Source organism: Juglans regia, chromosome 4 (assembly GCF_001411555.2).
Source record: "Juglans regia cultivar Chandler chromosome 4, Walnut 2.0, whole genome shotgun sequence".
Lineage (NCBI taxonomy): Eukaryota > Viridiplantae > Streptophyta > Magnoliopsida > Fagales > Juglandaceae > Juglans > Juglans regia.
Window position 1 is genome coordinate 1,935,690 of NC_049904.1, and position 72,089 is coordinate 2,007,778.

The following is a 72,089-nucleotide window of genomic DNA, read 5'->3' on the forward strand; positions in this document are numbered from 1 at the left end:
CGGCCCAAACTTTGGGTATGACCCCATCGGTCGGGGCCACCATGTGTCTGACAGAAATTGTTGACGGTCCATGTGGTGGCCGCCAAACCTCTCGGCGGGCTGACGCGAGGCTCCCGAGTGCACCAGTTGTGCACTGTGCGTGCTAGGCACAATTCTAACGTACGTGGGTATTGTGCACTTAACCTGCCCACTGTGTTTGTGTACATATTGTTTTACTGTATTTATTGTGCATGATGTGCACAATTGGGACGTGCATGGCCAACAGGCATGGCATTGTGCACTTAAGTGCATAGTGCTCACCCTCTTATGCATGTGCCTGTGTACTGTGCATAAAGTATTCTGTCAAGGATTTAGGCACTGTGCATTTAAGTGCACAATATTTTTCCACCAGTGCGTATGCTACGCGCATGTGTCTCGTGCATAAACTATGCCCCCTAGGTCACGAAGATGAGTAGCATGGTCACTTGAGTTGCAAGTGCCACATGCAGGCACTTAAGTGTACAATATCATCAACTACATGGGAGAGGAAGAGTTTAGTCACCTGATTTTTGGGATGGTGTCGTTAATAAAAATAAAGGCAGGAAAACTTGGAGTACTTATCTAGAGAAAGCTTCATTTGTTCATTTGAAGATTATTCATCGTACTAGAAAATTGTCATTCTCCCACTTTCGGTGTAAAAAGTGAATCAAATCCCAAAGATGGCGCCACTGTTGATGTGTAAAAAATCGTACAAGAGACCGGAATGAGAGAAAGAATCATTCCTAGCCTACTATGACGATTCAGGCCTCAATCGGTGTGGTCTTGTGCCCCCGACAGTGGTCCTGTGAGGCCGTATGGTGTCGGTGCGTACATCCATGGTGGTGTATACAAAACAAATGCAAGGAAAGTAAAGAGATTGAGACACAAAGATTTACGTGATTCGGCATAATGTCTATGTACACGGACGTTTGGGGAGGAGAAATCCACTCTAATATACTTTGTTTACATTCTCATATAGCCTCTCATTTTTCATTGTACAATGGAGATCTTGAATATATTTGCTGGAGAAGATCTCCCACTGGAGCTCCCCCTCGACATGTTGAAGATGAATTTGAAGTTGAATCTTGAACCTTCTTTCGTTGTCTGGCCGCTTGCTTTTTATCTGATCATCTTCTAGCATGTGCCTCGGTAGTGGTGAGGGAAGTCCGCTTTGCATGTTTGACCACCTCTTCCTTTCCCATTTTCTCTTAACACTGCTCACTTGACTCCTAACATTGTCCCCCTTGCCTCCTGTCTCTTAGTGGTGACTTGGTGGGATGGGCTTAAATATTTTCTCCTCTTCAGTGGCTAATAGTTAACTAGTGACACAAAAACAATACGTGGAAAAAGAACAAACCTTTTTCATGTTACGACCGGCAAGCAAAACTTTGTTGAAGACAACTTTTTTGGTGACAAAAATGACTTTTAGGTGAGTACTCTCTGCTACTGCATTTATTTATGCCTTCTTATTTGGGTTAGTCTTGCATTTTCATTTATTTATTTTTTTAAGTTTTGATTGATGTGGGTTAATTTTTGTGCCTTATTATCTTATTGCAGGAAAGGAAAGAAGATTTCTTGTTATCCCTAAGTGGTAGTTTTTCTTATAAATTGTTTCTCCTTGAATATTCTCATTAGTACCATAGCACTAAACTCTTTCTAGCTCTTGGGTTTTCTCATTAGAAGTTTTTCTTGTGAACATGTTAGCACAATTTTATATATTTTTTTTAAATTGTTATGAGTGTGATTTGGATCTTTAGGATTTAGATATATATATATATATATATATATATATATATAAAAACTTTTATTAGACCATTTCTTTCGATTTTGTTTGTTCTCAATATCATTTTCTTTCTTTTACATTTTTTTTTTGAAATCTTTAAACATTTGTCGCGATTAGTAACTAATAGAAAATACTTTTTTTTTTTTTTGCTAGAAGTAATTATTTCTTTTGATAATATTTCTTCGTATTTTGCTGCAAATATCATTTCCCACAAAACAGTTTTGTGGAAATAATTTTTTTTCATGATTTATTACCAATGGCTATCATATTTCCCACGGTGAAATAATTGTTTTTTCGCACTAATCTTATTGAAAAATGTAGGCATTTCTCACAATTCTTCGCGAGAAAAAGAAGTATTTGTTGTAGTGAGAAGGGATGATCTGCCAAATAAAAATGTCATTTTATATTTCTATAACATTATGAAATAGTTATTTTTATTGTTATTGCCGATTAATGCAAGAACGTCAACTCTTATTTTATTAGCATTTATGCAAATGCCAACAAATATATATTTAATTACCGGCGTAAAGGCATACATGTTGGTGAATGACTATTTGTGTTGGCATCTCTATAAATGCCGATAATAGAAATGCCACCAAATCCTTTTTTTAGTGCCTATTGAAGTCCAACTGATCAGATCAATCCAATTGATATAATAGAAACGAAAATTGAAGTTTGGAAACTCGTCGTAAATTTCAAACCAATTTCTACAATGGAATCCATATATGTTAGGAGTTAAATAGTGGAGAGAAATGAAAACATAAGAAAGGAAAACACGGGAAATTAGGAAAGAAAGGACATGCGTGAAATCTCAAATAAAACCCTTTGTTTGCATTCTTCATTTGGCTCTCCCTCTATCTCTCTCTCTCTCTCTTTCTCAAACAATTTGCTGAGGAAGAATTTTAATATGGGGCTGTGTTCAAGTTTTGAAACTTCCATTGTATAATGAGCAGAGGCTGCAATCTCTTCTCCTCAGAAGAAGATGGCTCTTTAGGAAGAAGACTAGCCGTTGTCAATTTATGGGCATGGATGCTGGATTAGTTTTGGTTGTCTCTTAATTTGCACATCACATGAAAGTGACGAGTTATTAATTTGTGACCAGAATATACTTATTTTAATAAAAAATGATTATTTTTGTAACAAATAATTGATTACAAATTAACGATTTTGTTGCAGTGACAGACTAATATTTCAGTTGTTGATCTAATTTTTCCAAGGAAAACATTCATTTTTCTTGGCTCACATTGTTTCTGATATCCCACTGCAAGAGTTAGATTATTATTAGATTGGGGTTTGCTTGAACATTCTCTTTTGCCTTTCTTTGTTGCAGGGACGTTGGAGTCAGGATTTTGATAAATGGGGGCAAGAAATACGTGTTTTTCTTCTTGGAAGTTCTTATTTATTATACTACACATTTCACTAAGGATACTTTTGGAATTTAAAATCATCTCAACTCATCATTACAATTTTTTTAAATTTTAACTTAAAATATAATAAACAATTCAACTTTTTCAAATTTTAAAATAATAATAATATTAAAAAATAATATTCTAACAATATTTTACCATCTTAACTCGACTCAACTCAGTTCAACATTCAAACGTAGACTAACTTTCCTCCTCCAAAATTAAATAATTTTAAAGGGATTAAAAAAAGTGGCTCTATGGTCATTGATCGGAGTGAATCTCATGAATTGGAAAAACAGAAAGCTCAAAATAAATGAATTCTTTTATGGAGCATTCCACTTGAAAATCATATTAATTAACAAACATTAATAAAATTTATTTATTTGTTATTTCTTGAAATTTAGAATTTTTATTGAAATTAAATTAAGAATTATTGATAATTTTTAATTAAGATGTTCAAGAATTTAAGTGTCAGTTTCCAAAACAAATTGCAATGGATAGCCTATAATAAAATGGCTAAATTATTGTTGAAAATTACTTACGTAATATAGTGGACAGCACACGACAAGTTTGAATGTAGATTAATCCATTAATCATTATGAAAAAATATTTCATACATGAATTTTTTGATCATGATGAGATATGAATCAATCATACAAAATGTAACATAAGTTAATATGATTATAAGGCTTATAATATATATAGCCCATTAATCATTATTTAAAAATAATCTTATCCATGACTATTTTCTTCATGATGTGATATAACTCAATTAAATGATGTAAAATAAAATAATATGTGTTGAGGACGTGTTTCACTGCTATGCACTCCCGACCTCCTGCAACCAAAGAGTAAGAGGGCTTGGGGGTGAAAAGGAAACCCTTTGATGCTAAGTCAGCAATGATATGAGTAGTCTTAGAGACAAAATGTTCCAGTGTTTCATTAGTATACCTGACCCCTTTAAATAGAAGGTTTGTCTTCTTATGATCACTCGGATTAACGACCTCGTCTACTATTGGAAATTTGAATCTCAATTCCTTTGGACTATTAACTTGTTCTGAATAAGTGAATATCTTAACGGTCTCGGAATAAGTGGGCGGGCATTCCCTTTAATGAATTGATTTGAGCCATATAAGGTCAGGCGGTGTTTAGGCCTTAAGTGGCTTGTTGGGCCTTCACGACCCAGACCTAGGGTGGCACCCTGCAAGCCCTTTATGATGATATTAAAGCCCTTCCAATATGATTACAAGCGAGGCATGAAAAATCAGAATTGGATAAGAACCAATTCAACAAATCGGGTAATTCATGACAATTTTGAGTCAGTTATTTTAATGTTGATAAAAAGTATTAAAGATCATAAAAATTCAAGCATTTGATATCATGAAAAAAAGAGTATAAAATATTAATTCATTTACTGGTTTTGATAAAAATAAGATATATACAAGTCTAATAGTTTCAATAAACATGTAATTCATGTATATAATCTCAATTTTCTACTATTTTTTGCCACATATATGATAAAATAAAGACTATTAAGTTATAAGCACATGGTAAATGAAGTATTTTATGGACAATATTAAATTTAATATAGAGTACTCATTAATTTCTTAATTTTTTCTGTTGAACTAAAGAAAATAAAAAAAAAATTATATTTCCATTTTCTACCATTCTTAATGAATGCAATGAAGAAAATTTTAACGTACTTTATTATGTATTTATTTTTCTTCAGTCCTAAATTCTAGAACTCTCTTGAAAAAAAAAAAAAAAAAAATCTAGAACTCAGACAAAAGACCCAAAAAAAAAATTTGATTTGAGGTAGAGTACGCACACCAATTTGATTTGAAAGTATAATATAAGAAAAATGCTGGATCACCTGCTGGGCTCTTGTTGGGAGCTCCTGTTGGGTTCTAAAGTGTATTTTTATGTATTTTTTTAAAAATTGTTTTTTACATTATTTTTTTAATAATTTTAAATATTTTAAAAAATAAAAAATATTATAATATTATAATATTATGAAAAAATATTTTCTTAATCAAATTTTTTATTTTATTTCGTGATTAAAGAAATATTTTTTTAATGATTTTTTTTTTACTTTTTAATTAAAGAAATATTTTTTAATAATATTTTAAATTTATTTTATTTTTTTAAAATATTAAAAAATTTATATAAAAAATAACTTACAAAAAATACATATAAAACAACATGCACCCCAACGGGAGCCCCCAGCGGAAGCCCTCATCGGGGGCTGTATCACTATTCACTACTCATAATATAATGACTCACCTTGGTCGGCTGAAAAGTGAAAACAGAAGTATGGAACAGTATTTAAGCAAGCAAGTGTCATCGATCAGCGGGATTCGGGCCTTCTTAAATTGGAGGAGAGAAACCCAATTTCACTCGGACACTACCGTGTAAATAAAATTGCATATAGATATAGACCCACGTCCTCGGCTCAGTGGTACGGTTTGATTGCTTTCGTGCTCCCTCCGCAACTCCTGGTAGAGATCAAAACTGAAACCCAATTTGCCTTTTCTCTTCATAGTCATCTTTCTCTGCGTTACATACAACAAGTCTGCAATGTGAACTGCCCATCTATTTGATTGTTGTTCTGTGTCGTTTTACATTTATTTTCATCGACTTTTGTCAATTTTTATCTTATGGGTTTTGTTAGTCTAATGCTTTTGTCTAACATGGAGATCGGTTTCTGATGCTTTGAAGGGAAAAAAGAAAGCGTTTTAATTGTGTACGCGACTGGTCTGAAATAGAGATATGGGAAGGCTATTTGTGATCACTCTTGAAGGAAGCTTCTATAGCTGCAAGTACTGCAAAACACACCTCGCCCTTTCTAAAAATACTGTTTCCAAGGTTTTGTTTTGTTTCCCTGTAATGTCTGAAGCCGGTTGTTTGGTCTTTTTGCACTTTTGATCTGGATGCTCGCGTAATTTCGAATGATGCATTGTCGTGTTTTGTTAATGTCTGACTTCATTTCATCAAAAACTTTGTGCTACTTCCCAATGAAGAATTACATGGAATGTGCAGGGAAAACTTTTACCCCATATTCTGTTTAAAGAACAAAAGAAAAAAAATAAAATAGGAACAAAACAAGGGAGGGAAGCTTTAATTTATTAATTTGGAGGCTTGTGCTGGTGTTGAGTTTCTATTTCTCTTCTACTTTCCCCCCTTAAAATATTGGTTCGTGTTTTCATATATGAAGAATTGCGATTTACCCAGTTACTTTATTGTGCTTTCCATGCCATACTTTGTTACTCTCAAACGGCCTGTTGAAAGTGGGCGGCTGAAGATTGGTATTAGAATGCTCAATATTGATCCTCTAACCTTATCCTATAAGTGATATATACTGGATCTCACACATTGTGTAAATAGGGTCTATCTGTAATTATAGTGGGCATACCATTTAGAATCTTGCTGTGCAAAGCCATTGTGACTACTGTCATACACGGTGCAAATGCAGAAACATGGGGTCTGGGTTCAGTTTTGGTGAATATGTCGATATCTTTATTTGCCACTAACTTCAGGTCAAGCATAGGCAAATGAGTCTTTTTTAAAAGGCTATTTAATTTTCTTCAAATTTTGTTATCCGCCAGAGATCTGGGTTTTTTTAACCCAGTTATTGTCTTCTAATTATGTCTTCTCTGATTAGTATTGATCCTTTCTTCACACTTGCTGTATGTATTCCATTCCCTTCAGTATTATGTTTCAAATCCTATCATATCTGAAAGAATGAACAACTTGCAAATGCTCTAACCCTTTTTTTTCTGTATCTCAGACTTTCCACTGCAGGCATGGCAAGGCTTATCTATTTGATAAAGTGTGAGTGTTCTTTAATTTTGACATCTGTTACTAGTTAGCATTAACCATCCCAGTGTGCGAAGTAGAATCTCCTTTTGTGCAACAATTCTACTGTTATTGAATATTGAATATCGCTACATTTTCAATCAAAGTTATACATGCATCGAGTGATTTTTATAAGTAAATTTGCTAATTGGTATAAACCATTTATTGATATTGTATTGGTTCTGATGAAAATCTGGCTGTTTGGTGTGAGAGGCTGCTTGAATGGATAATGATTCCCAAATGTTCTACTCAGTCATTCTATTTCCAAAGTGTTTTTTCTCATCAATCAATGCTAATTGATATGGGAAAAGAAATGCTGCAAAACCCAGTCGGCAATGAAGTAGCCAAAAGGACCTCATCCCTATGAATGAGTTGAAAAAGCTTGCCTGTGGGTAGACAAAACAATGATGTACAACAGTTCTACCGTTCCTCTTACCATTCTCTTCATATTAATTAATGCTGCGTGTAAATAGTAGATGGCCAAACTTATCATCACTTGCATAAACTCCATAGTGCTACCAACCTCATCATCACAGTATAAACAACTGCAACATTGCTCATACTAGTTATTTTACATATGAATACTTCAATTAACATTTTGCTTTGACAGTGTGAATGTCACGGTTGGAGAGAAGGAAGAGCGTTTGATGATTACTGGATTGCACACTGTTGTTGACATTTTTTGTGTAGGATGTGGCTCACTTGTGGGTTGGAAATATGTAAGATCTAAATTTATGCTTAGTGGCTTGCAAAATCTTTCTCCACTTCTTACTCCGGTTTTCTTTTTTTTTTTTTTTTTAATGGTTTCTCTTTAAAATCTTGCTACTTATTTTCAGGAAGCTGCACATGAAGAAAGCCAGAAGTACAAGGAGGGGAAATTCATCCTCGAGAGGTAAACCAATCATTGTTTGTTGATGTTGAACTAAAACTTTTGAAGGGACCTGATTTTCTAATGTTGAGCAGGTTTAAGGTGTTGGGTCCTAATGGAAGCAACTACATGTCAAGTCAGGAACCTCAAGTTGGTGGAAGCGATGCTGATGATGCCTGAATAGTCAAGTTTTGAAAGTTATTTAACTGTTTTACTGATTTTAGTTTAAATTCTCTGCACCCTATGCTCTTGTCTGAGTCTGCTATCTGGGTTCACATTTGGTATCTTCACCATCCTAGATGAGTTTAGGAGATGGTATTTTTTTTCTTTGACAAGGCAGATAGTATTAGAACAATGCCATTTCTATAATTTATAATTTTGGTTAGTATTGAACTTTTGTTCATGTTTTGCATTTAATAACGTGGCACTGTTGCCGAGTGCTATGTCTAGTTTTCTTGAAAACTACTAATTAGTCTAATTAGGAGCCTAACCCAGTATAGTATCTCACTGAACTCATTCTGCTCATATTTTCAAGTTGGTTGATTGGTGAAACTGGGGAGGTTGGCTATGCATGTTGCCTGTCTGGCCCATTAAGGCTTTCTTCTTCTTCTTGGGCCTGACATGCATCGTGGTCATCACAGTTGCTACTTGGATTGGACTCGGGCTTTGTACGTAGCCCTTTCTACGAGGGAGAGAACTGTTACATCTACACAAACTGTTTTTTATATAGAATAATACTACTTTATCTTCTCCTTTTGATCCCTCATTTTGATCGTTCATATATTTAATTTTTTTTACTTACTGATTAAAGAAGTGACTATTAGTGTATTAATATATATTTTTTATTTTTTAAAAATGTTTAAAAATATTAAAAAAATGTAAAAAAATAAAATACATGAGTTTTACCTAAGTGGCATGCTCAACGATCACTATTGGGTAGAAGCCTAACATTACTCTTTTATAAAACACAAATAGAATTACCCTTTCATGTACAATTACTGTTTTTTCTGATGTTCTCTCCATATGAATAGTATTTTTACCTTTACGTAGAGTTAAGAGTGTAACCGGTTCGGTCTAGTTTTGGACAAAATCTAGGACTGAATCGGTATGTATCGGTTTTGTATTTTTCAAAACCAATTACGTACCGGTTATTTTCCTAAACCGGTACTTTCGATTTTACCAGTTTCTGATTCGGTCCGGTCTGATTTTTTGATATTTTTAAAATGAAATTTAGATAGTTTATCATTAAAAATCTGTTTATAAGAAAACAAAAAAAAAATGGTTTAATTGTTCATCCTTCACAGTTTATTCAAATTCTTAACCCCAATTGATAAACATTAAACATGACAGATGTTATTCAAGTAGAAAAATTACAAAATCCTATCAATGTAATTTCACAAATCCAATCACAAAACCCAATCAAAGTAAATTTTGGATTCAAAAAACCCTAATATCACAAATATCATCTATCATAATTTCAAAGTAATTTTACAATCTCAATCACAAAACTCTAATATCACAAACATAATAATAAACATAATCACAAAAAATCATAAATTTTGGATTAAAAAAATCGTAATATCACAAAACTCAATCACAAAAATCCTAATATCACAAAACCCAGTCACAAAAAGCCTAGTATGTAATTTAAAAAAAAAAAAAAAACCTTTGAGGGGGCACTGGGCAGACTTGGCTGAGAGACAGAGTGAGGCCAAGAGAGTTGAGACTAAGAGAAGAGAGAGTGAGGGACGAGAGAGTTGAGAGACGAGAGAGTTGAGTGTGAGAAGGGGCAAGGCCGCGAGGCAGAAACGTATATGAGAGAGTGAGCTGTGAGTGGACGAGAGAGAGAATGACGCAAAACGAAATGAGAGGGAGAATAAGACTTTAGGAATTAGGGTTTAGTTATAGGGGAAACAACGCCGTTTCCTATTGAGTTAATATTTTCAATGTGTTTTTTTTTTTTAAATGGTAATTAAAACTTTTTTTGTTGGTTTGGAAAATTGATTTAATATATTATAGTTTAATATATTAGACTATATAATAGTATTAACTATTAATATTAGACTATTAATATAGTTATATATTAGCATTACTTATAATGATTTAGTATAACTATATTAGTATAAGTATAACTATAGTCTATAATAAACTATTAGTCTATTAGTATTAGTTAAACAGTTATAGACTTATATATTTGTATAGCTATATAATATATTAGACTATATAATAGTATTAATATTAGACTATTAGTATAGTAACTATAGTTATATATTAGTATCAGTTATAAGCTATATATTAGTATCAGTTATAAAATTTTAGTGATTTAGTATAATTATATTAGTATAAGTATAACTACGATCTATATTAAAATATTGGTATTAGTTAAATAATTGTAGACTTATATATTAGTATGGCTATATAGTATATTAGACTATATAATAGTATTAATATTAGACTATTAGTATAGTTATATATTAGTATTAGTTAAATAGTTATAGACTTATATATTAGTATAGCTATATAATATTTAGATTATGTGATAGTATTAATATTAGACTATTAGTGTAGTTATATATTAGTATTAGTTATAAACTATATATTAGTATTATAAAATTAAAACAATCAGAGGGCAGGTCTGATGTGGCATAGGAAAAAATTTTCTCTGCTAGGGTTTTGGTTTTTGCGTGGCTGTGTGCATGGCTGCTGTCGGGGGTCGTCAGGGCCCTTGGACGTTGGCAGGGGGGTTTCGGACGTTTGCAGATCTAGTTTTTAAGTCTCCTCAGGCCCTTCCTGAGGTGTGCGTTCCGTTTCTTCAATCGAAAATTGTTAATGGGGAAGTTTTTGTTCAGTTTTCTAAGGAAGAATTAGAACGGTCGGCGGTTCCATTTAGGTTTGCTATTGTATTGAAGTTTCTACGCCAACGACCATCGTTGGATAAGATTCGGATGTTCATTCACGGTCGTTGGGGGCTGGTGCACCAACCAGTCGTGTCTGCTATGAGGAAAGCTAGGCATGTCTTTGTGAGATTTTCTAATGAGGAGGACTTTGTAAAAGCATTGTCTAGGGAGAGTTATGAGATTGATGGTATTGGTTATAGGCCATTCCAGTGGACGATCGATTTTAACAAGGATTCGGAACCATCCTTGGTGCTGGTATGGATTACATTACCTGGTTTGCTGCCTAACTTCTATCATGAGGATTTCTTGAAGAATATTTTGGCTCTGATTGGTATGTTCCTACGTAGAGACAATGCTACTCGTTGCGCCATGAGAACGGATGGGGCTAGGCTTTGTGTTCTAATGAATATATCTTAGGTTCCTATAAAATCTTTTTGGATTGGCACTCTAAAGAATCCTACGAGTTTTTTACAAGAGGTAATCTACGAGACGCTTTCGGCTTTTTGTTCTAAATGTAAGGTGCAAGGGCATAATCTATTTACATGCAAGGCTTCTCAAAAAGTGGTAAAGGAGAGGAAGAAAAAGTTAAGCAGGATTGGGTTCCAAAAATTACAACTGGTCCAGAAAACTCTGAGAAGGAACCTGAGGGTCAAGAAGGAGATGGTCTTGTCAAGCAGCCGATAATTTTGAGTGTTGAGGGTGAGGGGGTTCCGGTGACTGAGTTACCTTCTTTTGTAGAGGGGGAGATGTCGTTAGATCATTCGTAGAATGTTGATAATATGGATGAGGTTGGGTTTATTAATTTATTATCTTCTAATCCACAATTGCAACTGGATGTTTGTTGTTAGGGGAGTCGAGTGGGATGGATGCGAATGATGTGTCTAATCCATCAGATCTGGAGGAAGCTGGTGTGTCTTTAAAAATGTGTGGTGCAGAACAGGGGTAGGTTGGGGATTGTGAGGTTCCGAGGAATAAAGAGGGTGAGTTTTGTGGATGAGTGTTTTTAGATAGTTGTGTTTAAAGAATTTGAAGATTTGGTGGAATCAAGGTCCGATGGAGAGGTGGGGTTGCCACACCTAGGGAAGGATCGAGATGGTTTTTCAGATTCGGAAGTGGTGCCAAAGGGTGTGGTTAGCGGTCGTGTGTTGCGTAGTTCTTCCAGGGCTCCAAGCTAGCCCTCGAGACTGGACTTATGATTGGTAAATTTTTATATTGGAATGTTCGGGGGCTAGGTACCTCGAAAAAACGACTTCGGTCTTTGCTGAAGCTGTATAATCCAAAAATATTAGTGGTTGCTAAACCGTTTCGGGAGGAGGGACATTTAGTTCGTTGGAAAAATATGTTGCGGTTTCATCAATGTTACTCAAATGCGGATCAATCAGGCAAGGTTTGGGTGTTTTGGAATGAGGAATATCAAATAAATATACTAGGGGCATCTAGTCAACAAATCACATTACTGATAAACTCTTCAATAGTGGTTTCGGTGGTTTATGCCAAATGTGTTTATTCAGATCGTCGATCATTATGGGCAGAGATCCTGACGTTTGTTTCTTTGCAGTTTCCACATATTGTAATTGGTGACTTTAATGTCATTCGAAATAATGGGGAGAGACGCCCCGAGGGGGGGGGGGGTTCATCTATGGCTTCCTGGTGCTATGGAGGAATTCTGTACGTTTATTTGATAAGGGGGGTTTGATTGAGGTACCATTTAGTGGTAACAATTTCTCTGGTGTAATGGTCAGGGAGGAGGGCAAGAAGCTGGGCTAGGCTTGATCGTGCACTTTGCAGTGTTAGATGCTTGAAGATTTTCCCGTCGTTATCGTTTTCGTTAAGTATAAGTATAGTCTATATTAAACTATTAGTATTAGTTAAATAATTATAGACTTATATATTAGGGTAGCTATATAATATATTAGACTATATAATAGTATCAATACTAGACTATTAGTATAGTTATATATTAGTATTAGTTATAAACTATATATTAGAATTAGTTATAAGGTTTTAATGATTTAGTATAACTATAGTCTATATTATACTATTAGTATTAGTTATAAACTTATATATTAGTAATTTAGTATAGCTATATAAATTATAATATATTAGACTATATAATAGTATTAATAATAGATTATTAGTATTAGTTATAAATTTATATATTAGTATAGCTATATAAATTATTAGACTATATAATAGTATTAATATTAGATTATTAGTATAGTTATATATTAGTATTAGTTATAAACTTATATATTAGTATAGCTATATAAATTATTAGACTATATAATATTATTAATATTAGAATATTATTATAGTTATATATTAGTATTAGTTATAAACTATATATTAGTATAGCTATATAATATATGGCCAATTAAATTTTCATTTTTAAGATTAAACTTTTATTTTATAATAACATTATTTTATATATAATAATATTAATAGCATATGATCAAACAAATTACAAATATTCACATTTAAGATTAACATTTTATGTTAAAATTTATAAATTATAATATAAAATTATTTCATAAATGATATATAATTATATATTATATATAAAAATTTCAAATATAATTATATATTATATATAAAACTTATATGTATAAAATATTTTATATAATATTAATTTTGTATACAATTTATATATAAAATGTTATTTTATATATATATATATATTTTATCAACAGATCCGATCCGATTTGAAAAATCATAAAATTAAAATCGGACCCATTTTTTGATTTAAATTTACACCCTTACATCCAGTTAATGTTTATTCTGTGACGCGTAAGTTGTAATCTAACAAAAAGGATAAAATGTACAACATATTTAGAGTTGCACGTAATCATTATAATCAATATTGCCCTTCATTATGAATCGAAGAGGCTTTTGGAGAGTATTTTATAGGAGTGTACTCGTCTAGTAATCCCTCTGAAGCTGATATTGAATGTTGCATTTCAGATATTGAGCCTAAAATCTCTAGTGAACAAAGAATGGGCCTTGAAGGAACCTTTAGAAGAGAGGAGGTAGAAATGGCACTGAAACAAATGTCTCCTTGGAAATCTCCTGGACCAGATGGTTTTGGGGCAGGGTTCTATCAGAGGCATTGGGAATCAATTGGCTCTGATGTTAGTGAGGCAGTGTTGGAGTTTCTAAATGGGGGTAACATGGGGGCAGATTTAAACCACACACTCATAGCATTGATCCCAAAGGTCAAGATGCCGATGACTGTGATGGAATTCAGACCAATTAGCCTTTGTAACGTCTTATACAAGCTGATTTCCAAGGTCCTTGCAAATAGAGTGAAAAAGGTATTACCTGATGTTATTTCATTAACACAAAGTGCATTCATTTCTGATAGGCTTATTTCTGATAATATTATGGTTGCATTTGAATTACTTCACTCAATGCAAACCAAGCATAAAGGAAAGTCTGGTAGTATGGCTGTAAAGATTGATATGTCTAAAGCCTATGATAGAGTTGAATGGCCATTCTTAAGAGCTATGCTATTCAAATTGGGCTTTGGGGAGAAAATTACTAGACTGATTATGTTATGTGTCCAAACTGTTAGTTTTTCGGTGGTGGTTAATGGAAAACCAGGGAAGAAAATCATTCCTTCGAGGGGGTTAAGGCAGGGAGATCCCTTATCTCCATATCTGCTCTTGATATGTGCAGAAGGATTAAGCCACTTATTTGAGAAAGCTGAAAGGGAAGGGGTGATTAAGGGAGTGGCTGCAACTAGAGGGGGCTTAAGGGTAAATCATTTGCTGTTTGCAGATGATTGTGTGATCTTTGGGAAGGCTGCAGTAGATGAATGGAGGAACATGTATTCCATCCTTGAATGTTATGAAAAGGCCTCGGGGCAGAAGTTAAATAAGGAAAAAACCTCTATCTTTTTCAGTAAAAACACGAAGGAATGTATTAAAAATGAGATATTCAATGAAGCTGGTTCCAATATTTGTGACAATTATGAAAAATACCTTGGTTTGCCAGCTGTGGTGGGAAGATCCAAGTATAATGCTTTGAGGGGCCTTAAAGAAAGGGTGTGGAATAGGGTTCAAAATTGGAAAAATGCTTTTCTTTCAAAAGCTGGAAAGGAAGTTCTTATTAAGGCAGTGTTGCAAGCCATCCACACATATACTATGTGTGTATTCAAGTTACCAAAGAGGCTGTGTGAGGAAATTGAACAGTTTTTTGCTAAATTCTGGTGGCCTCAACATAAAAAAGAGGATGGAATCCATTGGTGGAAATGGAGTAGATTGGGGTAGGGTAAAATGTATGGTGGATTGGGTTTTAGATTACTTGAGGATTTTAACTTGGCTATGCTTGCCAAACAAGGGTGGCGGATGCTCAAATTTCCTAATTCTCTAGTGGCTAGAATCTTTAAAAATAAATATTTCAGAGACTCTTCATTCCTTGAAGCCCCTTTGGGTAAATGTCCATATTTCATTTGGAGGAGTGTGTGGGCTGCTATGGGAGTTATTAAGAGAGGTATGAGATGGAGGGTAGGTAATGGTGAATCCATTCATATATGGGGACATAAATGGTTGCCTAAACCTGTGACTGGCTGTGTTCAATCTCAAGTAAAGATGCTAAATGCTGAAGCTCGAGTGAGTGAGTTGATTAATGGCTCAGTTAAAGGATGAAAGATGGAGTTGGTGAGACAGATTTTTGATGAAGATGAAGCTGAAATGATATTGTCTTTGCCTGTTAGCCCTTTGGGTGCAAAGGATAGACTAATTTGGGACCAATCTAGAAATGGTAAGTATTCTGTTAGAAGTGCCTACCATATGTTGCAGCAAGTTAGAAGGATGGGGGATGGGGAAACCTCTGAGGGAGACAGAGAGGAAGCTATATGGAAGCAGATATGGAGATTGAATGTCCCAGGGGCTGTGAAACACTTTTTGTGGAAACTTACTCACAATATTCTGCCTACAAAGCATAATTTATGGCAGAAAAAAATAGTGACAGATGGCTTGTGCCCAATATGCTTAAGTGATGAAGAATCAACTATGCATGCTATTTGGTGGTGTCCAGCAGCCACTGATGTGTGGGCAGAGAAGGGAAGCCCAGTGCAAAAATGGAGAGTGGGTGTGGAAAGTTTTTTCCAGTTATGGAGGGAACTGTACAGCAAACTCACGATGGAAAGCATAGAGAATTTGGTAATAATAATGAGGAATATATGTCATAGAAGAAATAAAGTGGTCTTTGAGAAAAAAATTTCAAGCCCAGCAAGGGTGATTCAGTGGTCAGTAGAAGGATATGAGGAATTCAATCGGGCAAGAAGGAAGAAAGAGAAGGAAATAAATCTAAGTGCTGCAGATGGTGGTATTAACTGTGATAGGGGATGGAAGAAACCTGAGGATATGATATTAAAGGCTAATTTTGATGCAGCTGTTAATGTGCCTTCAAAAAAGATGGGTATTGGAGTGATTATAAGAGATGGAAGGGGTGAGGTGTTTGCTGCAGCATCAATTAGCAGAGAAGCTATCTTAGGTGCTTTTGGGGCTGAGTGTTCTGCCATGTGGGAGGCTATGGTTCTATGTGAAGAGTTGGGAGTGAGAAAGGTCATAATCGAAGGGGATGCAAAGAGTGTGATTGATGCCGTGAAGATGGGAGAGAGGAATGACTCAAGTCTGGGTCAGCTGGTGGAAGACCTGCAACAGAAACCGAGGCGCTATCCAGAGTGGAAAATTGGCTTTACCCATAGAGAGAGAAACGAGGTGGCTCATCAACTTGCAAAAGGGGCTATACATGGGGTGAGTGATTTGTATTGGATTGAGGAGGGCCCTGAGTATATTACGAATCAATTAAGGATAGACAAAATGTATTGTAATACAGTTACAATTTGAATTGAATACAAGAAGGTTTATTTTCAAAAAAAAAATATATATATATATTTTTAATTATTTTTACATAATCCAAGAAAATGTTGCTGAGAAATAGTAGGAAGCCATCAATCTCGACCATTGACCTGAAAAGCACTCAATCATGCTTCAAAAAGACTATATTACATTAATTAACAACGCGTGGATATATAGATAATATATATATATATATATATATATATATATCAACATGAACTGATCTAATGAATCACATTTATTTGTAGTTATAGAGTATGTAAACGTCGTATAATTATTTTAAAAAAATAAGTACATACAATTCACGAAAAAAAAATTAATTTTTTAATAATAGATTGTATTTTATTTTAAAAAGAATACATAATATTTATACAATTTATAATTATATGAAAAACGTTCATTTTTAACCACTAAATATAATAAATAATTTAATTTTTTTAAATTTTTAAATAATAATAATATTAAAAAATAATATTCTAATAATATTTTATCATTTCAACTCAACTCAATTCAACTCACTTCAACATCCAAACTCACCCTTAAATATTGGTGGTTGTGCGTAAGCATGTTGATAGTTGGATGGGGATAGGAATTTATTATTCCTTTATAAGATATATAGGCAAATTGAAATGGCTTCGTCGTAAGTGGCTGTTGTGCTTTGCGTCGATTTGTATTCATTCATTTTCTATGTTTTTTTCTTCAAAAAAGACTTACTTCACACGCTTTCAGAATTTGTCCATACATCTGTCACCGACTCACCGGTAATTGATTTTAAGCCATTTTTTTAATTATTAAAAGCAAGTATTTTAGAAGGATATTGGAGGAAGATAATTAAGTTAGAAATATTCGGTCAATATAAAAATTTTATAAAAATAAAATTTAAATTGATATAAAATAATTTAATTATATTATAAACAAATTTATTATTATTGAGGCTACGTTTTATAACGTTTGGGACTTGATATAATATAAAGTTTTATATTAAGGCTACGTCTGGAACATGACAGTTGAGCTCATTTGAATTGAGTTTAAATTTAAGTTTAGCCCAACATCTAAATAAATAATTCTTAAATTATAAAACATTACTCAACTCAAGACATCTTTATATATGGACTCACAACTTTTTTCAATTTAAAATCTCTTTACACGCAGGTAGGGATGTAAAAAAAAAATCAATGAATCGGTAAACCAAATCCGACTGAACTGGTGGGTTGGGTCATGTACCGAATTTGGTTCGGTCGGATACTGATTTTATTTTTCTTAGACCCAATCAAAATGGGTCTGGTTCCTGTTTTTCTTTTTCTAAAACTGGATCGGACCAAACCAGATCGATTCATATATATATTATAATTTTTTATATTATATAATTTTTATATATAATATATAATTATATATTAAATAATTTTATATTATATGATAAATTACTAATTAATATAATATGAAATTTTAAAATTTTATATTATTATAGTTTATAATACAATTATAATATATATTATAATATATTAAAATCGAAAAATCGGATCGAACCAGATCAGAATTGGTAAAACTGGAAGTATTAGTTTAGGAGGGTAACCTGTGCGGAATCGGTTATTGAAAATGCAAAACCAGTACATACCAGTTCGATCTCAAATTTTGTTCAAAATCGGACCAAATCGGATCGGTTACACTCCTATACGCGGAACCCATAACCTTTTTCATCTTCCAATAAATATATTTAAACTTATCTTAATATCTAAACACATATTTTTTCATCTTAGGTAGGCTTCAAAAAACTTACTCAGCCATCTTAACTCAATACAATTCATAAAAAATAAAATTTATCTCAACTCATCTCAACATTCAAATGCAACCTAAGTTACTTCAATTTATAAATTAAATTTTATAAAATAGTTGTTTTGTTTAAGGCTCCATTTGAATACAAAAATTGGTTCATCTCATCTTATCTCAATATTATAATTTTTTTAAATTTTCACATAAAATATAATAAATAATTCATATTTTTATTATATTTTATGTGAGAATTTTTTAAAAAAATTATTTTGAGATTTAAAAAAATTAAATTATTTATTATATTTTATATAAAAATTTAAAAAAATTATAATAATAAAATAAGATAAGTTGAAGTAAATTTTAAATGCAAACTGAGTTAGCCATATTTTTGAAAAGAAAGCAACGAGGTGGTTGTGGTCTCTGCGCTGAAAGTAGTAAAGTAGATTTCAATTGATGACAGCTACTTGGATTCAAACTTCTCGAAGATTTGCAGCCGTGTCATCATCAATTTGTTAAATAAATTAACATGACTGTAGAAGTACCCAAGACTTTTGTGTTTTGATAAGGGAATTAACTATAATCCTACCCTTGGAATATTATACTGATTGGCAAGAAATCGACATGATCATGATATTATCACAACTTGCTCATAGCAGGAAGTACATCTTGTGAGGGTGACGCTATTCATTGCGAAAGCGATAAAACAGTCGTGTTATCTTTGCTTAAACCAGCAAGGAAAATGCTTGGTGTCCCGATGATATGTTTCGGGGTCTCGATAATTTTTTTATTAATTAATAATTAAGAAAATATTTTTTTAATATTGTTGTAAAATTTTTTTTTAAATATTTAAATATATAAAAATATGTATGAAAAAAAAAATAAAATTAAAAAAACCAAATAGCCTTATTGAAACAGATTTTCAGTTGAATTTGGCGGTAACTATAGCACCGTCCAATGAGTAATGGTAATTTTCTATCATGAGTTTAAGGAGGCATGACGAAGATAAGATCTGATAAGAACATACAAGCAGTTTGGTGCATAAAATTGTGTACCAACACTCACATAATTTATTTTATTATAAAAAAAAAATTTGAGAGAAGAAGTTATCTGTCTTTTAAAAATTATTTTTATCTTTAATTTATATTATTTTATTAAACGAATATCTTATATTTAATATTAATACACAAATTAGTACGTGAAATCGCTTACCAGAAGACTTTTCCTAAATTCAAAGGTATGTTGGGGGACCAAATTAAGAACATTAAGGAAACGACGAGGAATTGGCAAGCCATTACTGTTAACTAAAGTAGTAATGTTATTTTTTATTTTACGCATTTTTTTAATTGTTAATTATATTTATTAATGTGACACATTTTAATTAATTATATATGAAAAGGTATTTTCAACTCCGTTTCATGCCATCTAATAGGATTAATATGGTAACTGTCGAGAGATGTTCTAAGGAAATAAATGATATTTAAAAAAAATATATATATATTACAACAATAAATATAATTAAAAACTATATTTCCGTCACTAATTTTTATTTACGAATTGAAAAAAAAAAAAAAAAGCATTTAGCACTCAACTATATATTAATCCTACACCAAGTACTACTTTTTAGGTATTATTGTTAGAAAAATATTCTAATTATAAAGTGATTACATAAAAATAATTTCACAAATTAATGTGGATTAATGTGATTTGTCAGATTATAAAGTTATTTTTATTGTAAGTTATATCTAACGGATCATATGATGAAACTATATCAATTTGTGAGATTATTTTTATATAATTTCTTTGTGACTGTAGTACTTATCTTATTATTAACCTGTCTTTATCCAATTATCTATACTACATTGTGGAATAGGTGGGTAATCCGCCGTTTATTTTATTGTATCTAAAGTGATATTTATTGACACAGGTTAACAATATAACATAGATAATTAAATTTATATTTTTTTTATTAATTTAATTTTTTAAAAATAAATAATAATTTTACGTAATATCATAATAGAAATCATGAGTTCGAAGTCAAGATTTAATTAAAATAAATATATATTTCTCAATTAATAATATGTATTTTTAAAGATTTTCAATGATAGATCATCATCATGAGTATGTGGCTATGTCATGTACAAGAAAGATAAGATGATAAGAAAAACATTATTTAATTAAAATAAATATATATTTCTCAATTAATAATAAGTATTTTTAAAGAATTTCAATGACAGATCATCATCATGAGTATGTGGCTATGCCATGTACAAGAAATATATGATGATAAGAAAAACATTATGGTTCATACTTCATTTATATATAGTTATTAGTTAACATCAAAGGAAATAGACCTTTCTGGCCTTTTGCCCTTTTCTCTTTCCATGCTTGGGATCAGCATTTGGCAAGTTGCCCTTGTTCCAAAGATTCACATGTGAAAAGCAAATAAGGAAATAATAAGATATTAATTTCCATTTAATTAGATCCTATTTCTACTGTGTCAATTACTCAATATCAACATTAACATGCAGTTTGATATGTACCATTAACATTAACGTGACCAAACTACTACTGTTTCAAAACTATATATGATATGATCATTTTGTACGTAGCTCCTAACTAGCTAATTAAATATTAAAATTGTCCGACACTCCGATCCATCGTTTTCCAAAATTTAATTTTTAGATTAAACTATGTCACGTAAATTATGTGCAATATAAAAACTTTTAATTAAATAGATTAAAATAAAAAAATTTCTTGCATTTTACAATTAGAACTACTGATTAATTAATATTTTTAGAATATAAGTTCAAACGTAACTTAAGGAGTGGTTTGGATTCAGACATGAGTTGAGATGTGTTGAGATGTGTTATGAATAGTAGAATAAAAGTTGAATTATTTATTATATTTTAAGTGAGAATTTGTGAAAGTTATTTTGAGATTTGAAAAAGTTAAATTGTTTATTATATTTTGAGTGAAAATTTGAGAAAGTTGTAATGAATTATTTATTATATTAAATTGTTTAATATTAATTTTTTTTAAACTTCACATAAAATTAAGACTTTGGCGTGCAACCTACGTACGATCGATCAAATAACGTGACTGAAGAGTTTGAATTATAGAAATAAACGCGGAAATTGTAAGAAAAAAAAACCTGCTGGCTAGCTAGTCAATTAATAATTAAAGTATTAAAATAGACGCTTATTATTATTTTTATTAAAAATAATATTTATGATTATAAAATATGTAAATATCTATAACTTTTTTAAAATAAGTAAATAAATATGATATTCACATAAAAGAAATTAATTTTTATAAATAATATATCTAACTCGTTTTCAAATTGATTGCGCTGTATTTATATATTTTATAATTATAGGTAGCATTATTTTTTTAATGTTAGATATTTTAAGCCTTTTAATTAAGAGTATTGCTACACAACCTCCACCACACTCCACACTCCACATTTTTTTAAATTTTTTAAATTTTTAATATTTTTTTTAAATTTTTTTTTGAGTTTATTCTTTTTAAATTATTTCAAATTTTTTATTCATTATTCATATAATAAATATTTAATAAAAGAAAAAAATAATAAAAATTAAAAATAATGTGGAGTGTGGAGTGTTAGGAGGTTGTGAATATTTTTTGTTTAATTAATGTCCTCAAGTGTGTGTGTATATATATATATACACGTCAGCAATATTCTTCATGCCACCGGCGGCTATCTAGCTAATATTGAATCGTCCAGTTTTGACTATACAAGGAGGGAAAAAAGAAGACGTTAATGTAGTTTCAAAGTAAACGTTTAACGTTTAATTTGGACCCAAGACCTGCTTGCAAATCAGCTTCGACAACATTACCCAGAAAGATCAATTTCCTCATAACCATCCTCTTGGGCTTTGTAGACACATATGTTTTTCTTCTTTAATGTTAACATCTTTGTTCTGACTACCATGAAAATTCTTTTGGCGGTATGTTTCTCCACGTGATTAGCTTGTTGCAGCTTGAAACTGTCACACAATGGTCAAGAAATTCACAAGAAAGATGTTTGATTACCAGATGTTCATCCTTAGCCGTGCCAAATCCCGATTCTTCTCTATCATCACGCTCGCTGTGTTGATCTTTATCATCTACACAGTCTGTATCGTCTCTGAGATGTCCCACAAGTCTGTTCATGCGTTTTATACTGATCATAAGAAAATTGAAGGGGAGCTAGGGACTCATGAAGGAGCTGATCAAGGAGCAATATTAAAATCAAGTACCATCAATCCCATAAAATTACGTTCCATTCAAGAAGAGGGTGATGATGATCGAGTTGACGATGATAAGGATCATTTTCCTGTTCCTCCCTTCAATGTCTCAGAACAGGAAAGGATTGAGTGGTTGCGGAAAAACATACCAAAGTTTGAGATTTTCAAGTCAAACAACTTCACTCGAAGGTTTCATGGTCGGGTCCTGGAGTTCTTCAACCGTGATAGCTGCGAGGCTCAGTTCTTCATGACATGGATTGCACCAGCAAAGTGGTTTGGAGAAAGAGAGTTCTTGGCTATGAAGAGCCTTTTCAAGGTCCACCCACGTGGGTGTTTGATGATTCTGTCAAGAAGCATGGACTCAGCACAAGGGCACATGATTCTGAAACCACTTCTCGACCGGGGGTTGAAAGTGAAAGCTGTGACACCGGACCTGGCATTTCTGTTCAAGGGGACCCCAGCTAAAACTTGGTTTGATGGGATTAGGAGTGGGAAAAAAGACCCTGGTGAGATCTCACTAGCTCAGAATCTATCTAATTTGTTGAGACTTGCAGTTTTGTTCAAGTATGGAGGTGTCTACTTGGACACCGATTTCATTGTTATAAAACCTTTTACTGGGTTGAAGAACTCAATTGGAGCACAGAGTATTGACGTGGAGTCTAGGAAATGGACAAGGTTGAATAATGCGATTTTGGTGTTTGATATGAATCATCCATTACTGCTCAAATTCATGGAGGAATTTGCATACACTTTTGATGGGAATAAATGGGGTCACAATGGTCCCTATTTGGTTTCCAGGGTGGTTGAGAGAGTAAGAATGAGACCTGGTTATAATTTCAGTGTCTTGCCCCCTATGGCCTTCTATCCTGCAGATTGGATTAGGATAAGAAGGTTTTTTCAAAAGCCAAAAAACCAGAATGATTTGAGATGGGTAAAAGCCAAGCTGCTTCAGCTAAGTGAGGAGACTTATGGAGTACACCTATGGAACAAGCAAACAAGCAGATTAACAATCGAACAGGGAAGCGTCCTTGGAAGATTAATCTCAGATCACTGTGTCATTTGCAACAAGGTAAATGGTTCCTAGTGAAAAGTTCTGTAAGTTTTTACTCTTCCTCAATAATTGTGAGATGGGAAATCAATAGGAGCGAGCATATTCTTTGCTGGCATGTATTTTTTTATTTTGTTTTGTTTATTCTTTGTGAAGTCCTTTTGACGTTTTTGTTGATGATTATTTGATAGTAAATATCTTATAGGAAAAACCCATTTGAGATTTCTTGTGTTGAAGTACATACAAATAGTCTGATTCGAGATTTCTTGTAAATCGATTTACCCGTTTAGATTCAGAAATGAGTTGAGATGGTTTGTGAATAGTAGTGAAATTCATGAGTTGAAATTTGTTAATAGTAATGAATAGTAGTGAGATGATATCAACTCATCTCCCAATCTAAACCGACAGTAAAATCCCATCCTCCCCTATTCTAACACACATATACACATGGATTTTTGTCTTACAAGTTGTTCAAAATTTGATTTACAAACCCTGCAGATCACTAATATCAGAAAATCCTACCACATATCAGAATCCTAAGCCGTCTCAATTTCAACCCGAATCTAAATCCTCTGCATCTCCAAAACCCAAATCCAGGCAATCTCTTAAATGACTTTTTTCTTCTCAATTTGCGGTTGCTATGTTTGACCTTCCTATTCCCAAAGCCAAATTCTTTATCCTTGAAGTTGCCTTCTGAAGCAAGCTTAGATTGAGCATCAGTTCCAGGATCATGGATGGCTCCAAACTGCTTGATGGATGCCCATGGATCAGGAGCTTCATAGTCTGAATCGCTGACCCACAAAGGTATAGGCTTTATTATAGGGGAGCCGCTGTACTCCTCAAAACACTTTGCCAAACTGGTATGCTCCATGTCAAATAATCTCCTCAAAGATGTGTTTCCTCCTTTCATCAAATCTAACAAGCTGCTACTTTTCCGGGATGAAGAGAACGAAGAACAAGAAGCTGAAGAAGACGAGGACGAAGAAGAAGAAGAAGATGATGACGAACTCCAATACAAAGATTTCTGGTGCTCCAAAATCCGCCTGATTCTTTCCTTTTGAGCGCCTCTGTCAATGAAAGGAGACGCCTCTTCATCCTTCTCTTCCGTTATCTCTGATATCGACATAGTCTAAAAGGATTTTGTTATACGTTTGAAATACATGAGCTGTTCAAGTAGCAGTCCTTTTTATGAATACGTAGCTGAACAACAGAGGAAGCGGTACCGGGAAGGAACTAGGACGGCTAAAACGATCCCCATAAAAAACTGTGAAAGCCGGCCAAGAGAGACATTTTCTTGCAACAAATCCTTTTCAGAAGAGTAATTTTCTCACTAAAAAAAGACTGATTATCCAAGGACTACACTGCAATTCTGAGAGACAAATGTTCCAAACTCTTGCACTATAATGTTTGAAAAGAATATATCTTAAATTAGTACCCCATAAATCGGATCCTTTACACCTTCTAAGAAAGTCAACAAATCACCCTACTATTTTATTTTTATGGGCAATATCAAAGTTATATTGAATAAAAGGAAAGTACAAAAATTCCAAGAGAAATACTCTAGTCACAAAGAGATTTCACAAAAGTAATCTCACAAACTGACGTGGCTTGATATGGTTCGTCAGATTATACAATTACTTTTATTGTAAAGTAGATCCGATGAAACTACATCAATTAAAACTATTAATACAAAGCAAAAAACAATAAAACACAAAATGGAAATGGTCAATTAAAATGGATGAGTCCCATATATGTTCCTTGGCATGGGGCCAAGAAATTGTCACCAAATGTGATTTTTCAATGAAATGAAGAGTTAAAACTTGTTTTGAGATATGCCTTGTAAAATTCCAATCGAAACAAATGATTTGGAATCCTTGTCTCACATTGTTGCATTTTCTGAATAGATTGGAGAGAGTAGATTCGAAGGGTAGTGGACATGCATGTAGATCGTTGAGGTGTTGTGGCCACTGATCTAAACGATCACGATCATAAATGGTTTGGGGTGTTCATGGAAATGAGTGTAGGTGGGATTTGAGAAGAGAGAAAGATGAGAACTAGTAAAAGATAAAGAGGTGGTCACCTATCTCTCTAATGGTGGTCCAATAAACCTTAAGCTTAGATGAGGACTGGGCCACCTCCCATGGGTGACTGGCCACCCTAGTTAGGTTGTGATTCTCACAGCTTCTTGCAAAACCACCTCGTGCGAGTAGTCAATCCATCTCACAAAGGGCATCCAGAGAGATCAGATGGTTGGTGGTGGTAGCAACTCAATATTTCTTCCTTCAAAATTTCAAATAGGTTATTATGATAGTATATCTTAGCATTTTCAAAAAATAAAAAAGACATTGATGTTTCATGCCGTTTAGATTCAGAAAGTATTTCATCTCATCTCATCTCATCATTACAATTTCTTCAAATTTTTACATAAAATATAATAAACAATTCAATATTTTCAAATATCAAAATAATAATAATAATAATAAATAATATTCTAATAATATTTTTTTCAACTTTTAATTTTTATTTTTTATCTAAAACATCCAATCTCATCTCTGAATCCAAATCAGCCATCAATCATTCATTAAAAGGGGTGTTAAAAAAAAAAAAAAAAAAGAGACATTGACAATTTGCTACTCTTCTTGAAAGTAGTTCCATGTTAAGCCAAATGTTTCAAAATCTTATAATTTTAAAAGATAAATGTTCTAATTGCTTAGTCGTGTTATCCAATCCTATATTAAATGACCATAAAGTTTGAAATAATTTCGAAAGTTCATATCCATAAATATAAAACTTCAAATTTTTACAACAATGTTAAGAAAAGATTTTACTGAATAAACTTGCTTTATTTCATTGATATATTGTGTAAAATATATAGTTGTACAAAGGAATGATATACATGGAAACAATATCATAAACGGCTATACAATTAATAACAAATATGTGGTAATCTTTCTAATAGCAAAACTGATGGGAATAGGCGAGAATCATGGGATCTATAATACTCCCCCTCAAGTTGGTGCATGAAGATCCGTAATGCCCAACTTGCGAGATAAATGATGAAATAGATCAGAACCCAAGGCTTTGGTGAAGATGTCGGCAATTTGCTCAGAAGAGGGAAGGTGAGCGGTGGTAAAGAGACCCGAACGCAGTTTGTCACGAACAGTGTGACAGTCAATTTCAATATGCTTTGTGCGCTCATGAAAAACTGGATTTTGAGCAATGTGAAGGGCAGACTGATTGTCACAATAGAGAATCATGGGGTCGGTGTGAGAGATGCCAAGGTCATGAAGAAGCTGCTGAAGCCAAACGAGTTCACATGTGGTGACGGCCATGGCGCGATATTCAGCTTCCGTAGAAGAGCGAGCAACCGTGGTTTGTTTCTTAGTACGCCAGGAAATGGGACTAGAACCAAGAGTGATGAAGAAACCAGTAGTGGAGCGGCGAGTGGTAGGACAACTAGCCCAATCAGAATCAGTATAAGCATGAACATGCAAATCATTGGAGGAAGGGAAAAAAAAGCCTTGACCCGGAGTGCCTTTAATGTAGCGAAGAACACGAATGGCAGCTGTCATGTGCGGAAGTCGGGGGGCATGCATAAATTGGCTGAGAATGTTCACTGCAAAAACAATATCAGGTCTGGTGATGGTGAGATAAATGAGTCGTCCAACTAATCGTCGGTAGGAGCCTGGATCAGGAAGAAGATCACCATCAGTGTCGCTGAGCTTCAAGTTTTGTTCCATAGGAAAGGAAGCAGGTCGCGAACCAAGAAGACCGCTATCGGCAAGGATGTCCAGGGCATATTTTCTTTGATTGAGAAAGATGCCTGAAGGGGATCGAGCAACTTCAAGGCCAAGGAAATATTTGAGAGGGCCAAGATCCTTGGTTTTGAAGTGCGTGGAAATAATAGATTTGAAATAGATAACCTGGCTCTGATACCATGTTAAGAAAAGATTTTACTGAATAAACTTGCTTTATTTCATTGATGTATTGTGTAAAATATATAGTTGTACAAATGAATGATATACATGGAAACAATATCATAAACGGCTATACAATTAATAACAAATATGTGGTAATCTTTCTAATAGCAAAACTGATGGGAATAGGCGAGAATCATGGGATCTGTAATAAACAATTTCATTCTTTCCTCTATAGTATTTCAAAATTTTTTTTTTTTTGCCCTTTATCTAATTTGTTAGTATAGTAATAGAAGAACCAAACATTTAGGATAGTCAAGTCCATGGATACATAATAATTGAAGGTATCTTTACGGAGAAGCTAAAATTAATGTTGTATAAGGTAATTAAGGAACGCGTGTTTGAATAGAAAATAGAAACAAAGATTTTTCTTACTCATTAAACACGCCAGAGACTTCCTAACCAGGACGACACCATCCGGAATGTTTTGAGAATGAGATTAGATGAGAATAATAATTAAATAATTTGAGTTAAATATTTATTAGATTTTTAAAATAAGAAAAAAAATTAAATAAAAATTATTATAAGGATAAAATATTGATAAAATATTATTTTAATTTAAAATTTAAAAAAGTTGAATTATTTTTTATGTTTTACTTCAAAGTTTAAAAAAATTATAATGATTAATTTAAAAAATTATAATGAGTAGTTTAAAAATATTTGTATTTAAATGATGTTTAAAAAAAAATGAGATAGATTAGATAAAAACTTTTCAATCAAGCCGAGACAATAGGGTTTCTTGAAAATATGTTTGAAAACTTTTTATTGGGATTTGAAAAGTTGGTGAGTTCCATTGAAAATATGTTTGAGAAGAACAGTTATTTTTTAGTTTTGTGAAGGTTTTTTTTGTTTTTCATTTGTTTCGAGAATTAAAGTAAGATGTTTTGATGAAAGATTATTCTTGACATTGTTTTGATGCAAAGATGTTTGGATTCAAAGACCCTTAACTTTAAAAATACCTTAGATTTTGGTGTTGAGGTTTGTAGTTGTATCTCTTGGTCACATGTCTTTGCAGAAACCTTAATAAGGAACATATTTAGGTAGATTGGACAAAGTCGCAAATTCGGTGTCGCCTACCCCCGCATAATCCATGACATTATTACAGCTTTGCTACTTAACGTCATCTCAGACACTAAGGGTAGGTTTGGGGGTAAGATTAGATATAAAATTCTCATCTCATCTCATTATTATACATTTTTTAAATCTCTATACAAAATATAATAAACAATTCAATTTTTTTAAATCCAAATTCACAATTTTCAAATTCTAAAACAATAATAATATTAAAACATAATATTTAAACTCTAAAACAAAATACAAAATTCTCATCTTACTTTTCAAACCTGTCATAATGGTTTAAAATCTAAATACTGCGACCACTTAGTACTTTTTTTTTTAATAAGTAAACAATTACATTGATATAAATAGGCATAATCCAAGTATATGAGATGCTATACAAAAAGTCACACCTATTTAGAGAGAAGCAATAGAAATAAGAAAGTCATGAATATCGAGGCGACAAAATCTACATCTATAGTCCAACCAAAAAGAATGCTAATAAAGAAAAAGTGTGACCACCTACGTATTGTTGTGAAACTAAAGAAAAGTAACAAGATAATTAAAAGACTTTAAATTTTTCGAGAACTAAATATTATTTCTCTCAATTTCTTTATTATTTCTCTTACAAATGCTCTTCAAAAAACCATTTATAGGCATAGAGGATACATGATATTAAATGAGTACATAAACTTAGAGAATAACAATACATGAATCAAAGGGATACATGAACATGGAAAATAGAGATATATGAATATGAGAGAATTCTAATAGTCATCCATCAAATATATTCCATGTATTTACAACACGTACCTTATTCTTGAAATGCATCGTTTGTTCCCTCAACCCAAAATAATTCTCTTTTTTTTTTTTAAAAAAAAATAAATAAATAAAATAGACATTTTCCCTTCAATTGGTTTCTTCCACAGTTCCTATTCCCCCTCAAAATTTTCAAGGCGACTATCCTTGGTTGTAGGCTGAAAATAACAATCTTGCCCTTCTTATTTTCTTTTCTGAATGAGTTCTTTCAAGTTCTGAGGTTTCAAAGTCTTTGTTGAACCGCAATTTTCCTTTTCTGTTCCAGAAGAATTGCGACTTCTTTGTTTCAGAACAAGTGATCTTAATACCAAAATATTCGTTTCTGAATTTGTTCTATAATTGACAACTTGAGAAAGGTCAACGATTCTTACAAGCATTGTAACGGAGAATCGTCACCTCTCACTAATATATCAGCCTATTCACTTGGGGAAACTCTTTCTTAAGATATAAGAGCCTCATTAAATATGTTGTAGTATGTGACTGATATCGAGTAGAACATGCATACGGAGAAAGCAGACTGATGTCAGAAGTGAAGCGGAGTGGAGTGAGGAGAGCGTAGTGTACAGAGTATTATTAGAATTTTTTAATACCTCCGTACGGCTAGGGTTAATATAAATACAGACCAAGTGTTCCTGTCCAGGTTGGGGAAAAAGTAGCAAAGATAGGATTGACTCTCAATTATCAGAAGCAAGCGACCAACCAACAAAGCAAAATTATATGCTAAATGTGAGGATGAATCTACCCAAACACAAAAACCCTCGCCGGAGGGACACGTTCGCAAAGCTGCTGACATGCACTCCACACCAAAACCAACAAAACTTGTTTGTAGCCATGACACTGATTGACAGTTCTAGACCCAACAACAATACATTACAAACTTCAATGGCTAAAACTACTCTCTGCCCTCTGATATGGGTAAAGTTAAGCCCCCAAAGAAGGTATGATTTAGAAGATCATCATTGCACAAGATTCAAGTTGTCTCCTTGCTTCCCAGTTAACATCAAACACCAGCAAGTTGCATCACAGAATAGCCAGCATGTTAAGTGGAAATAGAATGCCAAGAGTGAAAGACTAATGTAACATTATTGGACAAAGTAGTATCCTAATCCCAGCATGTTCTAGAAAAAATCCATAGATTAGTAGCAGTTTGGAGATGAAGGAAGCGAATTTGTGAATCATACAATCAACAGTGACAATAGAAAGAACAATTTCAGAAGATTTCGAGGTTCAGAAACAACTTAAACATAGGAGTAAAGTAACATTATCAGCCATTGTTAGAACTCATCGATTTCAATCTTGACGATTTCATCGTTCTCGAACCGATCTTTCTTGGGTGGAGACGGAGGAACCGGTACCCTTGGTGGTCCTCTCCCTTTATTCTTGCCATGTGGCCTCGCCTGATTACAGTTTCAACAAAAAGAAAAAAAAAATTTGAAATCAAGTTTTTTTAAAAGCTACAAAATTCAAAGCAGAATAGTAGGATTAAACAATGATTAGTAAAGAGGCATACGTTGCCAAAGGAGTGATTGAAACGTTTTCCTCTGGCCGTTTTCTTATCGCCTCTTCCGCAGTAAACTAAACGGGTAGAAAGAAAACATTAGGGAAAGGTCGAGAAAGAGGGAGAGAGAGAGATTGATAATTGGTTACCTGAAAAGCCAGGAGGAGGAGGAGGAAATATAGCCGAAATTGAGCGAGAAGTAGCCGAAGAGGAGGAGAGCGGTACGCCTAGGGCTTCGGATTTCGAGAAAGAAGTTCGAGACGAGAGAATGAGTGAATGGGTAAAACTAGGAGCAGCTCCGAGTACGAGAGACGCCATGGCTGAGAACCAGAGAGAGAGAGAGAAGGGGGGGGATAAGGTTGGTTCTGTGGGCGCTTCTTAGCTCCTGGGACTGCTGTAAAATGAAGTATTGTCTTGCACTGGGCTTGTGCTCGTCATGGCCCAATACACATAGGCCTAGCTTATGAATTTTGATTCTATCCATTTATCCAGTAGATCAAGATCCAGTCCTTGTCCTTGTGTACTTATTCAAAGAAAAAAAATGTTATTTATATTTATATTTTTTAATTTTTAGAACAATTTTTACTTATCTATTAATCATTTACATTACCCTAAAAAATACTATTTATTAAAGTCTCGTTTGTTTTTTAGATGAGTTGAGATTAAAGTTAAAAATTGAATATAATATTATTAGAATATATTTTTTTAATATTATTTTTATTTTGAGATTTAAAAATTTGAAATTGTTTATTTTATTTTATGAAAATTTATAAAATTATAATGATTAGATTAAATGAGATGAGTTGAGTTGAAATGAGTTATGAAAACAAACGAGACTTTAATAAATATTTCTTATTTATTATTTGGGTACCAAGAGTACTCGATCACTATTATTTTTTATTTTATTATTATTTTTTTACTTACTTATTATTATTATTTATTACTCATTACTACTATTTAATATTTAATATTTTATTATTAATATTTTTTATTATTTATAAATATTTATAAATGTTTTTACTAACAAAATATAGACAGAAAGAAACTAATGGCTCGGATAAAGAAGACCAGCCCTGTCCAAAGAATGTCCCCAAAAGTTGTTTCAGAAAGTCAGCAAAGGGGGAGAGAAAAAAGCATTGTTCCCAACAGCCCTGAAACTTTAGATAAGCCCAATATAATGGAACTCGAGGAGTCCACAAGAACATGGAAAATTATACCTGACTCTCTCGTGGATTTTTATTTTTATTTATTTTTACTTATTAGTTAATTAATAAATCTATATATTTATCTATTTTTTTACAAATATTTTAAAATATTTAAAAAAATATTTGAAATAAAAAAAAGAAAAAAAAAGTACAAATACAATATAGGGCACGTCAAGCAACGTACACACTGAAAGACATAATAGCAGTGTCCTAAGAATATTATTACAACTTACAGTGTTTGGATTTAATAGTTGAGAAATGATATTTGCAATCATCGAGTACGCAAACTTTACGCAATCGCTTTGAAAAAAATGAGTAAATAACTCAAATAAAAAGAAAATTAATTTTTTTAATAGTAGATCCTGATTTTTTTCAATGCAATTGTGCGATACTTGCACACTTTACGACTATATATAGCATTACTCTTTTAGTATATAAATTTTGAATTTTTTTGTTAATATATTTAGATAATTTATTTACATATGACGAATATGTTTATAAAAAGATTCAAGAAAAATGCTTAGTATTACGAAAAAGTTTCTCTAATCCTTTTAAATACTTAAATGAAAAATAACATTTTTCTTTCTGCTCAAAAACATAATCTCTTCATAAAGTTGAAGATTGGCCCATGAGAAACAAAGGAAACCACGGTCAAACTTTGGAAACGGCTATTCAAATAAGTCCATTTCCAGCCCTTCTTTTAACACATGATCAATCAAAGAAAATTGAGACCGGAAAATTAAGGGCTAGTTTGGATATTGTGATGATACGAGATAATATAAGATGATTTTAGATAAATTAAATAAAATATTATTTTTTAATATTATTATTATTTTGAGACTTGAAAATATTAAATTGTTTATTAATTTTATATGAAAATTTAAAAAAATTGTGCCTGACTGTCTCAAGTTTTTAAATTTTTTTTTTCCTTTTTTTTAATTGACAGAAGTAATCATACTGGAATTTATTAATTTTTGTTTTTTTTTAATTGACCGTTGTAAATTGTAATTATAGCGAAGTTTCTATTGGGATACCTTAGCCGTCTTCAGCCCTCAACAAAATATATGGATAGATTGGAAAAAGCAAAGCCACGTAGACAACAAAAAACCAAAAAGACTGAACTGGCCCATACCATTGCGATATTTGTAAGATGGGAAACATAGGCATTTTATAATATATTCCAACAGTTAAAAAGGGCAACAAAGAGATAAGAAGCAAAAGAAACAAACAAAAAATACACCTTAACACATATATATATATATATATAATATGATTTAATTAATCTATGCTTTGATAGCAAGAGGATCATCACACTTTTACAAACTAATTTAAGAATATATATATATATATAAAAGGAAAATCCAGCACACATCACCACATGTAGGGGAAATATTACTACTTCCCCTTGTATGATACAAAAAAAGGAGAGAGAGAGGGAGAGAGATGATCTGAGTAAGCTCAGTGGTGAGAGGCTGGTGCCGGTGGTGGAGGCTTGCACTGATAGCATTTGGCAAAGAGGCCAAAAGTGTCAACTTGCCTGACAAAGTTGGTGACACTGGCCCATCCACCAAAGCCAAAACCAATCACCAGAACCCACACCACCACAAATGTATTGAGCACATACATTCCAGTCCAGCAAGGTAAAAATAAGGGAGGCTTCTCTGCAGCATTCTGCACAATTAACAGTGAAATATCAACAAAGATAATCTCAACTTCAATCAAACTATTCAAAGACCCCACTGGACTTTCCTCAAAGACAGATAGATCTTGACAGAAAAAGAAGACCCCAGATGAGATTATTCTACCATCAAACTAATTTAAGAGGTTGGTCATGACTTTCTTTGACAGATTGATTATGGAGGCTATGGTCCAAACTGAATTATTGAAAACAAGTTAGTCAAGTCAGCCAGCTCATCTTTAGATAATAAATATATATATATATATATACACATATATAGTACAATACTCCGACTACAGCTTATAACTAAAACGAAAGCGACACTCCACCTATTTCATGTCTTTCTAGTAATATATCCAAATCAGAGCAATAAATGCTTTTGTACACAGGCTGCACACTCTTGCAACCATGGAATGTGGGAATGCCCATCAAATAGGGTGCTCATCAGAGATGACAATTTGTGTTCATGAGAACATGTTTTGTGTCATATCCAACTCTATATAATTATATATTAGTAATGAAATGATGTCAATTTAAAGCCATTTTCAGATAAGACTGGCCAGTGGAGAAGGTGTAAAAAGTGAGTGAAAGTTTAAAGAAATCAAAGATATGGTAAAAAGATGTTTTATTTATACCTGTCGAGCAGAGGCTTTTCTGTAGGTGAGCATATGGGCTAAAGCAGGAATAATGTAGACGGTGAAGCTGACCAAAAGAGCCCCAACAGCAGAGTTAATAGGTCCAAAGAATGGGAATATTATTGCCAAGAACCATATGGGTATAACCACTGGTAGCCTTGCTAGTGCCCTTAAACAAACGCTTTTTGTATCGTGCATCCCTATCACCTTCTCCCACACAAAGTACAGCGGCGTACATGCGAATCCAAATGTTATAAACTGCACCCGTTTCATTAAAAAAAAAAAAACAAAAAATATTGGAGAATGTCAGATTCTGGTCAATCTCAATATATATTTTATAAGTCGTATGGTTAAGTAATAGAACCTGGTGGATAAGCATCAAGATAACAGCAGCATCACGGAAGCCAGATGGGGGGAGGAGAGAGAAGGCATTGGAATGATTGAGGAGCTGATCTCCAAAAGCCCAATAAACCGCAGACGCTGAGGGAATGGTTAGTGTGAAAACATATAGAGTTGCTATCAGGTATATGTACTTGAATTTCTGGGGCTTCCACATGGCGTGCATGATTTCCCTGAAACATTTATTTCCCTCAGAATCAGTTTTGGCTCTCGTAAGTCTAGGATGGCTTAGTAATAATCATCAGCGTTAATCCCCAAAACAGCTATTAAATGCTCATGTGAAAACTTGGGAACACTTGTTAAGACTCTAATGGCTACATTTGAAATATTTGTTATACAATGACACGGCAGTTCTTTTACGGGTAAGATCACTGATATTGACTTAGTCAAATCTCAGTTCATCTTAAAATTTTGTAAAAATAGAGATGAAATTATCTGCGTTGAAATTATCTTTAACTATGAACTAGAATATTTTCAAGTGTTTCTTTATATTTAAAGGTGTACTATTCATCTTTAAAAATAATATTTTATTTTAAAATATCAAACCTAACTATTTTAATATTTCTCACGTTTTATTCTAAAATGTGTTTGTTATACAATAATTTTAAGTAATATTTAGCAATTATTAATTAAACATATGGTTAGCGTAAGAATTGTTTTAAATAATATTATTAAAAAATTAATATTATATTATTATTTTGACTAATCTAATATGAAATTATGACTTGAATGATTTTGAATTTATAAAAAATATGTACTTTTATTTAAATTTTAGAGATAATTTTAATGAAACTAATGCTAATGTTCTATAGACAAAAAGATCTCAAACTCATCTCATCTACTCATTATAATTTTATCAAATTATCACATAAAATATAATAAATAATTTAATTTTTTTAAATTTTAAAATAATAACAATATTAAAAAAAAATATTCTAACAATATTTTATTTAACTTTCAACTCAATTAATTTCATGTCGACCCATTATCCAATCTGACCTAACTTAGGAATATAGTTTACTTTTTGTTAAAAACTACAATGCATTTGGTTAAACTAGAAAGGAAGACATTTTACAGCGCATTTTGCCTAAAGAAAAGGAGCGAGGGGGTAATGTTTCCGGGAAAAGAAAAGTAGATTGCATGATTTTTGTAATATATAAATATATGTCTCGCTCTCGCCAACAGCGAGATGGCCGGCAAAAGCTGCAGACAGAAGCCGTGTAGAAACAAGTAAAAGAAGAGTAAAGAGGATAATATGACGGGAAAACTATGGGCTTACACAGTGACAGCATGGCCTCCGAACGTGTAGAGTATGTTGGTGGCTCCGGTGAAGTATAGCACTAGTTTTTTTGGAGCGGAATGTTCCACATTCTCTACCTGCAAAAACCTTAGATTTATGTTCCTGAAAGACGGTCGAAAGGGCTGAGACATAAGGGTACATAGGTTTTATATATTTACCTGCCCATGAACAAAAGCAGCTATGGTCATGTACCAAGCTGTATAGGTGGTCATTCCAAGGCCGAGAAAAGACCAAATCCGGTAGTTATGAAATGAAGGTATGAACACTGTAGTAGCACAGCAAGCACCAAAAATATAGGTCCAAGTCCGTTTGTCCAACTTATCGTTGATGTAGTATATGTTACTGTGCTCATCAGGAAGAAACAAATATTAGTTTATATCCAACAAAACCCAGATCAGATTCTAACCGAAAGAGCGAGAGAAAAAATTGACTAAAGATCATACCTTGCACAGGCTATAAGCTGTATCACAGAGCCGAATACAAGGAAAGTGCAGTTGAAAGCAAGCCCCACAGCTTTCCAGTAAGGACCCAGTAGGCCATCAAGCACTTCAAACCACTGCAATCGAAAGCAGTGTGCTTTTTTTAAGTATATAGTTGGACTAAAGGGTTTGGCTACAGTAATCTGAATTTTTATTTCTTCCCCTAGCTAGCTGTTTCTAGTTGATTAGGAATAAGTGGTGCTGATGCTTCTGAGAAGCAAAACCAACCTGTATCACATGGTTCTTGAAGCTGACATTTTCTTTCTCCTTCCGGCTTCTGTACTCTATATAGAGTACGCTAATCAGATAAGCCGTCCAGCTTCCCATGATTCCATAGAATAACTGAAGCAAGATCCCCGATAGCATACCCAGTTGAGAGAACGAGTAAGGTAGCGTTAAGAGGACTTGAGCAACCTGCACACAAATTTAGTTATCCGTTTAAAACAAGTATCAGAATTTATTTCATGTTAAAAATCAGTGCTCTCTAAAGTTTTTCGTAATCTTTTTTCGCTGATGCGTTTACTTGGTTGGATGCGCAACTGAACCAGGCGTCCCAGACGGAGCCACCGTGCCAGAGCATGCTCTTGACGCTAAACAAGGAATGCTCTTCTGCAACCTCTTCATCTTTTCCCTCCTGCTCTGTCTCACTAATGTTGGGGACTATGGCTTCCTCTGCTTGCCTCTGAGGCAACATTGTCTCCGTTTTTCTCCCAAGGCAACGTCGAAATCCCGATAGATCTGAAACATATAAAAGACGGTAAATGAGACAAATATCTACAATCTAACGCAGCCCCCGAAAATGAAAGCCAATAAGACCCCAGATCCAAACTATCAGAAAAACTCCTTCCGCACTTAAAACAAGGAAAAAACATTATCTTCCACACAGTCCAAAACAGATGAAGGGAAAAAAAATAAATAAAGCGAACGAAACTTGAAAATTAGCAAAGGAGCAGAGTCGTAACATGTTTCTCACGAACAAGACTGCAGAGAGAAAACCAAAAAGGAAACGCAAACTCAGTAGCACTATCAACTTCCTTCCTCGAGAGGTCTCTTTCTCTAAAGGATTAAGTAACCACAGATCTGTGCTCCACACAAAATGACAGTATTATCACCTTTTGGCCTTGCTTTCAGAATGACAAAATTAGTGGCTTCAGAGAAAGAGCGAGTGGAGGTTGGTGGTACGGTTGAAGGAAGGGCAATAAGAATTCTTCATCCCAAGATTTCGCAGCGGGAGAGAGAGCCTTAAATGAGTCGAAATAATGGGGGCAAAATCTGGGTCTCTCCGCGTTCCTTCAATTAGAAATTTAGAACCGAACTCAGCTCAGTAAAAGCTCCGCTTTCAATGCGCCACCAAATTGTACAGAGAAATGGCAGTGCGGAACCCCGAAAGACGGCGAGACCTCAAAAGCAGAAAAAATCTCTGCAGCTGTTTCGAAGGTGTTTGCGGATGATGAAGAAAGAGACCCTTTTTTATTCTATTCAAAGTTCACACCCATCTCTCTCTCTATATGTATAAACAATACCAAAAATACAATAAATTGTTTGCCTTTTCTTCTCCTCTGTAATTCTCTCTCTCCCCCTCCCTTAAAAAGAGAAAAAGGAAAAGGTTAGAGAGACGAATTCCCTGAATTCCAAATTCCGATTCGAGTGTGCTAGTCTCCGTTGGGTGAGAAAGCAGTTGAGTAGAGTAGAGCAAAGTGAGTGGGACGTTGTTCTCATCAGCGAGGACCCAATAATGCCACGGACATCCTTTTTATAGCCTCCAGAAACCCGTTCAACGTTTAATGTTGCTGTCGACGTTGAAGTTATCTATTAATAATAGTGTTTTATAGATTCCTTAAGATGGGTTTGAACTATGTATGAAGATAAGTTAAAGAGGAGTTTAATTTTTTATGAAAATTAAAAAATTGGTGAATTTTATTAATAATTAATTTGAGATGGATTAAAATTCAAACATATCTTATATATACTCCCAATAAAAATTCTATTTTTTATTTCTACTGTTTTACCTTAAAGGATTCTAAACTTAAAATAACAGTAATATTAGATTGAATTATAAGGTATAAAAGTTCTATAAACGAAAAAAATGAAACTTATCATTAAAAATTTAGTTTTTTTTTTTTTTCTTATCTTATCCTTCAAAATATATTACCAAAGTTCATTTTTTTCTATTTTACATATTGATTTTTATAATAGATTATACATTAACTTATCTATTTTTTCTCTATATCATTTAAATATTTTTTTAAATATTTTCTTATTCATTTCAAATACTTCTTCTAACTACCAATGAATTTGCAAAGGAGAGAGAAAATAATTAAAAATGTTTTAGAGTTGTGAAGAGTATTATTTATATCTAGAGGATTATTGTAACAAAATGTAAATAAAGATCAAAATATAAAATCCATTAGAAGGGTCTTTTGATCAACTTTCTTTATATTTTACAAAAATAATGTATTTTACATGAGCCATTGTGAATGCTTTAATATTAAAAAAAATACTATTTCTTTGGGTTCCTTGGGATTAATATTGTGGGGTTCGTACTACTTTGGATAAGTTGTTCAGAATTCTATTAATAGTAGTAAAATAGTTTGAGTTAAGATATTTTATAAGATTTAGTGAAAAAATAGATAAAAAGTTTTAAAAAATATTATAAAGTTAAGAAATTGTATGAATAAAATTTTTTAATATTATTTTTGTTTTAAAATTTATAAAAGTTATATTGATTTTTGTATTTTGTTTTGAAATTTGTAAAAGTTATATTGTTTTTTATATTTGTATATTGATTAAGGTCTCATTTTTTTTCACAAATTATCTCATTATATCATTACAACTTTTTCAAACTTATACACAAAATACAATAAACAATTCAACTTTTTCAAATCTTAAAAAACAATTATATTAAAAATTTATATTCTAACAATATTTTATTCAACTTTTAACTTTCAACTTTCTTCTCATCTATCTCATTTGTGTAACTAAACTAGATCTAAATAATAATTAGATAAAAAAATTAAAAATTAAAAATTATTTCTTATTTTAATAAGGTTTGAGAAGAAAAATATTAGGATAAATTTTAAAAATTTCATATCTATCTCTACCCCAAACCTCTTCTATCCATTTCCGAGGAGTCGTGGACCATAATTACGTAAATGCTTTTGAGAAACCCTTAATACATAATTTTGGGGGTGTGATGTGACACAAAATTTTTATCTCATCATTATACTTTTTTTAAATCTCAATTCAATTTTTTTAAATTTTAAAATAATAATAATAATAAAACATAATATTTTAAACTTTTAAATAAAATACAAAATTCTCATCTCACCTCCCAAACCTACTGATTCAAATCTCGGCCAATTTCCCCAGTTCCCCTTCATTCCTTTCATTTTCATTTTCATTTTCAATTTTATTTCCTCTAACACTCCATCAAGACTCTCCCTCTTATCCAAGCATTAATTATTTGATTGTGTAATGGATGCTGTTCACACTTCACAGTGCCGCATATTTATGCTCTAATTGTTACTCTCATTCTCTATCAAAGACCATATATGTCATGTAGAGTGCAGTATACGTAACAAGTAAAATCAGATATAGTTTTAGAATATGCAAATTGTTTCATACGTTTATTTTTTAAAAAGAAACATAGGTTTCATAATTAAAAAAAGAAATTCATGTAGTTCCAAACGTGCACACACTAGGACTTCAAATATCTAAATTTATTATTCCTTTATTGAAAAGGATGTTATAACTCTTTTGCATCAGTTAATCTCGTAACTAGAAGCCTACCATTCTGATCATGTGATCATGTGACCACCATCTAATTATCAAAGTCTTAGGGGAATCTCTTAACCGAACTAGGTTAAGCTCATCCTTCTCTTTTGGATGCCATCTAATAGTATCTAACGATCTAAGGCTTATGAATCAATGATTGGATCTTTAACAGCCTTTTTGTTAGGCATGAGCTAGGGTCCATGGATTGCACGCAGCAAGCGTGCTTGGTTCTTATGCGCTACCTTTGTCTTGTGGCTCTGACTTACAAAGATGTTTCTCTCACTTTTAGGTCTCGTTTGGATATTAAGAGCATCTAAAATAATCTATGAATAATAGTAAATAGTAGTAAATAATACTGAAATAATTTGATAATATCTAATAGCAGAAGCGATAATGAAACTACAATGGGCAAATGAAGTACGCATACATTTTGACCATTACTTGTTGACACGAGACTCCGTTCACTTGGGCCATTAGTCTATATTATAAAATTCATTTGCTAAATAATTTAGGCAATGTAATAAATAGAGGGGCGCCCAAAGTGGGCAACCCTTAGGCTTCAACAGGCATCAACGCTTGGTATTATGTCCAAGCATTACTAAGTATGTAATCGGTCTGGTTAGGTCAAGTTTTGGGCGTATTTTAGAACTAAATTGATATATACCGATTTTGAGAATTGAAGAATCGATACCAGACCGATTTACCCGCGAAATCGATTTTACCGGTTCCAGTCTAGTTCGGTTTGATTTTACCTGTTTTCCTGATGAACGAGCTAGGTCAGGCATTTTGGAAGTTGAGCTTGGAACAACAAACCGATAAATTAAATAAACAATTGTCTAAATATAAAAATGATATGTAACAAAAATAAGAATTATTGTAAGACTATTATAGTATACATACATTATTTATAAGAATCATATTATCATATATGTTAGTGATAATATGATGGTTACATAAAATTAAAATATTTTATGTTATATTAATTTTATGTTATTAGATTATTATACATGAATTTTAAGATTTTCAAATTTAATGTTATTTTAATTAGAAACTCAGCGTATAATATATATAATATATAAATAAATCACATAACTAAAATTTATATATATATATATATATATGAACCGGTTTGGTCCGATTTGGGCTAGTTTACTGATTTTATTTTCAGCCCTAGGCATTACACTTGGATTTGAAGTGACCTACGAGCCACTTCATTGCTCTTATAGGTTCCTTATGGAATGAGTCTTTCCTTGGGTTGATGGTAGACACCAAAAAATAATACACCGGAAACTCTCTCTCAAATTAATTCTTTGCAAAAAGTATTTAGGTAAATTATATTTACAATATTATGGTACAAAAATTATAAATCACATCGACACTCAAGGCATCATCGTTGGTCAATCGACCATATTGTTGAGATCCGGTGACTCTGAAAAATTATACCAACAATATGGATCCTTCAAATTTTAGTATTACATGGATTGAATTTCTTGACTACACAAACCTTATATCACATTTTGTTACTTTTCTCTCTTAAAACTAACTGCATGTGGTTCCCGCGCTTTTGAGAGCAATGGTGGTATCTATTCTCATGTGGCCCCTTTACAAAACGATGGACTTCGGGCTATCAATATTGCACTTACACGTCCCCTAGGATCCAGTCTACTAGTATAATACTGCCAAGAGATTCGAAGGTAAAACAACTTATTAATGTTGATGATGGGTTGTGGAATACAAGGTTGATTGATGAATTGTTTTCTGTGGAGGAGAGGGACCTTATCTTGAGTATACCTAGATGCAGATGGGGTGTTAGAGACAAGCAGATTTAGGGGCAACAAATGATGGTAGGTTCTCAGTTAAGAGTGCCTACCACCGTGAGCATAGAAGGCAACTGCGTGAGGCTAGGGAAACATCAAGTGGTGATAATTCAGTGGGGGGATGGAAGTGGATATGGGGCTTAAGAATGCAAGGGGTGCTTAAACATTTTTTATGGAAGGCTTGACATGGAATCCTATCTACGAAACATAATCTGATGAAAAGAAGGGTGACAGACTCGAGTTTATGCCCAATATGTATGTTAGAAGATGAAACCATAGTGCATGCTCTATGGAGTTTCCTAGCTACCTCAGATGTATGGGATGAGAGGGACAGTCTAGTGTAAAAGTGAAGTATTTATGTGATAGATTTCCAGTAACTATGGGAGAAACTAAATGCCAAGCTTGACAGTGAAGAAGTAAAAGTGGTTGCATGTATTATGAGAAGAATTTGGTTTTGGAGAAATACATGGGTGTTTAAAGGGGTGTTTGAAGAACCCAGAAATGTAATAAGAGCAGCAAAGGAGTGGCTTGATGAATTTATAGCAGCTCAGGCCAGGCAACAGTAGTTGTAGATGGAAAGAAATGTGGATAGAAGCACTGTAAAATGAGAAAAACCAGATGAAGGGATTGTCAAAGTAAACTGGGATGCTTCAGTGAATGATCAATTTAAGAAGGTTGGGGTGGGAGTGGTAATTAGAGACCATGAGGGAGAGATTTTAGTTTGTCTGTCTGCATGTATGGATCACACCAGAAACTCAGCAGTTGCTGAAGCTATGGCATTAAGAAGGGCAGCAATCTTGTGTGCTGAACTGAGGCTTTCGGATGTGGTGTTGAAGGGGGACTCGCAGGTTCTGTTGAAGGTTATGAGAAAGAAAGAGGAGTCGTGGGCTAAGTTTGGGAATGTCATTGAGGATATACCATAATGGCTGGGAGAGTCAATTGGGGGGGTTCGGTTTGAGAAATATTCGAATTCTCATTGATAAACATGATTCTGTACAGTGTGCATTTATAGAGGATACAATGTGAATATTCTTATGGGCATTTGTACAAACACGTGCTGTGCATAACAAAAAATACAAACAAAGGGCAGAGTTTGTTAGAGCCTCTGCCATTACAATTACAAGAGTGTCCAGAGGACACGCAACAACAGTTCCTAACCTATTCCAGAAGCTTCAGTCGAGGTGTCATGGTTTTGACATTTCACTTGTGACTTGGATGCCAACGTGGAAGGTTCAATACGCTCCCTCGAGCCTAACGGGGTGTCCACAACCGTGAGGCTCGTTCTTAGAAGTTGAAAAATGTGGTGCTGCCAGGGGCTTTGTAAGTATATTAGCTAGCTGGTCTTTGGATGGTAAGAAAGCAACCTGAAGAGTTTTGGCAGCTACTTTATCAAGAACAAAATGGAAATCAATTTCCATATGTTTGGTGCGAGAGTGAAGAACTAGATTAACGGAGAGATAGGTTGCACCAAGATTGTCACACCAAAAGAAGAGGAGGTTTAGAGATGAAAATATGAAGTTCTTTCAAGAGATTTTGAAGCCATAATAATTCAAGCCGTGGTATTAGCGAGGGATTTGTATTCAGCCTCAGTACTTGAGCGAGCAACAGTACGTTGCTTGCGAGAAGACCATGAAACAAGATTTTTACCCAAGAAAATACAGTAGCCACTTGTAGAGCGGCGATGATCTGGGCACCCAGCCCAGTCTGCATCAGAAAAGGCTTGGAGTTGAAGACTAGATGACTGATGAATGAATAAGCCAAAATTAAGTGTTTGCTTTAAGTATCTGAGTAGCCTTTTAACAGCAAGCCAGTGAGAAAGTTTCGGCTGATGCATGAATTGACATATTTTATTTATAGTGAATGCAATGTTGGGTCAAGTTAGCGAAATGTATTGTAAACTCCCAACAATGCTTCGATACATTGTGGAATCAAGAAAGGTAGGTGTATCATAAAGTGAAAGACGACTAGAGGCTACCATTGGAGAGGTGACTCCATTAGCAGCAAGCATATTAACACGAGAGAGTAAATCACATATATATTTCCTTTGTGATAGTAAAATACCATTGGGCAGATGACAAATCTCGATGCCAAGAAAAAAAGACAATTGTCCTAAGTCTTTGACAGGAAAAACAGAGTTCTGAAAGGTAATAAGGTGTTCAATTTGAGAAGGATGAGAACTGGTTATGATGATATCATCCACGTAAATTAAGACATAAATGAGCATGGAGTTCAAAGCATAAATAAAAAGAGATGGGTCAGCTTGAGAGGGAACAAAACCATACTCACAAAGAGAGGAGGAAAGCTGAGCAAACCAAGCACGCGGTGCTTGTTTGAGGCCGTAGATGGCCTTGTGCAAGCAACACATACTCGGGATGCTCAGGATGGACAAAGCCAATGGGCTGAGTCATGTAGACAGTCTCAGTAAGATCATCGTGGAGAAAAGGCGTTTTGAATGTCTATTTGCCTAAGAGGCCATCCCTTTGACACGACAAGAGAAAGAACAAGACGGATTGTGGTTGGCTTGACAATCGGGCTGAAAGTTTCAGCGTAGTCAACTCCTTCTTGTTGGTGAAAACCTTTGGCGACGAGCCATGACTTGTGCTGTTCAATGGAGCCATCGGACTTGTGCTTGGTGCGAAACACCCACCTGCAACAGACAATGTTAGAGGAAGGGGGAGGGGGAACAAGAGACCAAGTTTTGCTCTGAAGAAGAGCTTGAAACTCTCTACTCATGGCCTCACGCAGACCATCGAGAAGCAATAGTATAGGACGATGGTTCTTCAGGTGTGGCAATAGATAGAGAGAGACAGTGCCGAGGAGTTGGGTATGGAATGAAATCATGGGTGAGCTGTTTGTTTTGGAATGGGTGATGATCGGAGATCGCGCAGGGGGAGGACGTGGTGGTGGTGATTGAGATGAGGTGGTCAACGGATTGGGGGAGTTAGGGCTTGAAGCATTCGGGTGAGACGCAGAGGAAGGGAATGAAGTATCTGGAGAGTTGAGAGATGAGGGAGATGGGTCAGAAGGAATATGTGTTGGGTTTGGGCTGGACGATGATAGTGGGCCCGAGATAGGTGGTACAAGAATTGGAAGATATGTGTGGGTTTGGGAAGGGGGATTGAGGCCCAGAACTGAGTTTGTTTTGTTAAGGCCCGAAATGAAAGATGAGTAAGGAAAGGATTTCTCGTTGAAGAAGACGTCACGTGATATGTACAGACGATTGGTAGGGAGATGAAGACACTTATACCCTTTGTGTATGGGGCTGTATCCATGAAAAAGGCAAGAAAGAGAACGAAAATGAATTTTATGATTGTTGTAGGGCCGAAGATTGGGCCAACATTTAGACCCAAAAACTTTGAGAAATTTATAATTGGCTCAGTTTTAAAAAGAAGATTGTGAAGTGATTTGTTATGAAGTGATGGAGACGGGAGAAAATTGATGAGATAAGTTGCCGTGTGAAAAGCATTGGACCAAAAAGAATAAGGAAGAGAGGCTGTTGCTAAAAGAGCAAGACCTATCTCGACAATATGGCGATGCTTTCTTTCTACAACACCATTTTGTTGGTGTGTATGAGGACATGAAAGCCAATGTGTGATTCCTTGATTTTTTAGAACATTGGTGAGTGGCCTAAATTCACCACCCCAATCACTTTGCACAATTTTAATTTTGACATCAAATAATCGTTCAACATTTTTCTAAAAAACCAAGAAGGTGGAGGTGGCATCACTCTTAGAGGCAATCGGGTAAAACCAAGTGTATCGATTATAATCATCAACGAAATAAATATAAAACCGATAGCCATCATGAGAAATATAGGGAGAGGGACCCCAGACATCAACAAAAATTAAAAGCAATGGAGTGGAAGAACGAGTTGTATTAATATTAAAAGGAAGTTGTCTACATTTTGCCAAGGGACAACTAAAACAATAAAAGGAGGATTCAGTAGGAATAAAAGGTAGACATTTGGTGCGAATAATCTGAGAAACAAGTCCAAGAGATGGATGACCGAGCTTGTGATGCCGTTGAGCTAGGGAAGTTCTTTCACCAACATGAGCCGTAGGGGAGAGAGTGATGGTATCTGGAGGTGGAAAAAGGTAGAGGCCATTATGCGTTGGTCCCTGAATGAGGAGAGTCCCTGTTTGCTTGTCCTTCACACGAAAATGGGAATCATGAAATTCAAAGTAAACATGATTGTCACAACATAATTGATAGACAGATACCAAGTTCTTTGTAATGTGAGGGACACACAACAAATTGTGAAGAAGAAAATTAGAGGAAGAAAAAGAAACTTGAGAATCACCAATATGAGTTATCGAAAGAGTGTTACCATCCCCAATTGTTATCTGCTCGGGTCCATGGTATGCTTCAGTTGAGAGATTAAGATTTTGGAGCTCTAAGGTTATGTAGTTGGTAGCAGCAGAGTTAGGATACCACTGAGTATTAGAGGAAGTCTGAGAAGAGGTGAAGTTGGCGGAAGGAGGTTTGGAGGGATTGTACTGATAGGCTTGGTCGAAACGGTGGTAACATTGGAGAGCAACATGACCAATCTAATTACAGACTTGACAGGATGGTCGGTTGAAGTTTGAAAGGGATGGAGAGAAATTAGAAGAGAAATTAGGAGAGATTCGACCGCCATGATTTCTACCACGAGAGGAGTTACGACCTCCTCAAAAATTTGATCTGCCACCCCTAGAGTAAGATTGAGTTGTGACATTGACAGTGGGAGTTGGGAGGAGACCTTGCTGGGCTGTGTTGAGTGATGGTCGACTCTCAAAGGTAAGAAGGAGATTGAATAGTTCAGCAGAACTAATGGGTGTAGCTCGAGTAGACACAGAAATAACAAAAGAGTCAAAATCAGAGGTAAGGCCATTGAGGATGTACGAAACCACTTCAGAGTCACGATGTGGTTCGCCGGCAGCAGTCATGGTGTCGGAAAGAAGACGAACCTTTTGATAGTAATCCGTTACAGAGAGTGAGCCTTTTTTGAGGTTTGTGAGCTGGTGACGAATCTGAAATATTTTTGCTTGAGATTGAGAAGTGAACATGGTTTCCAGAGAAAGCCATAGTTCACGGGATGTGCGAGAGGAGACAGCTTGCGCAAGGATGGATTCGGTAAGAGAGGAAAGAAGTGCACTAAGTAAGAGTTGATCAGTACAACGCCATTGAAGGTAGGATGGATTGGGCTTGGGAGCAAAGAGAATGCCAGGAGTGGAAGATGGAGATGCAGAGATTATGGGAGGTGGAGGTGGAAAAGAGCCATCGATGAAATGATAATGGTCTTGACCATGAAGATAGGGAACAATTTGAGCTCGCCAGAGGAGGTAGTTGTTGGAGGTAAGCTTAACAGAGACTATGTAGGAGAAGTTATTGGGAAGTTGGATGGGGATAGGAGAAGAACCATCTTTGTCCGAAACAGAGTTGGCCATGGGTGGAGAAGAAATGAAGAGGGAAAGAGAAAGGGAAGGAAAAAAAAAAGACGCGAGTCACTTAGTGGCTCTTGATACCATGATGGAATTTGCAGAGAATAGAAATATTCGAATTCTCATTGATAAACATGATTCTATACAGTGTGCATTTATAGAGGATACAATGCGAATATTCTTATGGGCATTTGTACAAACACGTGTTGTGCATAACATAAAATACAAACAAAGGGCAAAGTTTGTTAGAGCCTCTGCCATTACAATTACAAGAGTGTCCAGAGGACACACAACAACAGTTCCTAGCCTATTCCAGAAGCTTCAGCCGAGGTGTCATGGTTTTGACATTTCACTTGTGACTTGGATGCCAACGCTTGTGACTTGGATGCCAACGTGGAAGGTTCAATAGTACATAGGGAAGCTAACTACATAGCTCATAAGTTAGCAAAATTAGCATTCATGTTGATAGAGGAAAGGGTGTGGATAGAAGAGGGCCCTATAGATATACTTACTGATTTACAAAGAGAGAAATATTGTAATGACTGAAAAGTTTCTTTGATTCTTCAATAAAAGAGGTATACTTGTTTAAAAAAAAAAAATTGCGCTTATACAAACTTTATATTACAAGAAAATTAATTATTTATTGTCAGTTATTTTTTTGTTAAAATGATTATTTTCTGTCAAGATGAATATATTTTCGTCACAAATAGTCATTCTCGTCGCAAATAATTCGTCATAAATTCTCATTTTTCCTATAGTAAAAAGACTTGTTTACTTATAAAAGACTTGGCTAGCTACTTGCTAGAAGAAGCTATCGAAGGGATTTCTTTCTTAATTGTATACTAATTAAACGTATTTTGTTTATATTAATGCACTTAAATAAAAGGAAAAAAAATGCTATTAACCTTGTTGATATCATCTTGCAATTCTCCTATTAACCTTTTAATTAATAAAAGATTGATGGAGGTATTTAATTGTAATTTCTATTGAAACTCGAATATTAATATGGCGAAGAACTTACTTTAATAAAACTATGAAAATTTAGATTGTATTACATGAATGATTATACCTAACCCTTGAATTTATGTAAAAACAGTACTATTAATTAAGTGCATCGATTGGGCAGCTTCTAATTTCTTATCTTTAATTAAAGTACTGTATATGGGGTTCTTAGTGGGAGGAGTAGTAATGATTAGGGAATGGATTTGGACACCACTAACATCCCTTTTTCATGCATCATGTGGATCAAAATTCGGAATGTTTTCCACCACTGCCTCTTTACGACGTCACAGGAACACCCGACTATATATTATATTGTTTTTCATATTCTATTATCTAGAGTTTAATTACTTACTTTGTTCTTTCTTATTAACAAATTAATTAAGATAATAATAATTATATTTTTTGAATTAAGCATCGAGCCACATTATAATCATTCTATATATAACATGATGTTTTATCCAGTTCATAAAGAAATTAATAGACACGAAACTTATAAATATTCTTGTGGAATTCACACAAGCACTATATATCCAAAAGTCTCGCATAAAAAATATTAATTAAGGATCTATTTAGATGTTGAGTTGAGTTATTTATGAATAGTAGTGAGTTGAGACGGTTGAGCGAGTTTTGTGGGGCTCACCTAAGATGAGTTGTGTTAATTAGATGTTAAGATGAGTTTAGATGTATTTATGGGAAGTTGAAAAAGGTTGTGAGTCCCGCGTGTAAAGAAGTGCTAAGTTGAAAAAGATTATGAGTTCCACATGTAAAGAGGTTTTGAGTTGAGATAAGTTTAGTGATTTGAGAGTTGAGTGTTTAAATGTTAGATTCTTCTTTAAAACTAAATTGAACTAAGTTGATTTCAGTTCAATCCATGTTCCAAACGGGACCTTGAGTCTAATTATCGGGTCTATGTCTCTCCAAATTATATAAACTCGATTAGTAACTTGAACTCTCATTTTCAAATTATTTATATATGTGCCTATAAAAATTATTAGTTTATATTTATGTAATTTTTTTTATATCTGTAGTGCTAGCACTTTAATCAGCTTACTATATATAATCTTCATCATGTATAACCCGAGTTAATTAAAGATGAGGTGCCTTCTTTGAATTCTTAATTGGCATTTAATTTCTTCCTCTCAAAAAGAGCAATTTATCATTAACTTTAAATTATTCAGAACAATCACGGGAGCTATTAAATTATAATAAAAATATTTAGTGGACGAGTATATACTTTAATTAATATGTTAATTTGTAGGAGCAAGCATGCATGCCTTCCTTTTGGACGAAGCGCATTTATAAAGCAAATGAATCCCGCTAAAATATAGAAATGCAGATCGGATCAGATCAAGGATTAGGGTTTTGAGTTGGGTTCATGAGTAAATCAACCTAAAGACGCAAATTGTCTTTTTAGTGGGGCAATGGATGCAGCATGCATCCACTAGTCACGTGTCGGTGCAATATTGGTGTTAAATTTACTATCAATTTTATCATGAGTAATGCTAGCTAGGGACAAAACTTGAACAAGCATTTTGTAAAAAAGTGAGCTCTATTATAAAAGAGTAATTCTACATACAATCATGATATGCGTAAACGCAACGTAATCGTTTTGAAAAATAGTGGGGACTACTGTTAAAAAATTAATTTTTTTCATATGGGTCCCATATTTTATTCACTTTTTTCAAAACAATTATACGACGGTTGCACAATTCACGATTGTAAATATTTTTTCTTATTATAAAAAGTGAATTTTTTACACTTTTTCATTGTGTACGTAGTCCATTTTTTATAAAATATTTATGCATACTAGTACAATTTTATATTTATATCTATCATTATTCATTTTAGTCTGTAAACCACACTAATTAATTAATGCCTTTTTTAGGTGTAGATGATTTAATTTGTCCAATAAATCGTTCACATAACTCTGATGATCATGAGTTGATAAATCGGCCTGAAGAGTACTGATTTTTGGAAATCAAGTAAAACTTCTTGATGATCAATTGTATAACAATGAAAATAATGGAGATCATTGAAGGGTTTGTAAATTAGCATTTATGAGAGAGTGAAACATACTCTTGTACGATAGATGATTCAAAAATTAAAGTTTTTGTTGATTGGTAGAGACCCTTATATAATATATATATATATATATATATATATATATATATATATATATACACACACACACACACACCTAACTATAAGGGAACACATTCAATGCAACCAACAGGATTACCTAGCTATCCCAAAGAGTTATGCTCTTGTTTGCAGAGCTTTCACATCCTCTTCCAGCTCAACCAATTTAAGCATCAGAGATATCTCTAATCGACCAAATATCCACAATAAGCCTCTCATTACTCATGAGTTACATTCTTAATTTGCGGGTTATTTACTCATAGAGAAGACATGCATGCAACTCATTAATTGGTAGCATAGGGAAATTATACCGATATTGACAATCTCTCAACATTTTGGTAGCGAAAGAGCTAAGAAAAGTGAGGAATAATCAATTTTGACGATAACTATTCTTTGCGATAAAAACAAACTCATTTTAGAAAAAAATAATCATTTTTACTAGAAATAACTGATAACAAATAAGCAGTTTTCTTGTAATGAAAGTAAAGTTCATATATAATTGGGTTTCATATATACTACAACCAACAAAGTACTTCTTCCCAACCAAAAGAAAATCGAAAAATACAAAAGGGGATAGTAATTTGGAATATATTATATATGAAGATTGGAAATGGGTAGTTAATTAAGGATCATCAAAAGCTTTCTATTTTACAGCTTAGGAAGAATATTACGCTTTAATAAATGGTGATAAATGACCACACAGATAAAGCGAATTCGGATAAGAGACGAACCAGTACTGCTAGCTAGTAATAGTAGTATGGACCCCCTCATGACTCGTGGTGAGGTTCTTCCATCTAATATTTAATGTACCAAACTATATATAAACCCTAAGGTCCCCCCCCACACACACATTATATATATATATAGTCACGTACAGGAGTGAGTAGGAGTCGAACCATCAAAGCTAAATGGATCACTCTGCTTCCCCTTTAAGTTTCTATGTTCACATGAGTACCACGTACTTCATATATATGTAAAAGTAGATTGAGTTTGGATTGAGGCCAGCTGTGTATGAAAGTAACGAATCCCATGAAATGTATATAGCGCTTGTTTGGGATTGTAGTTGGTGATAGAGTTTTTCATAGTAGAACTGAGATGAAAATTAAAAGTTGAATAAAATATTATTAGAATATTATTTTTTAATATTATTACTATTTTAAAATTTGAAAAAGTTGAATTGTTTATTATATTTTGTGTGGATTTGAAAAAATTATAATAATTAGATGAAATGAGATGAGAAGAATTGTGAAAATAAACGAGGATGACATGCGCACGGTAGTTATAAGCCAAAGTTATTATTATTAAAAAAAAAAAGACTATATATTTGTAAGATCTTCATGATCATCCAAATATTACAACTATTAATATTCGTAAAACTTTTGTTTGTAATTAATTGAAGAGTTCCTCATTCTCAAAACAGGCAGTAGTGGGATCGGATATGTAGCTTATGATCTTAATATCTGCAATAATATTGCTTGCTTTTGACGTATGACCTGCAGGCTTATGCACGGCATTATAATACATGTTTGTTAGGAGCTATATATATAGCTAAATGAAAAAAGGCTTTTTCTTTGCAATAACTTATTAATGAAGGTTCTATTAATTGAGGGTTTTCCTCAACATGTGAAAATGATTTGGTATTTCCCATGTGAAATGCACTTGATCTCTTCTATAATTGAACTGGTGATCATCAAGGAGAACATATATATATATATATATATATATATATATATTAAGGAATTGTTCGAACTTATATTAAGGAATTTTACTTCATTTGACAAGGTGTTATTGAGTTTCCATAAAAAAATAAACAAGAATACATGTCTCATCTTTTAATGCTATCAAATTACAGTACCTATATAGTCCTTACATCCCCCAACATTAATATTTTAGCCGCATGGGATTTACGCAATCAGAAAAGAATTATCAAAACCTTACACACAAATTTAACATGCAAGGGAGGTGTTGTGCTGCCTTCTTGATCTTTTCTGTCTCTCTTTATTTCCAATATGCATAGTTTTGGTTTTGCAGTACGTACGTACGTATATATACCCTCTACTAAGAACAGCGTTATAAGTTTATCATCTCACAGTTTTCAAGTGGACAATTCCCAATGTCTATGGCTTGCACGTCAATATTGAGGGTCCCAAATCTCTCATAAGCAGCATGCATGGCCCCTCCCAACTGCATGCATCAGCATGACGATTAAGCTAGTTTGGGGAATACTCGACTTTTTTTTTTTTTTGCACGAGAAATATACTTCATTTCGTTCTATAAAAGAAGTTATATCTGTGACTCAAATTACAAGTCAAATTAAACATTTGTTGTAAGCTTCCCCAAACACAAAAAACTTTGCGACGAGTATTGTCTAAAACTTCAAGAAACTCTAAAAAAGATAGTACCATTCTTTGTATAAAACAGAGAAAAAACAACCCGCATCAAAACTCCATTCTCTAAAAGAGAAGAAGTGAACAACATACCCATCCTCCTAAATAGAGGAGGGAGGAACAAAATACTGCTATGGACAAAAGTCCAATATCCTATTTCAATTATTATCTAACACAAAAACACACAAACAGAAAATTCAAAAGCAGAGGAAACTGAAAATTGTGGTGGCATGTGAGGGACATGCGCCATCGTGGGAGGAAGCTGATTGGTCGATCTTGGAGGTGCCGGAGTCGCTGTACCTTGAGCTGCCGCGCGTGGCATCAACGGAAGAAAATTAACGGTGGCGCATGAGCGCCATGCGCTCCATTTGACCCGAGCGTGGGCTTCGATTGGCACCCAATCCGGTCATCTGCAAGATCGGCGGGTGAGGATTCCCCTAGTGGGGCGCGTGTAGGAAGATGGCTACCGGAGAAGCTCGGATTTGACTTCTCTCCCTTATTCCAACTGAAAAACAAAACAATAAGAAAAAACTAAGAGGAAAGCAAGAAAACTAGAGAGATTCGAGAGCCTTTCTCTAGATGCGAGAGCATAATGGAGTTGTTCCGTGTAATCGAGGAATACTATACTATTCACATACTTTTTACTATTATTTAATATTTTATCATTATTTTTTTACTATTATTTACAGAACATTTGAAATCACCTCACTATCCAAACGCAAACTAATTCACAAATTGTAGTGTTTGTTCTGTAAGACTGTAGTATTCACTGTTATTTAATATTCTATAATTATCTTTTATTATTATTTTATTACTATTCACAGAATATCTGAGATCACCTTACTATCTAAACACAAGCTAATTTGCAAGCCATAGTGCTTGTTCCGTAAGATTGTAACAATCAACTAAGACTAGCTAAGTTTTATTTGTTTTTGTAAATAAAATGAATTGAGATAAAAATTAAAAGTTGAATAAAATTTTGTTAGAATATATTTTTTAATATTATTTTATTTTGATATTTGAAAAAATTAAATTATTTATTTTATTTTATGTAAAAATTTAAAAAAATTATAATAATAAAATAAAATAAAATAAAATAAGATAAGAAAGAGAATGAAAAGATGATAAGCTTCGAAATCATGAAAATACGATCCATCTTTATTAGCTAGCAAGGTACAAAGAAGAAGTTGATTAGGGAGAGAACAGTTTCTGAGTGGAACCAAAAGTTACAGTTTGTGGGTATTCCAATTCCAGATCCCGAAAAAGGTTTCTCCCAGGTGTTCGTATTAGAACAAAATGTCTAATGATGGTGCTGAAAGGCTTCTTCTTCATCTTCTTCTTCTTCTTCTTTCATGCGCCTCCCCTTTTGTTTCCTTTTCCTTTTCCTTTATTGGTGGGGGTGGGAAGAACCCAGCTATGACATAAATTCTCTCATCAGTACTCTTCGGCTCTTCCTCCAAAAAAAAAAAAAAAAAAAGACCATGTTAAAGGTTTGTTAATACAATAAAATATCATTAAAACTTGTTTGACACTTCTTTTTACTATTATTTATAGTAATTTACTCGATGCCCCACTAATTAATAAAAGTAATCATGACTGAAGAACAAATAAAAATATCTTACCCAGATCTAGCATGCATGCTGCAGCTAGCATTGATGTCCCATCCAGTATGGGTGTGGCCTTTCTGCGAATACTTTTTATGTACCAATATTCTGGAAAATGTCATCATTGGGGAATTGGGCAATAGAGCACTGAAAAGTGATGCCTGCTCTCAATTGGTTCAAGTTCTATGTTTGGCTCAATTTAGCAGTCAAACTATTATATGCTACAAGCTGAATCTCTCTAGCTAGGCAATTCTATCCAATTTGCACCTCTAGTATGTAATGTTACGTGCAATTAATTTGCTATTTGTTTCACATAATCCTGTGTCATATAAGAACTTCTTTTAAAAGATTTTGAGATTTTGTTTTTCATCTCTTAGATGTCTAATTTTCCAAACATAAAAAGTATTTAATTAATCTGACCCCTCATTTGTGAGTCCAACACGTGAAATATTTAATTAAATGAGAGTAGAGTGTAGAGTTTTAGTTCGAACTTAAAACATATGGTTTGAACTTTGAGTTTAGGTGGTAATTTTACATAGTATCAAAGTAGATGTTTTAAGTTTGAACTCTAACTTTACATTAGAGGTGAGCACCGACTTAGTTGGAGTTGGATTTCCTTAAATCTGAACTCCGACTCCGACTCTAATTTGTATAGGATCCGATCCGGCTCCGACTCGTCAAAGTGGAGTCAGATTTGAGATTTTAGTTTTGGATTTTTTTTAGCTCAACATTTAATCAATTATAAAAAAGAATTTTTTGTGGACTTTCAAATTTTAATTTTTTCAAAAAATTAAAAACTAAAACAAAATAATTCACTTCTAATATACCCATATACTAATATCTAACTTATTTTTATACTAGACTTATGCTATTGTATCTAATTAGATGTTATCATACTATAGTATTACATATTATTTTTAGTGTCTAATTACATGTTATTATACTATAGTATTACATATTATTATATTATATTAATGTCTAATTTATTTATAACTTATTTCTATACTAGACTTATTTCTAGTGTCTAATTACATGTTGTTATATTTTAGTAAATTAGTATTAGGTGTTATTAACTTATTATACTAGTTTTATTAGTTATTTCTATACTATTGTCTAAATTATTTATATAATTGATTATGTATGGTAGTAATATGATGATGTTACATATACAAAACTATCATTAGTCTATTTAAATTATAGTATAAGCATATTATTTTATAATAGTTAGCTCATACTAGTATATTATTGAATTTAACTATATAAGTTCTAGTTATATAACTATATATATAAATACATATTTTTATAATATATGTACAATATCGGACTCGGAGGGAAAAGCCAGAGTTGGAATGGATCGGAGTCGGAATCGGTCCTGCGACACTTCCGACTCCGACTTTGATTGAAACTTTTTTTTTTAAAAAAATTCTACTTTGACTCAGTTTTGTCAGAGCTGGAGTGGAGTCGGATTTTTGAATTTTTGCTTAGCCATAATCTACACTTTACCTCATTTAATTAGTTGCGTTTGATTGTTGAGATGATCTCAGATTATCTAAATTGATATGTGAATAGTAATACTTTGTGAGTCTCATTGAGATATGTTTAAATATAAATAGGTTGAGATATTGTTAAATGTATGAAGTGTGTTGAGATGGGTTTCACTTTTTTATAGGAAGTTGAAAACGTAGTGGATTCCTTAATGATTGGTTTGAGATGGATTGATGTGAGTTTATGTTCCAAACATAGCAATATTCCATGTCATGTTGGGCCCAATCATTGAGGGGATCAAGACTGGCCCACACATGAGTACGAATGTTAAAAATATAATACAAATCATAAATCTACATTTTCCATCAATTTAAATTTTTGCAATAAGTGGTGATTTTACAATTTCCACTACAACTAATGTCTTTTGTCCAAATCTAACGTCTAATAAAATTACCAAAAAATAAGGACCCAAATTTGGATGAGCAGTTTATTTTTATTTTTAATATTCATGTAAGATTTAAATTTTGATAATCTAAATAGCAAATCACAAATTTTAGTTATTAATCCAGATTGAAAAGTTGATCAATTATAGATAGAAGGAGACTCACATATAGTCACAAAGGCAATTGTTCAACATTGCAAGAGAACAACTTTCTGCTAAGAGCCTAAGATGGGTCAAGAGCTGAACAACTCAAAAATATCTATCAAACCCAAACTCAATGTACACACAAAATTGAGCAATGAGTAGCTTAAGCATTCCCATATCATCATGATATCTGAAGGGGATAAAAATAGCAGGCCTAGATATATCAGGTTTAGCCAATCAAAAGAGCATCAACAGAAGGTAAGTGAAAAAATGAAAGAAGGGAAAAGGAAAAGGAAAAGCAATGTGTCAGAGAAAAAGAGAACTGACAGGAAAAAGGATAAACGAGAGGAAAGTAAGTTAGACATGCAAAGAATGAAGTGACATAAAGCTAAACTTCTGATTAGCCACTCAAGAGACCTCAATAACAGAGGATCTGATCGGATCAAGAAGGGGGATCATCTCAACCTCACAATGAGAGCTCCAAAGATTATCTTCTCCAAAAAAGGGATCACTGATCTCAATTGTACAAAGAGAAATGAGAGACCATGAGAGATTATAAAATATGCATATTATAGTGAATTTGCCCTACAAACGACCTATAGACGTAGACCTTGTGTCGAATCATGTAAATCTGTATCTTTACCACTATTTACATTTCTAATGATTTTTTATGTTTTCTGTTATGGATGTATGTACGAGCACTGTATCGAAGTCCCAAATTGCCACCATAGGCTTCAGACTGCCTCATCGAGACTCGGGCCACATCTGTGGTCCAAGAATGACTATTTTTCCTGTTTTGGCCTATTGTGCGATTTTTGACAATAACAATATCCTTTTTTACTTTGTCTTGGGAAAAACTGTAATTCACTTTTATAATATTAAAACTTCATGATATCTTTTGTTTTCATTATTATCAATAAGAGAATTGTTAAGATTACACAAAAATTTAACGTAAAAAAGTCTACATGCTGACGTGATTTTATGTAATACGTTAATTTTATTTTATAAAAAAAAGTTTTAGAATTCAATGAATCACATTAAACTAAAGTTAGTTTATAGACTTTATGGTGTAAAATTTGATCTTTGTAGACCAAACATTTGTCTAACGACAAAGATGCGAAGAGAAAAATGCAATATTTTCCTAAAAATTAAACCTTTAACTTTCTCCCTTTACAGGTCCTCATATTTTATAATTATGCTAAGTTGCTAACCATGACATATGCCTAATGCCTGTCCCCAGCCAAAATCACACCGACATATCCTGTTCTCGTTTTCACTGATTCGAAGTGACCACCTCATTTTCTATACTACGCAACTAGAATTTACTGGTACCAGCTTCGAGAAAACTCATAATAACATTTGACTCTCTTTTTTTCTTTTTGCTTTTTCCTCGATTTCTTATTTCGTTCAAAACTTCGATCATGCCCTTCGCTTATGGTCTTTAAGCACAAGTTGATAGTTTGGGATCCAAAACCTCCATGACTCCATCATGTGTTTGCATGGTTTCAAGGCTAAGCTTTATTTCTTTTTCCATTCAGCTTCTCAAATAATCAAACCTATTGATAAATGAAATGACACAGAGATCAAAGCTGGGAGATCAAGAAATTCCTGCAAAATATATATATGGTCAACCTTTTCAGCTCTTTGATAACTTTTTTGGGTTCTCCCAAAATGATTCCCAACAATTAGCAGCACATGAATTGGAAATGGAAAATGAAGTACTTTATTGGAATGTCGAATGTTATATACTGATTAAAAAAAAAACAAGATGTAATTGAAAAAAGAGGTGGAAAATATAGTAGGAGATAGACTTTGAGAACTGTATCGTTATTATTATTGTCAATTGTAATTAAATACAAGGCATAAATACATATTTATAGAGAAATTACATTAAAATGAAATAAGATAAATAAATTAATCATTATGAAAATTAAATCAAGATAATATCAAATCAAAGTGTTTTCATAATTATGAAAATCAAATTAAAATTATATTAAATCCAATTTTTGATTTGATATATATCATCTCAAACGACATCCCCTACTTATCAAAAAAAAAAACTCTCCAACATCCCCTCTTAAACTTGATCAAGGTAGAAAAATTTAAAATATTGATTTCGAAACTTGAGTGTAGCCTTTATATTTATTGATTGATCATTAATAAGATTATGAAAATAACGTTAGTGATTATGTGACTACCAATTGAAACATCAAATCTGAAACTATTGCTAATAATGGGTTGATAATAGGTCAAACCCAACAAAAGGCTAACAATAGGCTGAATGATTGAGTCAACAATCGGCTGCATATGGCGTTAGTTAGCTATAAGACCAAAACCAATAGGCCAAAAATGGATTTGGGGCTTCGAAATAATACTTTCAACAGACCAAAACTCAATTAAAAAATGCTCACAACTAATAAAAATACTCCAAATACATGGATTTGAGAGGAAACATGGTTGAACCGAAATATAGTTGAGCAACAATTAGAAGTTTGTAGAGGGAAAACTAGCTGAATAAAGTTAAAAGACATAGTCCATAGGAATCGAGTTTGATGTTAACCAATGGTTCTGATACCATGATAGAAAATATAAAACAATAAAAAAGAAGATAGAGAAGAAAGAATGAAGAGAATGGATTTGAGGGCTACATTTTTGTTGTTGTGAATTGTAATTGAATACAAGGTATGACAATTTAGTTATAAGAAAATTATATTGAGATGAGATAAAATAATAAATATCTTAAATATTATAAAAATAAAATCAAAGCAAATTGATAAATATAAAAATCAAATTAAAATAATATCAAATCATCTCCCACATATACTGCTTTAATTTTTTTTAGGTTTTTAAGAATTGCATTTTAATTTTTAAAGGGACCTACTTGCGATTTGTGATTTGTCCATGCAGGAAACCTCTACTCATTCACACCATTTTCACCTAAGGTGTTCAAATCAAGATATCATCTTGATCTGATTTTTATAATTAACAAATTTAGAGATTTAATTTTAGAATTGAAGATTATTTTATCTTTATGTAATTTTTTTATAAATTGAGATTAATTCCTTAAAAAAGTAAAGATGCAGCCGGAAAAGTCATATATCCCTCTTTCTCTCATTTCCATTTTCTTTTTTATTATATTTTATTTTTTATAAAAAAATGGAAAAAGAAAAAAGAAAAGAAGAAAGGAAAAAAAGAAAGAAAGAAAGTTCACATGCCATGGAACTGCTACCTGAGTGGATCGAGTTCGCTGGACGTAACTCAACATGAGTTTCAGTGCTTTGTTTTTTTTTTTTGGAAAAGTGAATTTCAGTGCATTTGAAAGGACGTATATGCTACTGCGAATTGATAACTGAGAAATGACTATATATATATATATAATCAAGCTGAAGATATTACTTGGGAGTCTTGGACCATGTAATATATGGTCCCGAGTATATTATTTGAAAATTCAATTTACTCGAATCAATAAAAATTATTATTTTTATTTAATTTTTGAACAAGCTATAATTAAACATGAAATATTTTAACTAAATATTCATTTGAAGAGAAATGTTAAAATATAAATTAAATTTCCATGGACTGCCATGAATAATGTGCGGTTGTTTGGATAGTGAGTTGAGATTAGATGAGTTGAGATGAAAGTTGAATAAAATATTCTTAAAATATTATTTTTTAATATTATTATTATTTTAAGATTTGAACAAATTGGATTGTTTATTATATTTTATATATGAATTTAAAAAAATTATAATAATAAGATGAGATGAAATGAAACGTTTCTTTTATCCAATCTGGCCTTGTCTTTATTTTGTATAAACTCAATGGTTTTTTTTTTTATTTTAAAGAAATTCAATTTCAAATAGATTTTTAGTTTCCACATAATTTAAAACCAAACATTATTGTTAGCAGCTATATATCCTTAATTAGGGCGACGTCCGATTGTACATGAACACAATGGAGACCCTGCCCAAATGGAAGAGAGCTGAAATTAGCCGGGAAGCAATATTATTAACTTACGAGCGAGATTTAGAATATAACAATTCTACATGAAAGTCTTACACGACACATCTCTATTTAATTAATATGCAATTTATTATTTTTTCTCTTTTATTGTTTAAATATGTGTGTAAAAATAACATATTATATGTTAATTAGGTAAATGTATAGGATGGAAGAATTTATTATAATACTTCTAGCTAGAATTCAAAGAATGCAACATTGATTGAGAGATTATAGGGTGGACCTCCTGTTCCAGTAGTACTACAGGCAACGCAGAGATCATGATCATCTATATATACACATAAATAGCTGGACAAAGGCAATATCGCAACCACCAAATATTCGTACTAAGATTTTGATGGCCCCAGAAAGGGTTTGATTAACTGGAGTCATTATGATTGCATGCATGCAGTAAACGGGTATATTTATGGCAAGAAATTATATTTGTAGTTATAGTATATTTTTTTTTAAAAAAATAAGTAAATATAAGATTTATATAAAAAAATTAAATTTTTAATAATAAATTATTTTATTTTTTTAAAAAAAATATAATATTTATTTAATTCATAACTGTATCTAATATTATTGATAGATTTCCTTTGAAATGAAATAATTTCCATGCTTGTGACTTTAACCCAGCTAATTTAATTATTATACCCCCACCAAACTCAGACCTGGAAATTGGAATTGACTCGACTGTGGGGCCTCTTTCTAGACTGCTCAATCATGCCCGTGATTTATTGGCTGCGGTTTCAAATACAAGTTGAATATTTTGCTTCTCTATCTATGGGGAGTACTGTACTAGGGTTGTAATGAGTCGAGTCGGGTCGGTTTTTGACTTGTCCAATTTTGTTCGATTTAAAATATTTGAATTTAAGTTTGAGTCTGAATTCAAATTTTTTATTTATTCTTTATTCGAACTCAACTCGACAAGTTATCCAATAGACTGATTTATTTATAATCTTAATAGAGAGGGTCAACTTGTACCATATTCCACTTTAATCCTTAGTATATATGATTAAAGATTGTTCCATCAAACTCAATCATTTAATTTTAAAGAGATCGATCGAGATTAATATATCATGTGAACTTTATAATATCGTACCGAATAGAAATATTGTAATACTTTTACCAAAATAAAATGCTGGCCATCAAGAAATTATTAACGTTCTATGTATATATATATACTACTTTCTTGGGGGGTGCTTTGTTTCGAAGCAAATGGGAGGCATATATGGTGAGTTGTCACGCATTCTAAATTAAGGGGTTAAATCCAATGTACATTTGACATCATATGCACACAAAAATTCCAATTGTCAGGTAGGGTTTGGTTTGAATAAACATATATGTCATGTCTATTTATAAGGTGATTGTCCAACTCGGGACCAACGTAATACACAAGTTACGTACCTACCCCCTATGTTAACGGCCTGATCATAGGATGTTTTCTTTTTGTCATGATATAAGTCAGTAGTAGATTAGCACATCACCCGCATCATTTAAATTGTAAGATTTGATTTATATGATTCAAATTTTAAGATTTATCTCTTAAATTAAATTATTTAATCATGTAATTACTTTACTGAATATGTTCTACGTACCAGCTTGATAATAGAGTTTTTCAAGTTTATTACATTAAACTAAGAAAGTTACAAGGGTGGGAAAAGCTGTCATATACAAGATTAATGACAAAACCGAATACAAGAACAACAAAGAGGATCACATGAAGGAGGAGTTGCCTAAATTATCTATCAAGAGCTTTCTACAATGGAGTAGACAGGGGATGGGAGAACATGAAAAGGTAGTCAGAATTTATCATATCTTTTAAAAATAATTTCATAAATGGATATGAACTGTTATGCTATAATAAATTATAAATCTTTTTTATATGTAAAATAAATTTAACTTATTACAGTTAACGAAATAATTTAGCTAAACTTGGAATCGTTAAATTTTAGGTCTCGTTTGTTTTCATAAAATATTTTATGAATTCATCTCATCTCATTTAATTATTATAATTTTTTTTAAATTCATACACAAAATAAAATAAACAATTCAATCTTTTCAAATTCTAAAATAAAAATAGTATTAAAAAATATATATTTTAACAATATTTTATTTAATTTTTAATTTTTATTTCAATTCATTTCATCTTATCTCATATACAAAAATAAGTCTTAGGCTTCATTTGGTTATTGAAGTCAACTGAGTTCAGTCTAATATTCAAACATGCACTCAAATCTAAAATTATTAAACTCATCACAGCTCAAAACCTTTTTATATATGAGATTTATAACTTTTTTCAACTTATTTCAAACATACTTTAAATTTAATTTAGATAAATTTTACATAATTTTTTTTATTACTTAACTTATTATTATTCATAAAAATTTAACTCAACCGAATTCAATATAATATTCAAATGCATTAATCTTAGACCGCAAATTACTTTTTAACAAGAAAAATGGCAAAAGTGATTATTACTAAACAATTGTGTGATTGGATAAGGCTGGTGGCATATGATGGCCCAAGTTTTGAGGAGACGTAAATCCAGCAAGGAGCCTCCGAGTTCGATGAGTGTGAGTGTGAGTGTGAGCGCGAGAGATGCGAACAACGAAAATATGAGAGACACGGAAATCTATTGAAAGTAGTTAATAATCAGGCGTAGTACGTAGAAGGGGAAACGTCAGTTGCCTGGCTTTATGCTTACAAACGCATGTGAACGACTGGGTAATTGGCGCTTTGCCCACACTGCTCCGTAGACGGTAGCTCTTGCATCATTATAACCAATAAATGACACAGATCCGTACTTTCCCTTCTGGTTTAGGACACAACTTCGAGTTGGCGACTCGATCACCCCTCGCACGCCGAAAAAGGGGCTCAGTCCCACTTCTCGATCGGCAAATTAATGCAGTCTTCCTCGCTCATTTGTTATCTCATCCACAGCTAAATTTCGAGACAAAAAGAGGCTGTTTTTCACTTTCACAGGTTTTTATGCATAGCTAGTACGGTTGATGAGTTTTCATGAGTTATAAAGAAAGAGAAAATCTTCTTCACACTCTACTGTATGAATCTACTGTATGAAGAAGCCCCAGCACACCCAACATGCTGGGGTGAAAAGAAAAAAAGAAAAAAAAAAAACTATATAAAATGTGTGGAGAGTGTGATGTATAGTAGAGTGTGATATAACATTTCTCATAAAGAAATATCATTCTTTACAAGGGATTAGAAATTCATCCTATTTGACATTATGATTAAAACCAGCTTGCCCCATTAATTGTTCCTGCAAATTGCCATAGCTAGCGATGGGGCCTGTCTACTCAGCACTAAATTCAGTGCACATCCTTCCATTTCACGAAAATACCAGGGGAGCTGAGAAAATTCTACAGCTTTAATGGGATAGCATACCCATATTTCATTATCAGCTGTGGTTACATGGCAATTTTGTAAGTATTTTAAGATGGTGTATTCTTTGTTAGATATGAGTAAAGATTGAGAAATTAGTCGTAAAATTTATTTTTTTTCATTTTTATTTATCACTTTGAACTGTTATTATTATTCTGATCATAAGGTGTTCGTTGGAGAATCTCATCCTTTCTTTTTGTATCATCTTTTCTAATAAAATATACTTACTTAAGGAGAAAAAGAAATCTTCGTGTGATGGATCTTGAATTTATATGGGACCAAGAGAAGCCATTTCAATCTTTGTGACATAAATAGGATCAGCTGGGTTTTAGGACTTTGTCAAAAGTCCAGTGCCTAGTCGAAGGGCATAATTATTCAAGAGGACTCCAAATATGATATCTATTTTTCAGTGGTCAAAAAAGGAGGGGTCCTTGTCAAAGGTGGGAGCCATTGATGAACGGGGAGGACCAAGCATAAAAGAGAAATGGGGTCGAGGTATAACAATAACATAACGTAATGGGGCTACCTAGATCCGGCAGATAAAGGGCAATTTTTGGAGTTAATGCCTTGCCATCCAGCTTACAACTTGACTCACTTTTTCTTAGGACCCATTGCTTAATTTACTATGTATCTATGCAGTCATTTTAAAAAAGAATGATGTCTATTATTAAAAAATTAATTTTTTTATATGAGTTTCGTATTTATTTACTTCTTTTAAAGCGACTATACGGTACTTGCATACTCACTATTATAAATATCATTTCTCATGTTCCATTCTTTTTGTATAATTTATGTGACGGCATGAATCAAACTTAATTGTCAAATAAATTAATGGCACCATCACGCAGACTAATGAACGGATATGAAATATTCGCATTTAATTGCAAGATGTCATGTTATTAAAAATTAATTATTATACCTTAGAACATTTTGTGATGAATAAAGATATAATATCATGCTTATTTTTGAAATATTTTATAATTTTATAAGATTAAGATCAGATATGGATAGGCCTGCAATTAATTATTTGAAGGAATGAAAGACAGACATTCGAGAGGGGACCCTAGTGCTTTTCACGTACGTGCTTTAGTCTTATGACAGAAGACAGCTGGGCACTCAAATTATTTCAATGAAAATGTGTTGATATACGTTGTTTTGTATGTTCTGTATTTCTAAAAGTTTAAGATAATAAATAAGTTTTGTCTTTATTTATTTATATATTTTTTTTCAGTTTTGTCTTCAATAACTTGAGTAAGTATCATAAAATAATCTTCATCATCAGTGATGGATAAATTACTACCTCTCAAACTACTTGATCAGGATATGAAGCTTTGAAATGAAAGAAAACAAAAGACTATGAGCAATATGATGTTGATAATTAGGAGTATAACCGATTTGGTTCGGTTTTGAACATATTTTAAAATCGAATCAATATATATTAGTTTTGAGATTTCAAAAACCGATATCGCATCGATTACATCCTTAAACCGGTACTTTCGATTTTACCGGTTCTGGTCCGATTTTTTCGATATATATTATATAGTTTATATAATCTAGTACATATTATAGTATATAATAATATAGTGATAATATATTGTAGTGTATTATAATATATATTATAATTGTATTATATAGACTATAGTGATATAATATTAGTATAACTAATAATACAATAGATTATAGTAATAATATATAGTTATTTATATATGATTTTAAAATTTAATATTATTTTAAATAGTAATCTATCATATAATACAAAATTATATATATAATATATAAAATTTATATATAATACAAAAAATCATATAAAAGATATTTTATATAATATAAAAAATTAAAAAATATATATATGAACCAATCTAGTCCAGTTTGATTCGGTGTTAGAAAAAAAAATCCAGAATCGGATTGATTTTAATCGGTTTTGAAAAATGGAACCGATACCGTATCGGACCAAATCAAACCGGTTTGGTCCGGTCTAGTTTACCTGTTTATCGAATTTTTTTTTTCACCCTTATGAATAATTGTAATTTTTGAAAGATTGATCTCCAAGGAGGATATAATTTTGTGATGTGGATACTAATTGTCCAATTTGCTCGGCAAGTAAGCAATTGATAGCATCATTAACATACTTATAAGTGTTACTTAGGGCAAGCGTGAGTCTCGAGCGTTGTTACTTTTGTGCATCATCAAATCACTTACGAGTGATTTTTGGATGCTGCAACCTTTTGGGCTTCTATGTGAGATTGGTTTTGTTTGTGGCGGCTTGGTTTGATGACATAATTACGTACCTGACAATGATCCATTATAGTTTTTAAGTGAAATTTGAAGTCCGTTTTTTACTCTAATCCAACCCAACCCGCTAATTATCATGATTTATTATATATTATATTAAAACCTTATATAACCGCCATAGTATATATCTAATTATCATCTAAATAAGATTTTCTGCATTCCGTAGACGTCACGTTTGCCGAACCACGTCAACTAATTTGTGTTGTGTATAATTGATTTCATTTTTTCTTTTTACTTTATATATATATATATATATATATATATTATAAAAAAACTGCTTATTTGTGATCAATTAATTCTAACGAAATGATTATTTACACTTAAAATTGATTGTAAATAATCTTTTGAATACAATAAATTGATCATAAAAGTCCGTTTTTTCTTGTAGTTAAATCCTAACACCACCATAGTCATCTGATTATGTTCAACCTTTTTCTAACCAAAGATCAAGTGGATCTTAATCGAATAGAACAGAAGATTGGATGACATTAATTAGCTTCCAATCATAGTAATTACTCATAATTTTGCTACGGTGGTTGGACTTGAAACTAGGATCCATTGCTCATGTTTTTCTCGTTACTACTTTAAATTTGTAATATAGTAAAGTTTAAAACATCTAATTGTAATTAGTTTGATTAATTGAAAAGAATCAAACGATGTTGGTGATTACTGAATAGAAGATAAGAACCATCGAGTTTGTGGGAATCTTTTTGACTTTGAGATGCCCTTTAACGTGAGTGGATCTCTCAAAGAAAGTTTTTGCAAGACTAAAGGAGCACTAAGAATGTCTTCGATCAGCACGTGAAATACAAGTGTAATAAACGAGATGGAAGGTTTTAGTGCGCTTTTCTTTCTCGACTACTTTCTGAGTTTCCTTGAGGAGATATAAAAATATATAGGTAACGCTATTAACAATCTGTAAATGTATAAATTTTGCACAAGTCTTTTATTAAAAAAAGTAGGTCTATTAAGTAAAAACGAGTTTTTCACACATTTTCATAATGTGATCTACATTTTTATAAAAATCGAGGCTTATATATTTAGAATTTGTATATATCATTATTCATTATCTAGTAGATGAGCGATGAAAGTTGTGATAAAATTTCTTTATAAGAGGAGAAAGAAAAAGAAAAGGAGCTGATCACTTTGCGTCCCCTTTTAGACGTGCAAACGTCCCTGTTTCCCATTCTTTTGCTTTTCGCTTTTAGTTCTTTAACTTTGAACTCAAATCAGACGTGCGAATTACCCTCTTTTCCCATTCTTTGCCCGTTCTTGGTTCGTTTGTTTGCTGCGAAATGCATGTTTGACTTGAGCCGGCCTACGTGTGTACACTAGCATATATAGGGGTCAATCGATGTCATACATTTTTTTCAATGAGAAGTCTGCCGTCGATGATCTCTCCTAGGTAGAAGAATACACAAAGTAGCGACTTAAATGAAAAAATCACGTAAATTGCGATGTACCAATTGACATGATGATGATTAAATATAACAAAATTAGGATGAAAAATTGGATTCCACAAACTTTTTTGATTGATTCCTTTAGGACATGAGGCCGCCTTGGACCCCTATGCATGCTCGAGTGCAAGTTTTACAAAAAGGTGGTGTGTTTTTCTGTTGTCTCTTTCTTTATTTTGTTTTGTTTTTGTTATGTAGAGAGAGATAAGAACAAAGAGCTAAACGAATTCAAGTGTTTCCTTCTTCCCAATATCTTTATCTCATTGTCTTCCCACTACCATTTGCCTCCTCCCATTGCACGAGTGGGTTCGACGACATGATTGTGGCAGACAGCAAGAAATTAATACATGCACACGAAGCCCCCATTGACGCCTCGTTTATTTTCACAACTATTATCGACTCATCTCATCTAATCATTACAATTTTTTTAAATTTCTACACACAATAAAATAAACAATTTAACTTTTTTAAATTTTAAAATAAAAATTATATTAAAAAATTATATTCTAATAATATTGAAACTCTGGGCATGAAAACGAGATTCCAAGAAAAAGTCAACAGGAAAGTCTGCATTTTTTTCCCTACTTGCATTGTAACTTTTCTAAATAGGACTAATATGACGTCATTAATAAAAATAAAACTTGCATTTTTTAAAAAAAGAACTTAGGCAAAGTATGACTCATTTCTTCTTTTCTTTTTTTGGGGAATCTCTAGTAAATAGCTTACTCATTACAAGATATGATATTTCATCTATATACCGCCCGAAGTTTTGTTTACAACCGAGAACAAGCAGTTGGAGTGCAGCCCAAAATTGTCAGCCAGGCAGGTAGAGCCTTAAAGGCCTCAATCTTATGTAATTGCATGGGCGTGAAGGGAGGACATCATGACATGACCTGCAATTTATTTCAAGGCTCATTCTGTTAGCTGTTCACATATAAATTGGTAAGATTTTCTCAATAGTTATCATGTCGTAAGCAAAGGGCTTAGTCCAGAGCTGATATATGGAACTGATCTCTTATCTAAGGTCTTGTATGTTAGGATGGTACGAAATTGGACTTCCCTGTTTCCAAGTTGGATCATTCCTACAGCCCACCGGCCGCATGCATGCGAGTTCACCCGTGTGCTTGGTGGCGTGGGTTGGGGTTGGGTTCTCTACTACGACTACGAGGACTGCTTGGTCCATTAAAAACAAAACAAATATTTAAAAAACATTTATAAATTTATAAAAAACTTTATAATCTTTCTTAAAGAAAATTATTTGTATACCATGAAGAAATATATCAACTCTTTTATAAATATAAAGCTACATCTACAACTCTTTCAGCTACTTTTAAAGGTAATCATACAAATATTAATTTATAATTTCGTTCTCTCTCATGACGAGCTGGTGGTGCGTGGGAGAAGATAACGTGAAAGTAATTTATCGAATGAAAAACTCTATATGCAGGCGAGTTGTGGAATCCTTGTGCACGATGGCCATTGGGATTAATGAAACTCTGCATTTTGGGTGAATTGGGGTTTGCGTTTTGTGTTTTTCTTCTTCATCCGAGCGGGCTGGCCGGCTGGGCGGGAATCTGAGAGAGGAAGGATCTCAGTGATCTGTCTCTGAAAATGTTGAACATAGTTGGTGTGCTCGGTGGATCACTCGTACGTGCGCCTGCGCCAATGTTGCCTTTGTGTTCTACTCAGGCTTGAAAGAAAGAAGAAAGAAAAGGAGAAGAGAGAGCATCTGTGTGACAATGTGTTTGAGTGGGGTTGAGTACTCTTGCTTGACTTTTAAGGAAGCCAAGAGCAGTTCTTTTACGAGTAGGGAACTTGGCACAGGGACTGCACATGAATGAGTTTCAATTCCACGTCAACTACAACTAAAGAAATTAAACATAAAATAAAATGGAAGATGACCAATTGCCCAACACCAACGGAACCGGGAAGGCTAAAATGCACAAAACACGACCAGAGGTGTTCGTTGTTCCTTGCCCGTAGAAGAATTGCAACCAATTTCCTTGCCATTCACGTTCGTCTCAAAATCTGCAACTCATTTCCTTGCAACTTAGATATTTTGGATAGAACCTCTACCTCCGCCAGTCGTCTCCGTCGGCATTATCTCTGGCAGCTTTGAACACTTCACCTCCTCCACCAGATGTCGACATCATCTGTGGTAAGTGAGTTCATTTCCCCCAAACTTTGGGGGCACATTATTCCCATAGAGTGATCGTAAAAGTTTAGGGACAGTGTGTGTCACATTATTCCCATGGAGTGATCTTTTAGGTGCTTGTAATTGTACTGAGCTTTTATGTTGTCGAAAACTTTAGATTTTGCATCTAATTAAGAAAATTGTTCTGACATGATGTTAATGGTTCAATTTTAACCGGGTAGAAAAAGACTGCCATGCATGTGATACAACAATAGGGGCAACGCTCGTCATCAATGTAGTTCATTTGTTCTTGTATTTTTTTCTAGGTGATTTAGGAAAATATGAAATTATCTGAGTTGCTGTCGAGTATCAAATCGTAAAATCTGGATTTGCTATTCACATGCGCACTTGAACTGCATTGTCAACATATCCAGCAATCAAACATAAAATTTAGAAAAAATGGCTCATAATCCAAACCCAATGCGAATTAACTTTGACCCCTTCGGTCAAGAACAAAACGAAATCAACCTGAGAGAGAGAGAGAGAGAGAGAGAGAGAGAGAGAGAGAGTACCTTCACGGGATCGATGAAAAGGGAAGTTTGTGGCCATCAAACGTTTCCGCAATGTCTAGAAACCCATCTCAGGTTGCGACACGGAAGAGGGAGGGAGATGGTGGAGGTTAGGGTTTTTGGGTTCATAAACCCATCTCGGGTCTTGGTTGCGCTTCGAAGATGGAGGACAATGAGAATGGAGGAGGGAGATGCAGAGGTTAGGTTTTAGAAACCCATATTAGGTTTGGGAAAGCTTTGGAGATGGAGGAGGGAGATGGCAGAGAATGGAGGGGAGAGATGGAGGAGGGAATCCAAATGGTGGGTTTGTGAAACGCACCATCCCATTTTCTGCATATATCGTTCGTGCGCAATTCCTGCTCCAAATCTCCTGCATCCATCATTTTCCTTAAATAAACGATAGAGTACTATAATTATTTGTACTTTCGAATTTGATAAAAAAAGTTTATACCTCTTTACTTGAGAGAGAGAGTTTTCAAGCGAAGGAAAAGTTGGGAGGCAGGCAATGAGAGATGGCGTGAGAGAAGAAAAGAGGGAGAGTTGGAAAAAAAATTAAAATGATGAGCGATAAAAAAATTAAAAGAATCAGTTGCATATTTGGTTAAAATATAGGAGGCAGAATACATGGTCCGAGTCTGAAACGAAACGATCAAAATGTTGAAGATGACCATGGACACTGTCTCTCTGGAATTACTTGCTGCATGCTGGAGAGAATGAAATGGTGGTGGCACTTGGCTGTTTGGAGTAGCTAGAAACAAAGAGAAGAAGGAAAGAAAGTAGTTGTTTATGTTTGTGCGCAAGGAGTCCGCAAACTTACCTATATGTAGCGGTGTTGGTGTAGAAATAGGGCAAGCATTTTGTTTTGTTCTAATTATGACAACATTGGTTGTCCTAATCACATAGTAATCTACTTCTGAACAAAAAATTTTGGTAACTACTCTTGACAGTGTGTTAGGAAAGAGTTCCTCTTTAGTCCAGCACCTGTAGGGGTGTAAAAAAAACTAATATTAGATACAGTCATGGATTCTACAAGTATCGCGCACTCTTTTTGAAAAAGAGTATGATCTATCATTAAAAAATTAATTTTTCATGTGGATTTCATATTTACTTATTTTTTAAAAAATAAGCGTGTGGCGCTTGTGTATTCTAGAACTGCAAATATCATTTCTAAAAAAAAAAAAAGTGAAAAATTGGTTGAACCAATCGAAACAGTGGGC

The 72,089-nt window shown here is 33.2% G+C and overlaps 5 protein-coding genes across 7 annotated transcripts; 2 read left to right on the plus strand and 3 right to left on the minus strand.

The window, feature by feature from the left end:
- Positions 1 to 5,517: 5,517 nt before the first annotated feature.
- On the plus strand, positions 5,518 to 8,455 carry LOC108995118 (protein yippee-like). The gene is made up of 6 exons (XM_018970621.2): positions 5,518 to 5,705; positions 5,926 to 6,072; positions 6,995 to 7,038; positions 7,673 to 7,781; positions 7,899 to 7,954; positions 8,026 to 8,455. The coding sequence occupies exons 2-6, from the start codon at positions 5,977 to 5,979 to the stop codon at positions 8,108 to 8,110; spliced, it is 390 nt and encodes a 129-aa protein (XP_018826166.1). The 5' UTR covers positions 5,518 to 5,705; positions 5,926 to 5,976; the 3' UTR covers positions 8,111 to 8,455.
- Positions 8,456 to 22,193: 13,738 nt separating this feature from the next.
- LOC108995110 (lactosylceramide 4-alpha-galactosyltransferase-like) lies at positions 22,194 to 25,131 on the plus strand. 2 transcript variants are annotated; one of them, XR_004801318.1, is made up of 3 exons: positions 22,194 to 23,777; positions 24,255 to 24,616; positions 24,702 to 25,131. XR_004801318.1 is itself a non-coding variant. In XM_018970611.2 (2 exons), exons 1-2 carry the CDS (start codon positions 22,479 to 22,481, stop codon positions 24,294 to 24,296), a joined length of 1,341 nt encoding a protein of 446 aa, XP_018826156.2. In that variant the 5' UTR covers positions 22,194 to 22,478; the 3' UTR covers positions 24,297 to 24,944. The 2 variants fall into 2 exon arrangements, 1 of the variants encoding a protein (XP_018826156.2); XM_018970611.2 differs by having other exon boundaries at positions 24,255 to 24,944.
- LOC108995129 (uncharacterized mitochondrial protein AtMg00810-like) lies at positions 25,102 to 29,620 on the minus strand. The gene is made up of 3 exons (XM_018970632.2): positions 29,603 to 29,620; positions 26,830 to 27,685; positions 25,102 to 25,154 (listed from the first exon to the last, which is right to left on the minus strand). Exons 1-3 carry the CDS (start codon positions 29,618 to 29,620, stop codon positions 25,102 to 25,104), a joined length of 927 nt encoding a protein of 308 aa, XP_018826177.2.
- Positions 29,621 to 30,647: 1,027 nt separating this feature from the next.
- LOC108995095 (30S ribosomal protein S31, chloroplastic) lies at positions 30,648 to 31,496 on the minus strand. Its single transcript, XM_018970597.2, has 3 exons — positions 31,256 to 31,496; positions 31,119 to 31,183; positions 30,648 to 31,005 (listed from the first exon to the last, which is right to left on the minus strand). Exons 1-3 carry the CDS (start codon positions 31,422 to 31,424, stop codon positions 30,883 to 30,885), a joined length of 357 nt encoding a protein of 118 aa, XP_018826142.2. The 5' UTR covers positions 31,425 to 31,496; the 3' UTR covers positions 30,648 to 30,882.
- Positions 31,497 to 33,546: 2,050 nt separating this feature from the next.
- LOC108995181 (auxin transporter-like protein 2) lies at positions 33,547 to 38,532 on the minus strand. Of its 2 annotated transcripts, none has more exons than XM_018970688.2 (9): positions 37,915 to 38,532; positions 37,326 to 37,540; positions 37,031 to 37,216; positions 36,767 to 36,879; positions 36,482 to 36,665; positions 36,303 to 36,400; positions 34,989 to 35,196; positions 34,625 to 34,882; positions 33,547 to 33,982 (listed from the first exon to the last, which is right to left on the minus strand). In XM_018970688.2, the coding sequence occupies exons 2-9, from the start codon at positions 37,494 to 37,496 to the stop codon at positions 33,770 to 33,772; spliced, it is 1,431 nt and encodes a 476-aa protein (XP_018826233.1). In that variant the 5' UTR covers positions 37,497 to 37,540; positions 37,915 to 38,532; the 3' UTR covers positions 33,547 to 33,769. The 2 variants fall into 2 exon arrangements, with proteins under 2 accessions (XP_018826233.1, XP_018826232.1); XM_018970687.2 differs by having other exon boundaries at positions 37,765 to 38,532.
- Positions 38,533 to 72,089: the final 33,557 nt, after the last annotated feature.

Coding starts and splice junctions, on each gene's coding strand:
- LOC108995118 (XM_018970621.2), top strand. CDS start 5,977: ATGGGAAGGCTATTTGTGATCACTCTTGAAGGAAGCTTCTATAGCTGC. Junction 7,782..7,898: donor CACTTGTGGGTTGGAAATAT/GTAAGATCTAAA, acceptor ACTTATTTTCAG/GAAGCTGCACATGAAGAAAG. Junction 7,955..8,025: donor GGGAAATTCATCCTCGAGAG/GTAAACCAATCA, acceptor AATGTTGAGCAG/GTTTAAGGTGTTGGGTCCTA.
- LOC108995110 (XM_018970611.2), top strand. CDS start 22,479: ATGGTCAAGAAATTCACAAGAAAGATGTTTGATTACCAGATGTTCATC. Junction 23,778..24,254: donor ACTGTGTCATTTGCAACAAG/GTAAATGGTTCC, acceptor CAAACCCTGCAG/ATCACTAATATCAGAAAATC.
- LOC108995129 (XM_018970632.2), bottom strand. Junction 25,155..26,829: donor CATCTTCACCAAAGCCTTGG/GTTCTGATCTAT, acceptor CAAACATTATAG/TGCAAGAGTTTGGAACATTT.
- LOC108995095 (XM_018970597.2), bottom strand. CDS start 31,424: ATGGCGTCTCTCGTACTCGGAGCTGCTCCTAGTTTTACCCATTCACTC. Junction 31,184..31,255: donor TCCTCCTCCTGGCTTTTCAG/GTAACCAATTAT, acceptor CTACCCGTTTAG/TTTACTGCGGAAGAGGCGAT. Junction 31,006..31,118: donor TCAATCACTCCTTTGGCAAC/GTATGCCTCTTT, acceptor AACTGTAATCAG/GCGAGGCCACATGGCAAGAA.
- LOC108995181 (XM_018970688.2), bottom strand. CDS start 37,496: ATGTTGCCTCAGAGGCAAGCAGAGGAAGCCATAGTCCCCAACATTAGT. Junction 35,197..36,302: donor GGAGGCCATGCTGTCACTGT/GTAAGCCCATAG, acceptor TAAATGTTTCAG/GGAAATCATGCACGCCATGT. Junction 33,983..34,624: donor GAAAAGCCTCTGCTCGACAG/GTATAAATAAAA, acceptor TTAATTGTGCAG/AATGCTGCAGAGAAGCCTCC.